The 72,089-nt window shown below is 39.4% G+C and overlaps 1 protein-coding gene across 1 annotated transcript; it reads left to right on the forward strand.

Moving 5' to 3' along the window:
- Nucleotides 1–41,227: 41,227 nt before the first annotated feature.
- zfp36l1a (zinc finger protein 36, C3H type-like 1a) lies at nucleotides 41,228–45,326 on the forward strand. The gene is made up of 2 exons (XM_056245571.1): nucleotides 41,228–41,408; nucleotides 42,658–45,326. Exons 1-2 carry the CDS (start codon nucleotides 41,352–41,354, stop codon nucleotides 43,720–43,722), a joined length of 1,122 nt encoding a protein of 373 aa, XP_056101546.1. The 5' UTR covers nucleotides 41,228–41,351; the 3' UTR covers nucleotides 43,723–45,326.
- Nucleotides 45,327–72,089: the final 26,763 nt, after the last annotated feature.

The raw sequence follows: 72,089 nt of genomic DNA on the forward strand, positions 1-72,089 counted from the left end.
CCCTAAAGCATCACCTTTTCATACAGGAGGACTTATGGCAGCTATATTGAGAAGATCAAGCACAAGGCTCAAACTCAGAGGAACCCAGTATTGAGCCCTGAGGCCCTGATGTTTATAATCAGGCTGATCTGTTCTTTTCTTGCTTATGAATTGTGCTTGAGGGCAGAGAGCCTGCTAGACTTTCACCTGCTCTCTAAGACTCCACGCAGATGGATTTCTAGCTGGGATAGAAATATTGAACTTGTCTCCAGCTCACGAAATCAGCAGTCCAACACCGTTCTACCTCAGTACTAATGGCAAACGTCTGTATTTATTATTGATTGCATTTACTCTGTACTAGTTTAAAGGGATAGTTCATCCAAAAATGAAAATTCTGTCATCATGGTGTTCCATCCAGACTTTCGTTCATCTTTAAAAAGACAAATGATTATATTTGAATGAAACCTGAGAGATTTCTGTTTATTCCACCAAAACTTTGATGCTTCAAAAGGTTTTTAAATACTTTGCAATGTTTTATTTGTTATCATTATTTAAATACATGACATGATCAAATAATGAACAATACTTCTACAGCATTGATTAATCTTAGCTAATGTTAAACTCAACATTTACCAATACATTTTGAAGATCAAATGTTGTATCTGTTATTAGTTAATGTACTGTGAGTATGAACATATTTATTGGGCTAAGTAACATTAACAAAGGTTAATAAATGCAGTAAAAAATACAATACTTAGTTTGCATTAATGTTAACAAATGAGACCTTATAAATAAAGTGTTACATCAGTAATCCATATGAATTGAGCAGTTTAATCCAAGTCTTCTGGAGACACAGTCACCGAATGGTCTGTCAAACAAGCACATTTGAGCTTCTGTTTGCCACATTTGACGTAGGGCTGGGCCATAAAGGATATCATATTGAGATTGCGATAAAATTTACGTCGATAACGATGATAAACTCAGGACATTTTTACTCGATATGGATTAATCTAACAGCAGAAATAAACTCGACAACAGCCAATCATGTTTCTGTCTGAAAGGCGCGGTTTCATCTAATAGAAACATACATGTGACACTCATAGGGCTAATAAAGTTGACCTAACCTAACCTGGCGCAATGCAGGGCCAAGCGCGACGCAAGTGTGTTTTGCTAGTTTCAGCCCAACGCAGTTATCATTTTTACGTCTTGAGCCACGTTGTTTAAATAGCAAAAGCATTTGTGCCTATTTGTGCACCCATGAGCATGCTGGTCTGAAAACGAGGTGTGTTCAGGCGCATTGTTGGCGTGTTGCTATTTTGAGGCAACTGAAATAGACTATGCCATTGACCAACAAAAACCTGGTCTAAAGTCAATGGCGCAATATTTTTGTTATTTAAAGAGTGCGTTGGTAATGAGCCTATAGGCGGGTCCACAACCCGTGTACACTGCTTATTACACACGCAGGGACTCGAAGCCGGCTGGTCCCGTGGTCTCTTTGCGCGCTTTAACTCGCGCCCGAGCATATCCGTTTGCGCTCTAGAGAAGCGTTCAGTATTTCCGCTTGCAAATTCCGCTATGTAAATAGCAATCCGCAATGGTGCGAACGCAACTAGCTTTTAAAGGGAATGGGAGATGAGACTCTGGTTGGTTTATTTCACGCTACGCCCAAAACACACCCATTACTCATTAAGAGAATATGGACAACCCTTTTAGACCATGCGCCGGGCACGCCGACCATTTTTACCGTCGTTAAACTAGCAAAAGTGGATTTGGACATGACCTAACTGCACTTGGGCCCTGCGCTTTAGACCATGCGCTTCTCGTTAAAATAGGGCCCACTGTGTTTTCAGCGTCTGCCTTCTCAAAATGGGAGGACATGAACACATGAACTTCATCTCCAGAGCTGCTTTGAGAGTCACTCCACAAGCTTTTCACTGTGTCATTTGAGAAAAACTACCATCAAATACACACTGAAACTAAAACTGAAAGATCTTCAAGACAAACCTTCAAAATAAAAGTCCAGTTTAACTAAGAATTTATGACAGAAATCACTACTGTAGCCTAAAATGTACTTCTCAAAGTAATACTACTGATAAAAATAATAATGAATATCGTAAAACCAAGATATGTTTTTCATCAATTAAATTTATACAGTTCTGTTGTAATGTTTTGTAGAAAATGTAATGATTTGTTGTAAATAAATTAATTTGATTACATTTTAAAAGCTTGATTAAATTGTTAAAGTTGATATAGGCCCAGGCCTACATTTAAAACAAAAAACACAGCATTTCCTTCCCCATTATTGGTAAATGAATATCGTGATAAATATAAATAGGCTATCATATGAAATGGAAAATAATATCGTGATAATATTTTTGCCAATATAGCCCAGCCCTAATTTGTTGTGCTCTCTGTGCACATTGATTTCATTAAAAATATCTTCATTCATGTTTTGAAGATGAGTGAACGTGTTATGGGTTTTGTAACCACATGAGGGTGAGTAATAGATTTTCATTTTGGTTGAACTATGCCTTTGTGTGCTGATCTTGTAAAGGCAGCTACTTTCTTATCTGTCATGAAAACTGATTTGGAACGCTATACGTTAAGTAGGCATCATCTCTGCTTAGAACATAAACAGCGCTCCTCAAATGAAACACACAACTCACAATTGATTTCAGTAGAGTTTGATGTTAGCATGTTGCTAAGCTAAAAGCATGATACTCTGATATAGGCCTACATGCTACTCTAAGTGTAGAACACAGCACACACAAATAATGGATGAAGTAGTTTAGTTTTAAGAGAATTTTTTATATATATTTAGAATCAATATGTATTTGATTCTCCCTCCCTCCACAGTTCTGACAAAAAGTCTTTAATCCAGCTAAATATTATCTGTACTCCCATTTGAACGATACAAACTTGAATAAATAAAGTTTATCTGCAAGTAAACTGCGCATAAATTGTTCTCATCCTGTTGTAGTTGTTGGAGGACAAAGCAGCATGTGACAAATTTCACATGTTGACAAGTTTAGGAAAAGCTGTGTTTTCAGTCAAATAAATGTGCTGGATGAGAGCAAGACAGCTATGCAGACAGACAGCTACTGACAGGCAAGTGAGTGAGTGAGTGTAAATGCTACATGTTGTTGCTGGAGAGACACTGCTCTGGAGGCTGCTTTTCCTTACTTGGTAGTGCAGACTTTGTGAGAGAACTCTCTACAGGCCCTCAAACAGCAAAAGATGCACACACACAAAAGCCATTTACATTTATGCACATCTGTGCTCGAGTGTTGATGTAGACGGGAAGAGTGGACCTTTTTCCTTAATTCCCTCTGCAGCAATGCTGTGTTCATTAGCTCACAGGGCTTTGTAGCCAGAACATACTTGTCACTACAAGTCTGTCACAGATTACACACCAAGAGAAAGTCCAGAAAAAGTGAATAGCAGCAGACTACCCACTTGGGGGAGGCTGAGGGGCAAAAGGGGCTGAAAGGAGCGGAGAGAGCCTTGCACCATGACGCAAGGTATTACAAAAGCCAGATGGCTGCCTTAATGCCAAAAATATGCTCTGTTTTTATTTGTTTGTGCTCTTGAGCTTAAACATTTATAAAAACTCCAGCCAAACACAAGAATTAGCATTTTGCTATGGCAAATATTATAACTTAAGTGATTACAGATGTGTATGGAAGCATATTTCCGGCCTCAAAGTAAAAAAAAAAAAGAAGAAGATAATTGTGAGATAAAGTTTAAAATCAGAAACAAAGCCACATTGTGAGATATAAAGTAACACTCAAAGATTTAAAATTGCAATTGCGAGATATTAAGTCAAAATAACAAGATTAAGTTGCAATTGGGAGAATTAAAAGAATAGTTCACTTCAAAATGAAAATTCTGTCATCATTTACTCACCCTCAAGTTGTTTCAAACCTGTTTGAATCTCTTTCTTCTGCAGAACACAAAAGAAGATATTTTGAAGAATGTCTGTAACATTGTAACAAAAAATGCTATGGAAGTCGATGGGGTACATCAACTCTTTGGTTACAGACATTCTTCAAAATATCTTCTTTGGTGTTCTGCAGAAGAAAGACATTCAAACAGGTTTGAAACAACTTGAGGGTGAGTAAATTATGAGAGAATTTTCATTTTGAAGTGAACTATTCCTTTAAAGTCACATTGTGGCATATTCAGTCACATATTAATATAAAGTCACAATTGAGAAATATAAAGTCACAATTACAAAAAAGCAAGAAAACCAATGGAAAATGTAAAGTGAGATTGAGAGTTATACTGTAAAATCGCAATTTTGAGAAACCAATTCGCAACTGTAACATTTAAAGTCACATTGAGAGATATAATGTCACACTGTAAGATATAAAGTTGCAATTGCGAGATTTAAGTCACATTGTGACATTTAAATATAAAGTCGAAATTGGGAGATATAAATACACAGTTAAGAAATGTGAGAAAACCAATGCAAAATGTATATTGCAACATTTAAAGTCAGATTGAGCAATTTTCAGAATCAAAGTCACAATGTAAGATATAAAGTCACATTAGGAAATATAAATGACAACCAAAAAAGTTGCAATTTTGAGAACTAGGTTTACTAACAGCTTGCACCAGCTCAAACCCTATTTGGCGTTAAAAAACTACTATCAGGATTTAAAAAAGCCACGCAGTGAAAACTGGATACAGTAATTTTTGCAGCTGACCTTATTGCATATGCATTTGTAGGAGTTTCCCTTTCAGATACAAAATTTATGGGAGGAGAGTATTTAAATGAATCACGCAACGCGATTTACTAAGGTTTGGGATAGTCAATTTACTGGTATTTGTGCCATTATTTAACATCTAAAAAAAGCATGCCTTAAACCAGACACTATAGTGTGCTTTGCTCTTGGTAGATTGCGTTGGTCATTATGGGAATGATCCGGCTGCGTCTGTGTTCTTAGTTTAATGTGTGCGTCATCAGTAGATCATGCGCAGAACTTTCCACTCCTATCAGCGCTTTGTTTGGAATTGCGCTCTCACGTTATATTTGCCCTGTTTAATAAATCTGGCCAGTGTCACAATTACCACTTTTTTTTCTTTAAGGTGAAAACAGTCTTTCATATACAGCAAATGAAAAAGCAGATAAAACATATCCAGACCCTGAGCAAAACGTTTTGCTTGTTTTAGAGAAAGTCCTTGATAGTGACAGCTAACAGGTCGCCATACTGTGGTGGTGTCAAGTTCTTCGGCCTTCAAAAAGTACTTGACTCAATTATATAGTTAAATGGAATGAAAATGAAGCCCAGAAACTGTCACAAGCTACATTTCCCATAGAATTGTCTAGATGTGACAATTAATAAATATTTGATCAAGTCCACTAACATGGTCTAAGACCTGAAAGGCCGCACGTATTTAGGAAATAGCTACAGTGTGGAGGAATCGGATCCATCTATGGGGAATGGCCCAAAATAAAATCCTCTGTTCTCCCATATCGGGCCTTACATAAATAAGATATCACTGCAGGCACAAGGCACCATGGGAAATAGCCAATCCAGTCTTGTAAACATCAGCCAATGACTTCTGGCAGGCTCACACTCTCTCTGGAGGCATGCGAGCGAAGAGGGGAGGAGGGCAGTTCGGGGTTGGAATTCATAAATAAATCACTTTTTTTGGGAGAGGATTATGTGTCCACAGACCCTTTCTAACTCTGTCCCCCCTCCCCCCACCAAAATAAACAAGGCGAGGCAGAAATAGCTGCTTCCAAGCACCACTACAGGAAATTATTTTAGCTTGTTGGTAATTTGGGCACTTACTTTTCTAGTGTATGAATTACAGTTAACCCTGAAACTTTTAACCCCCCTACCCCCAACATACACACACCTGGCGGGCAGAGCAGGCATGGAAAACATGAAAAAGTTAGCCAGAACAAAAACAAGTTTAAAGTATGAGAAATGATTCCACATTTAACACAGTTACAAAATATAATGCATTATGATGATGAAAACCAATCTGAGGTGTATAAATACCAGTCTGTTTCCCAGGACTTGTTTTTGGGTTCTTTAAATCATTAACGAATTCCCAATGGAGGCACTCCGGCTCTATTTAAACCCACTTATCCGGGCGCTTCCCGCAATCACCCTGCTGAACAAACACAGGGAGCAAAAGATTGCTCAGTCTGCCCAACCTTGGCTAGGAAAGGTAATACTGGTGAGGAAGGTTGTAGCCAAATATTCAATCCAGGTAGTTAATGTAAAGGTTGGAGAATTTGTCATTTAGAAATGCATAATGATTAATCCGAATATCTGATCTATACCCACACTTCTGGATAAAGTTTGTTGGATCCATTTGTTCAGAATTCCATGTCTTTTCCACCTGTTTGATCAAAATGCTTCATTGATTTAATAATGGAGGGAACACATTATTTTGATGGTCCACTTTAGTAACTTTGCAACTACATGTCAACTAACTATTAGTAGAGTATTAGTAGACTGTCTGCTTAATATCTGAGAACACTTTATTTTGATGCTCCTCTAACAGACATTCTACTGACTATAAGTAACTTTACATGTCAACTTATTCTACTAACCCAAACACTAACCTGACAATTTACTAACAGTCTACTAATACTCTATTGAGAGTTAGTTGACATGTAGTTGCAAAGTTACATGTAGTTAGTAGAATGTCTAAAGTGGACCGCATGAAAATAAAGTGTAACCATAATGGAACCTAAAAGACAAAAAACAGCCCATTTTTTACAGCAAACGATGCAGTCCCCACGTCACTGACCTCCACATCTTGGCGTGAGCCGTAGCCACGTCATCATAGAGTTCTGATCACATCACGGCCTATCAGACTAAACACACAGCACCCTGGAATGGAAATAGCAGACTGATATTTATACAGTATGTCACAATGTTTCAGCTTTCATTGGAACATTAAGATCTCTGCAGCATTGTGCTTGAGCCATATTCCAGTAAACAAGACATTAGCAATGATTTAAGAGGTGTTACTTTTGAAGTGAAGTGAAAAGGATTTTCCTGTGTGGGCACGGAAAGGGTTAAATATGTGCATTTCAGTGGGCTGTGCGCGCCTGTGCTTATGTATATGTACCGAGACATGAAACAGTACACAGTGCTTATAAACTCCTCTGCATGTTCCACGGTGAGATAAAACATGTGTGTGAGAGCAATAGAGGCCGATATCTGCACTTTAGAGAGCGACCTCAGAACATCCTGCCCCATTTGTAAGCACACACAGAAACTAACTCTTACATGCATGAATATGCGGATATTTGTAATATTTAAAAGAATCAAACCTTTAAAGACTTTCTTGCTTTCAGTCATTTACTTAGGGTACCAAAATACTCAGTGGACAATGATGATTATCCTCAGTCATTTAGAAACTATTCAAATTAACCATTCATTTAGAAACTAGTGCTTCGACCTACATTAATTAGAAATATCCAGACAGGTTTTTGGATGATTTTACTTTATTTTTTCAGCTGTGAGGAAATAATAAACAGATCAGAAATGTTCCTCGGGGTTTGGGAGGATAAAATTCATGTGGTGTAAATCCTGACAGATAAAACCTCATTGGATCCAGCATTCAAAACTACATTTCAAGAAGAAATTAAATAATGACTTGCTTGTATTAGAGCGGAAAAAAAAGGAAATCCAAGAACTGCCAATATCCAGAGCATAGCATGTTATTTGTTTAGCTTCGGGCAGTCATCGCTGAGCCTGGCATACTTATCTGAAATTAATACTGTATATGCCCTAGATGATATAGAAATGTGTGGTGAGTGACACCTCTGTCTAGACTAACATGCTGCTGATGTCATGTTGAATGAGTCATTTCATTTAAAATGAAAAATTAATAAATATTGCACTATATGTTGTTCTAAAGTAAAATGACTGTGGGAGAAAAAAAAGTATGACGTGTATTTACACTTGTGGTAAAAAGTCTACTTGATTGATATGAATGTGCACTTCTTAAAAGTAAAAGTATATTAAAAAACTGTACTTGCAGATAATATAATATGAATTAATTAAAAGCCACTTAAGAGTACTTAAAGAGGCTACACTTTCATGACTGTTTCTTAACACACTTAAGTCCACTTACAAAGTGCAAAGTTTACAAAATAAAAAGTTTGGTCACACTTTATATTAGGTGGTCTAAACTATACTAAACCATTTGATACAATATACTTATTATGTACATACATGCTGTTGCTGATACATTGTAATTACATTTAAAGTAGCCTACTTGCATTTAATTAACATTTGTACTTACTAAGTATATTATTCCATAATAGGTTCTCTTTTTAAAAATATGCCAAAGGGAACTTTTCCACAAAGGTATGTATGAAGTAGCCTACACTATATTTAGTGATATTTCTTTAGATTTTTTTTTTTTTTGCAATAGGAGGGAAATTTAGATTTGTCACCTCAAGTAAAACTGATTGAACCATAATCATGATGATTGTGATGAAGGAAATTTAAGGGGCTTCTTTTTCAGGCCACTTTCCACTTGGGCAGGATGTGATCTCACTTCCTTTCATGTGACCTCAAGTCCCACACAGAAGAAAACAATATGCACCACATTCCCTTTCTCAGTGCTATGTTAGCAGACCACATTTATTAAAAAATACAAAAATATTTACATTACAAACAGAGGTAACACTTTACAATAAGCTTATTTAGTTAACATCAGTTAACTACATTAGTTAGCATGAACTAATAATGAACTGCCCTTATACAGAATTTATTAATCTTTTTTAATATTAATTTCAACATTTAGCCTACTAATACTTTATTAAAATCTTGTTAACATTAGTTAATGCACTGTGAACTAACATGAACAAACAATGAACAGCTTTATTTTTTATTAACTAACATTAACAAATGTTAACAAATACAGTAGCAAATGTATTGCTCGGTTAGTTCATGTTAGTTAATACATTAATGTAATGGTAACTAAAGTGTTACCCAAACAGACATCATACACTCTCTAAGAAACAGCAACAAAAGCCAAATGCTAATGCTAAAATAATTCTCTTTAGATGCTAGTGTGAATGCTCTGACTACTTTTGACTTTCATCTCTGACTGTTTCATTTCAGGGAGAGCAACAGACCTCTGGCTATCATGGGCAAATGATTGAGATTTTGGAAGGTTAATGGGGGAGTCAAACCGCTAAAGGGCAGTCTACAGTGTGAAACTTTAAAGCCAGGTTTACGAGATGACTCATTGCAGCAACTCTCATCTTTAACAGTTAAGTAAATACAGTGTTAATTACCACAGACGCAAGAGTGAAAGTGCACTGGAAAGCACCAAGAAAGCTCCCCTTTTTTCGAATAGGGAAGTCTTATAGAAGATAACCATCACCTGATCAAACCACGATAACCACAGATGATATCCTGATTGTGTTTTGGAATTAAAGTTCAGATAGGAGAGCTTCAGAGATGAGGTCAGTATCGTACGGGTGTGTTTAACTTGGCCGAGAGTCCGTGATACAAGTCACTTAGGAGAGATTTAGCAATGCAGAGATATGCGGGTAAATAAACCCAGTGGGATTAGGTTATTGGGTTTGAACTTTGACCTCTGGGGGACACTGTGTTGAGGCAGAGAAAGCGCCCCCTCCCCCTAAAAGCAGCACAGGGCTGGGTCAACATGACCTCTCTGCCTGATAACAGAGGACATGTAAGGACAAAGAGGAGAGGTTACAAATCACAAAGTCCAATGGCATTCATAAAATCTGTGTGTGTGTGTGTGTGTGTGTATATATATATATATATATATATATATATTGTCTTAGTGTTGACTTTAGCTGAAAAGGCCTCGTCTGTTTAATAGCAACTCTAATTTAATATAAAATGTATTTAATGATCTGTATCTTTTTTTCCTGCGCAGTAAAAGTGAAAATGTTTAATGGCTTTTTTTGTAGCCAAGACTTGAAAATGATTATCTAAAATAAACGCAACCTGAGAAACATTCACAAGAGTAAAAAGTAGGACAGCCAGTCTGGATGTTCCTTATGTAGGCTACTGGTAGACAAAGTCTATCTAGTTAAGTTAATAATTATACATACTAAGTAGGCCTACTTGTTGTTCAACTCAATATTTACACATGTGCTTACGCAATAACATGAATGCAGTCAAATAAAGAGTGATCAAAAAACTTCCATAAATAACACTCCTTGACTTCCTCAACTCATCTGCATGGTAAGCAAATATTGTTCTTGGTATCTGTGCTAGTAAATTGCAGCCCCAGACTCACTGAACTTATATTATTCCTCGTCTTAAATAATCCAATCTACAAGATTTAGGGCTATGCTTTAAATTAAATTTAAAAATGCAACTTGTGTTTTTAGCTTTATGTTCTGTGTTTTATCACTTATGCAATATGTTTGCTGTCTTCTGAGTCACTTTTATAAGAAGGGCAGTGAAAAAGTCGTGTGTAATCATAAAAGCAAACACAAGTGTGTGTCTGGACACATTAACAAGCATGCATCATTAATAATAATTATAATTCGTTACATTTATATAGCTCTTTTCTGGGTACTCAAAGTGCTTTAGGGGGGGATCTCCTCAACACCACCAATTACCACGCAGACATCAAACCAAAAAATGGACAATGCCCTTTAAATTCTCCCTTTGTCACTGTCAGCATAAAAATATAGGGTTAAGACGGCCACAAAGTCAACCATGTTTGAGTTCCACTGCTATACAAAGAAGGGACCACACAAATGTTATACCATCAGATAATAGTATGTGCGAAGGAAATGAGCAGCTCTTTGAAAGATGAGGGGAGTTCTTCACAACTAAAATAGAACACACACATGGCACATCGACAGACATTGGTTGCAAAGTTTGGTTGCACTTCAGAGGTGGTTATCGGGGGAAAACACCAAGAGTATCTCTGACCTTGTGGCAGCACACATCATCATGATACATTTACATCTGTTTATGTATAACATGCACTAATCACATAGTTGTTTTCGACACCATAAATGTGTTTAAAGGGGCACTTGGCAACTATTTCAACTTAATAAAACCGTTTAGAAATCATTTGAATGGTTCAATAACCTGTTCTGGAGAGAATGGTGACTTTCCCGGCTCCCCCCAGCGTCCCCAGGCGGAAAACCAACCTTGCAACATCGGGACTAACGTCCCTTTAAGTTGGAAATAGAAGTCTCGTGAGAAGCGAGAACGAGCGAGAAACACGAACTGCTTTATGGCAATTCAACATAATTCTATGATACTGTGTATGATGTATTACCCACTCGGTAGACATAGCGCCACACTATAAAGTTGGCCGGCTCCGATAATAACAAATGCACATGAGCAGCGGTAGAAAGCGGGAGGAAGGTGCCGCAAGTGAGTTTTTTTATGACAGTGTTGTGAAAATAAAATATACGCTGCACAGCTGTATAGGGGGAGCTCGATGAGAAAACATGCGACAACAAAAGTGAAAATCAGCGAAGAAATGACTAGAGTTGCCAAGTGCCCCTTTAAGATTTAAGTTTAAGAGCGGAATTTAAAAAAAACACTGATGGGAGTGGAAAGTTCTGCGTGTGATCTACTGACGACGCACACATTAAAGAACACAGACGCAGCCGGATCATTCCCATAATGACCAACGCAATCTACCAAAAGAAGCGCAAATTAGCATCTGTTTTAAGACATGCTTGTTTTTGGTGGTAAATAATGGCACAAATAGTAAACTGACAAGCACAGACCTTAGTAAATCGTGTTGCGTGATTCATTTAAATAATCTCCTCCCATAAATGTTGTGTCTGAAAGGGAAACTCCTACAAAATACATATGCAATAAGGTCAGCCGCAAAAATAACTGTCTCTACGCCTTTTCAGCGTTCATTTTTCACTGCGTGTCTTAAGTAAATCCAGACGGTATTTTTTTAAACACAAAAAGAGGGTTTGCGCTGGCGTAAGCTGTTGATGTCATCAACTATCACCTGGGAAATGGAACTAAGAAACATAATACTGACTCAGTTGCCCTATTTTCAGCTACTCTCGAATCTTACCTCACATCAACCCTGCTTTGAATGTAAAGCTTCATTGTTCATATGTTACTCATAATATGTCACCAGCTGGGTCATTATACGGAATTGGTGTTTCTTCTATTTTGAAGATGTGATTTGAAAGTTGAAAGTCTGTAAGAGTTTAAACATTGTAATTAAATGTGATTTGATAAAATAATGAATATCAATAGATGTTGAGATATGCATTCAGAAAAGTAACAGAGGGTTGACAGTTTTAGTTATAAGGTCATGACCAGTGTTGGGGAAAGTTACTTTTAAAAGTAATGTGTTACATGAATTGGATCATCGAAGGTCAGCAGCAAAGACATTGGCTAATAATGTGAGATTAAATACATAAAGTATATTTGTATAATTTAACTTTTAATTATTGAAGGTTTGCCTAATATTCTGAGTTTGCATTTCACTTTTTTCATTCATTTTGAGGAATACTGAATCTGTGTGTATGCAAGTGAAATAAGTAAACGAATGCTTACATTTTGTCTAGAACTACAATAACCATATTTACACACAACGCCTCTGCACGTCCTCCTGATTTCTATCAACACGGGGACAAGAGAGAGCTGTCAGTCAATAAATGGGAAAACAAAGTACCTTGCATAACTTGTTTGAAAAAGTAATCTGGTTACATAATGTGTTACACCCAACACATGGTCATGACAATTTAAGGCTTAATGACAATTAAATCTTGATATTTACAATAATCTGTTGTTTATACACATTTATGGTAACAGAGCTAACTAACATTAATATAAAAAATACATTTACTTTACTTGCTGAAAGCCCTTCCTGAAAAGATTATGTCATTATGACAGAGTATTTTTATTTATAGAGAATTCATTTATTTTAATAAGGGACAGTTATATGATGGTAACAAAGTGGCTGCATATTGAGGACACAACTTTAAGAAGTAATTTTTGTAATTTATTTAATTAAAATATAGTACAATGTAGCACAATGCATATAAAAAAGTATTTAGAAAATAGCTCCTTTGTGTGCATTTTTATAGATTTGTTAATACTGTGAGTTGAAAATCGGCCTGGGGACGAGCCAAAAAACATCCTCATGAATAAAGAAAAAGATTTAGCATAAATTGTGTATTCTGTTAATTTGTTTAATATATATATATATATATATTAAAAAATAATACAAATTAAACATACAGTTGCCTACAATAATACATAGTAAAAATGGCATCATCTATTTGTTAAAATCATTGTTTTCATGAGGGCCACAAAAGGCACCTGTTAAAAGACCCAGCTGAAGAAAAGTATAATTTGTCTTATCAGAGATCGCTCCAACAATATCATTTCTGAGTAAAAAGGAAAAACTGTCACTGAGGGAGCTTGAGTCATCTGAACAGTTTTCTGTCATTAGACGATACGTCAGCCTCATTAGACAAGCATTCCCATGAGGACCCTGTGCCCGCAGACAGGAAACCCTCTCTGACCACATAAACAGGGACTTTCGTACTGAAGCAAAAAAGGGAGAATCCAATCAAAGTACCACAAGGTACCACTGCAAATCAAACCCTACCAAACCGGTTCCATAACACTCGAGCGGTTGAGATAAACAAGCGAGACCTTTGTTTTTTTTTATCTTTGCTGCACACAGTAACTGTTTATCTTGTTTAAAGTGAGCTATTCCTTACTCTGCCATGTTTGCAAGTCTTTGCGAGGCAACGCTTCCCTCCCTGAGGTTTCTATTTTGTCTTGCTATAAACATGGACCCATCGTTATGAGGTGAGATGATTGTGACATCACAGGAATTCGACTGTCAAACACACAAGCGCCTGTGTGAGGCTGAAACGCTCTCGGCAAACTGGGTGAATGGGATTGTGTGATATACACATACTGTACCATGACCACCCAAAGTCCAGTATCATCCCCAGAAAAGTCAAATTCTGCTTCGAGAAGGACAGAAACTAGAATAAGGTACATGAATGGTTATTGTGCTGATAAGTTTTATCCAGTATGAACGAAGGCTTGAACCCTCTCCCTCTGAAAGGAAGTCATTGCAAAAAGTTAAAGGAGTACATGTAATAGCATTTTTTTTATAATTAATTTATTCAAAAATAGTTGATGAAGACATTATTTTCTGTTATATATTTGGCATAAAGTAAAAAATGTGATACAAATCTCCTGATATCATAATGAAAATAAAAAAAGTGAAACAGGAAATCGCTTATTGACCATTTACAAGGTCAATGAGCATTTTTATGAAATAACACGGACACTATATTTCACTAACTAAAATCAGATTAATTCCCCCGGTTTCAAGGCTTAAGCTAGTCCCAGACTAAAATGCATGGTTGAGCTGTTTTAACTGAAAGCAACTTGCACCGCACACAACAGCAACCTATCTTAAAATATATCAGTGCCATGGTTTTGTCTCAAGATGCACACCAGTGATGTTTTTCTAAGGCATGCTTACTTAAATGTCCTAATTGAACTAAGGCCTAATCCTGGCTTAATCTAAACCCTGTCTGTGAAACCAGGCCATTATTATTTAAAAGTTATTCAGGGCACATTAGTTACCACACCTGGGAATAAATGGACAGTCACAAACAGGAGTCACGTTCATACCCATCGCAGAAGTTTTTCGATCATGCACTTTTTGGGAGGACCAGATAGTTAACATTTGGCTAACTGTGCAAGTGGCACTAAAAGTCAATTTGGGTTGAACGACATGAACAGGAAACCTTGCTGAAAGTTAATGTACAATGCAGAACGTAGATGGTAAGTACAGCACTGGACCCATAATGTTATGATTCACTGTTCAAACTATGTGATACAAGCGTTCTGGGACTGTGAATGGAGCAAGATTTGTTACTATATGTGGCGAGCTGTATATAAGAATGAGGGTAATGTGTTATATGTGATAGGAGGCCTGTGGTGGGGTTAAATGGAGGTGAAAGCATGTATACAGTTAAACAGAGATGCAAGAAGACGCCGCTAAACGTGATCCAGGAGCAGCAAAAAGGAAGGTGGGCCCGTCCTCCTCACACGTCTCCCACTGAGTTTCCACTCTGTTAAAGAAATAAATAACTCCAATTTTTTTTTTTTAAACTCCACCGGGCACACAAGCACCGCTCACCTCTTCTCTCATCCCTCTCTCCAGTCCTCCTCCGCTCCCCTCACACTGACAGCTGTCTCTGATTAAGGCTGTGAAAAATGGGGCAGTCACGCCAGCCGCCCCTTCCTCCCCCGCATTCCATGAGCATGACTGTGCACTTTCTCCCTCACGGCGCTCTCCCTCAAAGCTTCTCGCTCCGATTGCCTTTTTCTCTCTGCAATCTCCTCATATTCCTTCTAGATGCCTATTTAGACTTATTTCATTCAAAGTTCTTCTACACCTTTCTCTTTTCAGTCAGAGTGGTTAAAGTGAGCAGAGTGGTTAAAGTGGGGGTGGAAATTTGTGGGTAAGTGGAATACAGTGTCAATGTACAGTGTGGGGGAGCGCGAGAGATGACGCATGAGAATGTGCATGTCAGATGGAGACAGTTAACTGCGGGGTGTACGAATGAAAGTAAGTGGGTGAAAGAGAAATTTGTGGGGTATAGAGGCGCAAGTGACCAAAAGCGTGAGGAGTTTATGGTCGTGCGTGAGAGCGAGTGAAATGGAAAACGATGCGCAAACACATGTTGTGTATTTGGGTCAATGACGTGAAGCTCATATTTTTGTCATGATCTATTACGTTTTTCAAAAATACATTAAAAAAGTCATTTGTATGGACAATTTCTTTTTTCTCTTCTATGATAAACCGGTTTTCAGTTTCTATATTCTTTCTAACTCATTCTTTCTAACAGTTTCTAGTTTCTAACTCATTTTGATGTTTTTGTGGGGCTTAAAATAAAAATATGGGGTTAGTAGATGGTCTAACTGTCCAGATATTGTAGTACAGAAAAACTCTTAGCATAAGTAATTTATACATTTTAGGCCTGGTTTCAGATACAGGGCTCAGATTAAACCAGTTTTAGGCCTTAGCTCAATTATGGCATTAAAGTATATTTTATAAACGTGCCTTAGAAAAAAACATTACTGGTGTACATCTTGAGACAAAACTATGGCACTGACATTTTAAGATATGTCAGTGCAAGTTGCTTTCATTTAAACCAGCTCAATAATGCATTTTAGTCTGAGACTATCGGCTTAAGCCTTGTCTGTAACACCGGGGACTGCATTATTATTTGATCAAAAGTGTCAATCAATGGCAATGTGGTGTAACCAACAAGCAGAAAATGATTTTGTTGTCATAAGACAAGAAACCCATATAACTGGAAATGATCTCTGAGAGAGGATTCCTATGCTGTGCCAAGAGTAGTAAAAATAGAATTTTTTATCTTTTCATGAAAAGTTAAATACTTAGTTCAAGCCACATGGATTAATCATACAGAAACTTCATGATTTAATGGTGAAAAAAAACATTATTTCTTACCTTATCTAAAAAATATTTGGTAACACTTTCTTTCGATCTCCACTTTAGACATTCTACTAAATATAAGTAACTTCGCTAGTATATCAACAAACTTTCATTAGAGTATTGCTTAATATCTGGGAACACTTTATTTTAATGCATTGAAAATCTACTGACTAAGTAACTTTGCAACTTCAACTTATTCTACTAACCCTTACGCCTAACCCTAACCCTAACCCAACAGTCTACTACCACTCTAATGAGAGATATGTAGTTACTTATAAAATGTCTAAAGTGGACCATCGAAATAAAGTGTAACCAAATTTTTTTCTTTTCTTTTTTACATGATGGTTATACCATTTGACACTTTTTGTTAAGTAATCTGGGACCTCATTATTTGTTATTGACCTATTTACATCAAAGATGTGCCTTGCTTTATGTGAACCCCAAAGGACAGAGAAGAACAGATCAGCACAGAACAAAGTTTTCGAGGCCTGCTTCACAAACCCTTGAGTAACCACTGAAACAGTAAACATAAGCGCTCTCCGTTACCCATGGAGGAAAACCTAACCTCAAACTTCAATACAGACTAGCATTTTTCACTTTGCAGCACAGCCATGTTTACACCACATTAAAATTACCTCATGATAATTACAATGTGCTTTGAGTGTCTCATTTTTGCGGCTGTTGTGCTTCATGTACTTCTCTATTTGTTCAGGGTCTGCTTGGAGACCTCGACAGAATCCACACGATTCCCAGAGAATGCATGAGACGGTGTGGAAGGGGAAGCTAATCCTCACCCTGTCATCTCCCCGAAGACCTCTGTAGATCCACTTCCAGATGTTTCCTGTATTGTCACTCACTTCTGCTTATAGAGGGCCAAACGGCTTTAACATGAAGTTTACATTGTCTGAAATGTCTTCTCTTCAGCGTTTGATGCTCATCACTGTGGAAAACATCATAATTAGGGTCTTTTCACCCATTAGTAGCATTGGTTTACGTTGCACAACCACCCATTATGCTCTGTTTGGCTAATAAAAGCCGAAGCTTTCTTGGCTTTGGACTGGGTCTTGCATCTGTCTCCTCTTCACGAGATGTGGAAGAACACATACTTTTGTGTGTGACCGAACAGTTCTCGCAATCAGAGGCAGGCGTTCAAAAAACAAAGCAATGAAATTTGTCATCTTTTTAAAAGGCCGCTTTCATAAGGAGCTCAAGGCCAAATCCTCTCTTGAAAGCAGGAAAATCTTGATTCCAAATTAGTTTAACAAGCCTTTTCCTGTTTTATCAGAGCTTGTTCACTTTAAACACATGCTATTGTAATCATTCTATTTTTAAGGGTGGTTTGAGGGGCAGGCCGGTACTGGTGGGCAGTACAGTACAGTCCTATCACAGTCTGTTAGATACCATGTATCAGATTTCATAAACAAGCAGGGAACATTTTTATCAATCATTCCATTAAAGCGGGAGAGCGGCACGCTCATATTCACTTGAAAGATTCTTTGTGTTGGAGGCCAAGACATTTCCTGGGCGCCATGCTTGATAGTATTTCATCTGTAATGACCACATCTTTTACACAAATGACTCAGAAAATAACGCTACAAATCTCTCCATGTTCTCTAGATGATTGTCCCCCGTTCCGATACTTTGTCCCAGATGACAAAATAGTTATTTGCACATCTATGGTGATAAACAATTTGATACATAAGAAAAGATCAATATTATTTCATTTCAACATACCTTTGAGCAATCAGTGTTCTGCACCAGTAGGTTGGCACAAGAGCTCTTCACAGGAAGGGAGCTAGAGATAAGGCCCTTCGCATTAGTCAGCTTCATCATGCAATACAAGACAGATCAGAAAGAATTAAGAGGAAAACGGTCTCAGTTAACCATTTTAATCGCCAGCTATTTATTTTGTGACTGATTCATACAGGGAGGGGGGGAGGGGGGGGGGGGGGGGGTGCTCACTGAAAGTACTTGAAGCAAGAGAGATGATTAGAACAATTTCCACTTTTCGTATGATTTTCTTTGAGCAAACTTGCCAGTGTGGGAGATAAATATACCAGTCTGATTGCATCTCTACCAAGCTTGCTTCCGAGTCTAAAGGTCAATGTTTAAAAATGTGCACGTGGGAGCCAAGAGAATGCGCCTTTCTTGACTGCACGTATGACGCATTTTAAGAATGGAACACGTGTTACGCAGTGGAGACAATATAACGCACTCCTGATGCTGCCTTTTAACGCAAGGCCCAAATGTGCTCAGCCACTCAATGACCTCCAATAGACTAAATTAAGCCTATTAATGTTATAATTACTTGGTGACATAATATTTGGTTGCTGTATTTTATTGCATGTAACTTACTTCACTCTTTAATATAGCGGTTAGCAAAAAGACATTTTAAGGTGTAACGTTGGCGTTTTTAAACCCGCTTTGTATTGTTACAATCACTGTAGTGTAAATTAACAATGTTTACTTGTTCTCCGTGTTACCTGGACCAGTAAATTCACGATTATTTATCAGTAAAAGTCCGCCGGATGGAGCAAAACTCGTAAAACTGGACTTTTTATGGTTGTTTTCCTACCTATTTGGCAAAAGCGAAGACGACAGCCTTTTTTCTGTTTTCTGTAGTCAGGTAGAACGATTTTAAAAATAAAAGTCATCTTTCTGTATAGGCTACGGAAGCTTGTTTCCGCTACGGAATAAAAAAATGTAAAAGATAATAGCGAACTTTTTATTTTCCTCTCTTTTGTTCACAAGATGTAAACAATTGTTTACATCTCGCCATTCAGAATTTATAAACTCACAATTGCGAGTCATAATCTCAGAATTGTGATATAAACTTTCTCGTAATTGCGAGTTATAAAGTCCAATTCTGAGGAAAAAGACAGACTTTATTTCTCATGATTTTATAACTCGCAATTGCGAATTTATATCACACAATTCTGAATGTGAAAAAAATCTGAATTGGGAGATAAAAAGCCGCAATTAATTAATTAATTAATTTTTATTCAGTGGCGGAATCACATTTCCATAATAGGCAGACAAGTTTTATTGAAAGCCCATTTTGCCAGCAGTGAAGCACCCCTTCAATATAGCAGTTAGCGAAATGACTTTGAAACAGCAGTTAGCAATTAAGTTAACGGATGTAAACTTAATATATAACAGTTAGCGAAAAGGCATTTTGATATAGCAGTTAGCCGTTAACGAAAAGACTTTTCTAATTTAGCAGATGTCTGTTAGTGAAAAGATTATTTAATATACAGTTAATGAAACAATTAATCATTAATCGCATGCAGTTAACAGTTGGAGAAAATACTTTTTAGTAGCAGTTAACGAAAGGACAGTTAAGCAGTTAGTAAAAAGATATTTTGATATTGAAGTTAACTGTAAACAAAGACTTTTTAAGTATATCAAATGGCTGGAAGCGGAAAATATAGCACTTCATGAAAAGACTTTTTAATGTACTGTAGCACTCAACTGTTAGCGAATTGACATTTGTCAAATAGTTGTGATATGTAAATCTATAATAAAGGAATACATAACATTTTGTCTAGGCTATATATTGTCCAATATGGATCTTATTTTAAAGTGCTTGAGGGGCGTAACGTTACTGTGGTTAGGCCCCTAGACAAACGACTCTATTTATTGCGAAGCGAAAACACGCAATTTGACAAACTTGTAATCTAACTTTTGTGATTACTGAAACACTGTTGAAACATATATATACTTATATGTAAAAATGGACTTTTAAGTGCTCCCCACCCTTTTGTTTTGACTTACTTCAGGGGTTCAAGCCTTAATTATGGGGATAAGACCCCCCAATCCCGTCCTAAATTAGCACCCTGGTTTGGTAGAACAGAAACAGTTGTTTAGTTGATGAAGCTAGTTGCAGAGAATCACTGGGCTGAACTTCAGATTTAGATGAACTTCAGATCAAGATCTCATTGTTCCCGGAAACATCACTGTAGGCCACGCATGTTCAGACCAAAGTCAAGCTGTTTCATGTCAAGAGAAGGTGCATTACTGAGATCACATATTAAATGTATTAATAGCCTATTCCCTCTCTAATGGGAATTGTTTTCATTTGGAAACCATTTAGTTAGCTTTTTTCATTATTTCCTCAGTCCCACATTGGTTGGAGGATGATGAAGGCCGGGTGGTGGTCAAACACAGAGCCAGATACGTCAGCGCAAAGTCCAGAGAGCAGGTCCGTTTGCCAGCTCTGGGTGGGTTCGTCGAGAGATTCATCAAGAGGGTCATGGTTCAAACAGGGCAGCTGTGCACTGGGAAAATATCTGTACTCTATTTGAGAGTAAAGGGGAAAAAGCTTGGAGAGGACATTGAGTCGCTCGCAGGCACAGTTGGAGTGACTCAAATGTTTGGTGAATGCATTCGAAGTTGAAGGGGATGGGGACAGGGGCTCATAAAGTGCCGATTCTGGGAAAGCCATTTGACTTTACTGGATTTCACAGAGCGTATAAGCACACAAGGCAAACAAACTGCGAACCAACACAGTTTAACACGCACCAAAAGAGTTTCCATACTCCATGTCACACAATAGGATGCAGAATGAGCTGACAAAACAGTGTGGTCTGCCATGTGGGACTGGACCTCGAGAAAGGCTGAGGTTGAGGGGTTGTATATACAAGCGTGGATACGCCAGCAATATCCACAGTGGACACTGAGTTTTGGGCGTAATTGGTTCCAGTTTCTTTTTGACAAGGGCTTACTTTTCTTCTTCCCCTTTCTTCACACAAACAGATAGACAGCCCGAAACCGAAAAAGCACACTGATTTACCAAGCAAAACACACAAGGATAAACAGAGATAAAAGTAGAATGGTAGTTTACAGACAGTATTTGTAGTCTTTGTCGTGTGAGGTTCTGTGGAGAGCATGATGAGTTTGTTCTAGACAAAACTGCGGGCTAAAAACACACTCCATTTCAATGCAGAACGGCATACGGAACAAACTGATTTCCCTCAGGATTGTACCCAGCTGCACCTCAGATCTTTGACACGGATAGAGACAAAGGAGTATGAATCCAATACATCTTTCCATAACAGAGGAATTTACACCATCTTCTAATGGGGAAAATGTGTGTGGCGTAATGTCGGAGATACTTGAATGATCTTTCTTTCTGTTGACTTAAGCAGATGTGTCAAGATCTGCAGAAAGAAAGCATGGCATCTAAAAAAAAATAAAGCATCTTTGGCAAGCAGGGTGTACTTCTGATATAAACATTTAGATTAAATGTGCCATTCTCATTAATGGAGTTAAACACTTAAACTACATGAAATCATTACTGAGAAGTTACAAAACTTTTTATTTTCAATCAATAAATATTTGTAGTGGATGCGATGCTTTTGAACACTTTTCCTGTGGCATGCTGTGTTTTAATGTTTTAACTACAGAGAGAATTGCTTATCATGATAATAGCAGATTGTCTGAGAAAATATTTTCGTGGAAATAATGCACAACAAAGGCCTATCTGTTTCCATGTTTCCAAAAATACTATTTGGCCAGTGAAAAAGACTGAGAAAAACCTTCTCTGAAATGTATTTTATACAAAAACCGGCAAGGATAGGCTACTAAATGATTTTTATCAATGTAATGTGATGGCACATCCATATCTCATATTTTCCTAATGTCCTGTACTGTTAAACGTGGTATCACGTGGATGAATAAGCATATGCAAATCTATGCATATGAGGATCTGCATAGTAAAACTATAGGCGTTGTAAGCTCCATATATGGTTATTTCGGGGAGGAGACACATGTGCGCACAATCTTCCGCTGACTGGGATTTATTAAGGGAATTTTGCGCAGGTTCTGGTGTACGCACGGTTTTATAAGTTTGAATATTTTTTGCCGTGCGCCATTTTTGGCTTTCAGGCGCACGTACACTTTTAGTAAGGATCCTACGCAACGTTTTATAAATGAGACCCCTGGACTATTTATGTTGTGTTTTATTATGTTTATATGCGGCAGTCGTCCATGAGGTGCTGCCTCTTCACTTTCATTTTGTTTGTTTATCTTCTTATTAATGTTACGTTAGCCGGTTCACGTCTCCTGAACGGTTAAACCTTGTTACAGCATCTAAAACAGCTCTAGTAAGTTCTGTCATCATCAACTCAACCCTTACCGGTTTGACTTTCTGTGGGAAAAATTTCAGGGGCTTTTGTCCATTAGGGATGGGTCGATCATGAACGATTCGTTCATTTTGAACGAATCAATAACCTGACTCGGAAACCACGAGTTGTCTCAGAGACTGATTCGTTCATTTTGTGCTATGACCTAGGTTCTGTACAGAAAACAGAAATGATTAGCTCACCTCCTGAATAAGGGTCTGAGTCGTTTGTTCTTTTGTCACGTGACCTGACAACCATATTGGATACAGAAATGAGTTAATAATTCCCAACCTTCTTTACAAAAAAGCGCGTAGTTCCTTTTTTAAACTCTTACAGTTACGCGATGCGTTTCTGGACTCTCAAATTTCATACAATTATATATGTGAGAATTTCTGTCACGATGGTACTTTTCCATATCGTTGAAAGTGGTAATAAAGAGTTGGCTGTCACGTGATGAACGAATGGGAGACTCGGGAGGTGAACTAATCATTTTTGTTTCAGGTACAGACTGCATGGCTTCAGCCAATGGGGATTTGACGTGACAAAAAAACGAACGACTCAGATCGGGTGGTGAGGTGAACTAACAGACTGCATAGCCTGAAGACCCAGCTAAGCAAATATTTTTCATAATTTGCCCTTGGCTACCTTACAGTTTTTTTCTTATTCAGAATTTGATCAACGTTTGTGTAAGTAGATGTGTTGGGGAATTTGGCTATTAACATGTAAAATTTTAATTATATTCTGCTGAAACGAATGGAATGACCTGAAAAAAGATTCGTTCATTTTGCAGAATGAGATTCAAAGTAAAATGATAGGAACAATGTTTAGGTGGCATCTTTCTGAATTTTAAAATGTAAGTCTTAGGCCCTGTCCCATTTCTCCCCCCTTTAAACTTCCACTTGGTTTTGAGTGCCCTCGAAAGTAAAGTCCCCTCAACGAGGGAAGTGGAGTTGAAGATCTTTCCCTATGAAATGGGACACCACTATATGCAAATTAGCGCGGCAATCCTCAATACGTCACGCGCAGCGTCAAAGTGTCTACTACTTCTACTACTATTTTCATTCATAAAATTGCCGGTTCCAGTTGTTGTGTTGCCTGTTGTGTGGGCTGTTTTCGTTTATCTACATCTGATGAATCAACAGAGAAGACATGTGGAATATAGAAGACGCATTTCCGGTAATTTTGCCATATATTTGTTTGTATCTGATCGTTTAGAAGCGCACACAAAACCCAAAGTTTGCTTGTCTAACAATAGTTGCAATCCGTTTCCGAACGCGCGCGCGCCGCCATGGGAACCGGGGCAACGTCTCTTGCGCGGATCATTGTGCTTTTAGTAGCTGTTTTTACCACCAACGTCCCGCAATTTAGAAACCGCAGACACTGCACTTTACAACAATCACCGATTGTGCTCAGTGCTGATTCTGACGTTAGGTTTGGGTTTAGAGAGAAATGACAGCGCGCTGTGAAGGGAAGATGATGCGCTAGACGAACGCGGCTAGTTTTGAATAATTTTACCTCACATATCTTCTTTTTATAATCCTTGGAAGCCAAAATCGAAAATAAAATTAGATTAACTAACTTACCCAGATCAGATGTATATTTGATTTGCTTTTGAAGCACTCGGCAGATATCATATGAACATCGTCAGATAGCTTCGTGAAATATTTTCTAACATTAGTGTTGAAAACTCAACAGTCCATTGGATGTGCATCAAACTAACATATTCCAACATATTTCGACATTTTAACATGCGTATTTGCGAAAATATACTTAAAATAAAATTGTTCCTTTCCAGCGGTGTCCGCCATCTTAGTTGAAAAATTTGACCGGTGTGGTGAATAATCGGGTTACTCGGTGTGAATAGTCCGGGCGTAGGACCCCATTAGTATGCCAGTAGTATGCCTGATCTGAATCTGTTCTCGCGATAACTTGTAGCTAACGTGAGCTGTTTTACTGTTATTATGTGGTAGCTTTATGTATAATGCTAACTCCCGTTGCTATATGCAAGGTAAGATTAAATTAAATTGCATATTGTATATGTAAATTGTGTATATTCTATATCTAATATTTAAAATCTCAAGTTGCGTCAATAGCAGAGGAGAAACACCGCGAAATTTAAAAATACTACTGTTATTGTGTATGAAATGTAGTTTTAAGAGTTTTTCAGTCGACAATGAAGTTGTTTTCAATCTCAAATATGTTGTTTGTTTATACAGATAGCGCCTATTTAAAATTATGATCTGACGTTTTCGGAGATGTGAGATCTAAGGGATCAGCGCTGAAGTACACCGCCTGGGCCAGCCCACCTCGGCTAGTCCAACCATTCCTTCTTTCCTAGGAGACTCTTGAAGATAAAAACATATTGCAGCATCAAGCAATATCTAATTAATCATATCACAGTTCAATTTTCCAAGTTTTGATTTTAGATTGGGAGAAAAATCTGATTAATCATCTGTCCACTGTAGTGGACCTCATGCATCAATGCCATGGCTATATTTCAGCTACAGTTCATACTTATACTGTGAATATTGTTTTTGAAAATACTTAATCTGCAGTGACATTTATGTAAGTATTATATTATGTAAATAAATGTATTTGTATTATTAGAATGTAACGTTGGAACAGAGAACATTACTCACTGCTCCTAACTAAAGAACTTTTGTAGCTTTAAAAAGGATTCATTTATATCTAATTTATACATTATGCAGTGCAGAGTGTTGTACGCTTTATTCAATTTCTTTTTATTTCCCATATTTATCAAGACATCAGTAGCCTTATTAGTATCAGTGATACTGGCCTTCAAAAAATATGTCATTAAACAAGTAGTTAAAATATATTGTCTCTATATAAAATAAATATATTTAGTTATTTTATGTTTTTCTACATTAATCTGGAGATTAAATGTGAAGTGATTAAATGATAAAATATAGTAAAAATGTATAGAGACTTGGGTAACACTTAATAATAATGTTCAGTTATAGGCCATTAATAAGTGGTTAGTTAATGATGAACTAATCATTTACAAAACATGCATAAATGATTAACAAGTGATATACTAACATTTTATGTATGTTTTTTGCAATTTCCATTACACGTGATTAGTAAATGATTACCTAACAAAAAGCTGCAAAAGGGCCAAATTTCATCCCAAAATTTCACGAGTATGCGAGTCTCTATTTGCCCCAATGGAATAAATGCTTTGTGGGATCTCCATATCTCAGCTCTGGAAGGCATAGACATGCATTCATGTCTCGGCACCTTCTAACAGAATACAAGATTTCGAGAATATCCAAGAAACTTTTTTTTTAGACCCAAAATATCTATAACGTACGTACACCTTATAGTTTTTTTGGGTAGAAAAATAAAGTTTCTTGGATATTCTCGAAACCGTGGATTCAAACCTCCTATAATGTACTTCTTATATTATTCAACAAAATTTTTATTGATATCTACTATTTCTTTTAGATTCTTGACACAAGGATTGCACAGCTCTGTAAAGCACATGGTGGAACTGGTTTACAGGTGCACACGTTCGTTCTCTGGTGGCGATCCTTCACTATCAAGAAACATGTGGATGACAGTCACATTTCTTGTCTGAAGGTAAATTAAAATCTATCAAATACATTTCAGGGGCAGGGGACACATTTACTTACTTATTTACTTAAAAATATTTTAAAGGACCTTGATGAGAATGAGACGGTCCTTATTCCAAGAATTGTTGGTGGACAGAGCCCCAAAAAGGGAAACCACTTCATTTTGTGGGTATGTATGGATAAAAAAACAATTACATTTTTGCTCAACAGTTGTTACTCTGGTTACAGCGGTTTCTGTTTATGTTGTAAAGGTCTTGGATGGTTTGCTGAATCGTATTCGCGTTTACAACCCCACTGGCAACTACAAGTCAATTTCTGCGATGGACCTGGCTATACTATGGTATTATGTGCTTTGTAAATGTCAAAATTGTTATCTTTATTTAGTGAAGCAGTGTGTCACATCATCGTACCACCCTCAGTCAAATGGGCAGGATGAGAGGACTAATCAGACTATAAAGAGGTCATTGTCAAAGTACTGCAATGACATGCAGAATGACTGGGACGAAAAACTTGAGGATGTGGTGCATGCCATCAACACCTCAAAGCAGGTGATTGGAACTGCTTAAAAAAGAAATGATTATATGCAATTGATTATTTAAATGTAATTTGTTGAAACACTTTTTTTTAGGGCTCTACAAAGTATACACCATACTTTTTGATGTTTCATCGGCACCCAAAAACGCCAGAGGTTCTAAACACAAAGGTAGTATCTGAGACAGATTGCTTTGTACCTGAGGATCCGGAGGTTGTAATGCCCACACGGATAGTAGAGGTGACAGCAGTACAGACAAAGGTAATTGTCTGTAGTATGAACTATAATTAAGTAATAACTCACATTATTTAAGGTATTCTATTAACTCTGTTTATTATACAATATTTTAATAAGGCACGGGATTACATCGAAAAAGCACAGGGGAAGCAAAAGGCGGAGTACGAGTCCCGGAAAAGAAAAAATGTGAAATCATTTCACATCCACGAAGGAGAGGAGGTACTCAAAGCAAACAAAAGAAAAGAGGGGCGCAAAGGTGGATGTTTAGAGGGGAACTGGACCGGCCCTTTTCTAGTCGAAGACATTACCGGAAAAGGGGTTGCTACACTTGCAGACAAATCAGGCAACATTCTCCGCCAGAAAACCAATGTGTCCCAACTCAAACCATTCCTGCGGCGTAACATTAACCTGAATGGTGAGAAAGGCAGTGCATTACAATAGATGGTCCACTTTTTGAAGTAGATGTTTATGGCAAATTTAAAATATTACATATACAACCTTTTCAGTGAATATTCATGATGACCATGATTCTTACTGCCTGAAGACAGACATGGCAGGAGGTGATGCATCACGCACAGGTATGCTTTATTTGATTTGCTTTAAAAAAAGTACAATAAGTAACTAATTTTTGACTGATCCAAATGTGTTTACAGAAATTGAAAAAAAAAGTCAGTTTTCAGTGGATCGCTTTCACATCTTGGAGCTAGAAGAGGTAAGATGTCAAATAAATGGAAGTCTGTTATTGTGACGATCGGCAGCTGTAGTGCCCTCGAGAGCCTCTGGAGGACACTCTCTCTTTATATTATGTTTCATTATGGACTCATTGTTTTATTATGTTCAGCTGTGTTTCATTATTGGTTATTGAGTTCCTGATTTAAGCCTGAGTTTTGCCTGTGTCCTTTGCGAAGTCTTGTTACACTGTAAGCGTGCATTTCTGAGCGTTATTCCCTGTTCTGTTTCTCCGTGTTTCCCTGGACTCTTGACCCTAGCCTGTATCCTGGACTGTTCTCGAACCTGTGCTGCCTGCCTCGACCCACGCCCGTTTGTACCACGATTTACTGGATTGCCCTTGTTTCTTTGTGTTTGTTTAAGTTGTAATAAAGTGCTGCACTTGGATCCGACCGTCTCTGTCCGTACGTTACAGAAGACTTCGCCAAACATGGATCCAGCAGACTTTCAGCATCTATCCACCGTGGTCAAGACCCGAGCTTCCATGCTAGCCTCTCATCGTTCTCAGTTGGCGAGACTAACTTCTCTCCTCGAGGAACTAGCAAGCTCCGTGCAAACCTGGTCTACGCAGAGCTCAAGCACAACGGCTGATCAAGCCCGAACTGCCGCTGCACCTGTTCCACCGCAACCCAGTGTGAGTACCACATCTGACTATCTCAGTCTGGCATTTCCTGACAAGTTTGATGGCTCACCTGTGGCGTGTGAGGGATTCCTTCAGCAGTGCAGCGTATACATGAATCTTCAGCCCCAGTTGTACACCTCGGATGACGACCGCGTTTCATTCATCTGCTCACTGCTCACTGGAAAGGCTCTGGAGTGGGTTGGTACATTCTGGGAACCAGGTCGGATGTCGTTCCCTTCTTATGAGGTATTTATCGCCCTATTCAGAGAGGCTTTTGAACTCCCCGCAGGAGAAGATCCTGAGGAACTGCTCTTGTCCCTGCGTCGGGGAGGTTCGTTTGCGGCTGATTTCTCTCACTCGCTCCGCACGCCGTTAAAGCCTCATCTCCACAAACTGTTCGATCCTTCCTTGATGACCGTCAGAGGGGCTTTCAAGTTTACCGTTCCTGCCGAACCCACCCATCGTATCGGACCCCTCGAGCCCGTATTCCGCACTGGTTTTGTTGAACTTGCTAATCCAGATACAGCGGAGGTTTCGCCGGCCGAACTGGAGTTTGAGCACGTGCCAGCCGACTCGAAAGAATCGAATCCCGAGTCAAGTGAGTCAAGTGAGTCAAGTCCCAAGTCGAGTGAGTCAACTGAATCAAGTGAATCAAGTGTATCGAGTGAGTCAACTGAATCAAGTGAATCAAGTGTATCGAGTGAGTCAACTGAATCAAGTGAATCAAGTGTATCGAGTGAGTCAACTGAATCAAGTGAATCAAGTGTATCGAGTGAGTCAACTGAATCAAGTGAATCAAGTGTATCGAGTGAGTCAACTGAATCAAGTGAATCAAATGAGTCGAGCCAAATGAGTGTATCCAGTCAAGTCAGTGTATCAAGCCCAGTGACTCGCCGTCGCAGGAGAAGGAGGACTCGTTTGGTTCGCCAGGCTCCTGTGGTTATTCCCAGACTCCTCGCCCTGCCGGCCCCGCCTCTGCGCCTCGCCCTGCCGGCCCCGCCTCTGCGCCTCGCCCTGCCGGCCCCGCCTCTGCGCCTCGCCCTGCCGGCCCCGCCTCTGCGCCTCGCCCTGCCGGCCCCGCCTCTGCGCCTCGCCCTGCCTGCGCCCTTCAAGCTCCGGGAGGGCTTTCCTGAACCCGTGGATTTCCCCAAGTATCTTTTGGGGGGGGGCCAAGGGTCCGGTGAAGAGACCATGAAGGCTGCGCTGCCATGGTCGTCTGCAGGGGCTTCACCATCCTGGCCTTCGCCTAATCCTGCCCCGCCCTGGCCTTCGCCTCAGTCTGCTCCGCCCTCGTCTCTGTCTGAGTCTGCTCCGTCCTGGTACCCTTCCAAGTGTGTTCAACCCTGGTCTCCTGTCAAGTGTGTTCCACCCTGGTTGCCTTCCAAGTGTGCTCCCCCATGGTCTCTTGCCCTGCTCTGGTCTCCAGGCCCCAGGTCTCTCCATAGGCCTGACCTCCTGCCTCTCCATGGGCCTGGCCCTCCATCCCAGCCCCCGTTGACCTCCCCCCGGAGCTCTTAGGAGCGTCTGGAAGCCGCTCCTTAGAGGGGGGGTTATGTGACGATCGGCAGCTGTAGTGCCCTCGAGAGCCTCTGGAGGACACTCTCTCTTTATATTATGTTTCATTATGGACTCATTGTTTTATTATGTTCAGCTGTGTTTCATTATTGGTTATTGAGTTCCTGATTTAAGCCTGAGTTTTGCCTGTGTCCTTTGCGAAGTCTTGTTACACTGTAAGCGTGCATTTCTGAGCGTTATTCCCTGTTCTGTTTCTCCGTGTTTCCCTGGACTCTTGACCCTAGCCTGTATCCTGGACTGTTCTCGAACCTGTGCTGCCTGCCTCGACCCACGCCCGTTTGTACCACGATTTACTGGATTGCCCTTGTTTCTTTGTGTTTGTTTAAGTTGTAATAAAGTGCTGCACTTGGATCCGACCGTCTCTGTCCGTACGTTACAGTTATATATTATATAATATTATATATATAAGACAATTACAAAGTATTTTTTTTCTAGGAAATGTATATGAGAATTTTGAGTGAGGAAAGCGACAGAAAGCGGCCACTCATTCAGTTTCCGAGATGCCAGGCCACAGTTGAAGATTTCGAGACACTGTGTCCACAGGAAAAAAGTTTCCCATGGCTGAATGACGACGTTAGAATTTTAATTTGATAACATTTTTGAGACATATTTGTAATAGCTCTGATTAGTCCTGGTTTCCAGAAAACGTTCAAACAAAAAGCTGCAAAAGGGCCAAATTTCATCCCAAAATTTCAGTCTCTATTTGCCCCAATGGAATAAATGTTGTGGGATCTCCATATCTCAGCTCTGGAAGGCTCTAGAGCCTCCAATCATGCATTCATGTCTATGTCTCGGCACCCTCTAACAGAATACAAGATTTCGAGAATATCCAAGAAACTTTTTTTTTAGACCCAAAATATCTATAAGGGATACACGTACACCTTATAGTTTTTTTGGGTCGAAAAATTAAGTTTCTTGGATATTCTCGAAACCGTGGATTCTGTTAGAGGGTGCTGAGACATAGACATGAATGCATGATTGGAGAAATTTTGGGACTCAGGCGAGCCCTCCATATCCGTCCAATGGCAGCTTATTTGTATGGTCGTTTGTACACGAACCTCCTATAATGTACTTCTTATATTATTCAACGAAATTTTTATTGATATCTACTATTTCTTTTAGATTCTTGACACAAGGATTGCACAGCTCTGTAAAGCACATGGTGGAACTGCTTTACAGGTGCACACGTTCGTTCTCTGGTGGCGATCCTTCACTATCAAGAAACATGTGGATGACAGTCACATTTCTTGTCTGAAGGTAAATGAAAATCTATCAAATAAATTTCAGGGGCAGGGGACACATTTACTTACTTATGTATTTAGAATTGTGAAAGGCTCACTGAAACCTACGTGGAACAAATGGTGGCAAACGAAGACTGGGAAAATGTCACAACCAAAGAGCTTTCATCCAGCCTTGTCAGCACATGTTGAGGAACTTCTAGGACACATTGACAACATTGTGTTTAAGCAAAAGAAGGAAAAAAAGCTTGAACATATCGACCTTGTAATGTGTGAACTGATTCCTGAGGTACGCAATTTAAGGTATCATTTTGGTACAAATATATACTATATAGTATATATTTTAATTAAGAAATTTAATCTTCTGTTGTTCAGATCAGCCTTATAATACTGAGACGAATGGAAGGTTTCAGTCAATTTTGGGCTGAGATATCTTATCTTGTGGAGTGTGTCATTAAAATGGCCTTGTAATGTCACAACATCCTAACAGTGAGTGATGTTACACAGCACAACAGACTTTGCGTGTACAAATGCACGTGTTGCAGCATGTGTGTGTGTTTTGCAGAGTTCCCTCAAGCCAGTCCATCCATGACACCCAGGTTCAACGAGCCAACTACGTTCTGCTGCGTTGCACCTTTGGGCTTGCATAGCCAAGTAAAAACAGTGAGTGATGTTCCATAGCACAACAGACTGTGCATATTATGTACAGTTGCACATGACGTGCTGCAGCATGTGTGTGTGTTTTTGCAGAGTTCCCTCAAGCCAGTCCATCCATGACACCCAGGTTCAACGAGCCAACTACGCTCTGCTGCGTTGCACCTTTGGGCTTGCATAGCCAAGTAAAAACAGTGAGTGATGTTCCATAGCACAACAGACTGTGCATATGTACAGTTGCACATGACGTGATGCAGCATGTGTGTGTGTTTTTGCAGAGTTCCCTCAAGCCAGTCCATCCATGACACCCAGGTTCAACGAGCCAACTACATTCTGCTGCGTTGCACCTTTGGGCTTGCATATCCAAGTAAAAACAGTGAGTGATGTTCCATAGCACAACAGACTGTGCATATGTACAGTTGCACATGACGTGTTGCAGCATGTGTGTGTGTTTTTGCAGAGTTCCCTCAAGCCAGTCCATCCATGACACCCAGGTTCAACGAGCCAACTACATTCTGCTGCGTTGCACCTTTGGGCTTGCATAGCCAAGTAAAAACAGTGAGTGATGTTCCATAGCACAACAGACTGTGCATATGTACAGTTGCACATGACGTGTTGCAGCATGTGTGTGTGTTTTTGCAGGTCACGACCCAATCATGCCAAGGGGAAATGACGACAAGGTTCAGCGAGCTCACTACGCCTGCTGCGTTGTGCCTTCCAGTGTGCCCATCCAAGTAAAAACAGTGAGTGATGTTCCATAGCACTAAAGACTTTGCATATGTACAGTTGCACATGACGTGCTGCAGCATGTGTGTGTGTTTTTGCAGAGTTCCCTCAAGCCAGTCCATCCATGACACCCAGGTTCAACGAGCCAACTACGCTCTGCTGCGTTGCACCTTTGGGCTTGCATAGCCAAGTAAAAACAGTGAGTGATGTTCCATAGCACAACAGACTGTGCATATGTACAGTTGCACATGACGTGTTGCAGCATGTGTGTGTGTTTTTGCAGAGTTCCCTCAAGCCAGTCCATCCATGACACCCAGGTTCAACGAGCCAACTACGCTCTGCTGCGTTGCACCTTTGGGCTTGCATATCCAAGTAAAAACAGTGAGTGATGTTCCATAGCACAACAGACTGTGCATATGTACAGTTGCACATGACGTGTTGCAGCATGTGTGTGTGTTTTGCAGGTCACGACCCAATCATGCCAAGGGGAAATGACGACAAGGTTCAGCGAGCTCACTACGCCTGCTGCGTTGTGCCTTCCAGTGTGCCCATCTAAGTAAAAACAGTGAGTGATGTTCCATAGCACTAAAGACTGTGCATATGTACAGTTGCACATGACGTGTTGCAGCATGTGTGTGTGTTTTTGCAGAGTTCCCTCAAGCCAGTCCATCCATGACACCCAGGTTCAACGAGCCAACTAAATTCTGCTGCGTTGCACCTTTGGGCTTGCATAGCCAAGTAAAAACAGTGAGTGATGTTCCATAGCACAACAGACTGTGCATATGTACAGTTGCACATGACGTGTTGCAGCATGTGTGTGTGTTTTGCAGGTCACGACCCAATCATGCCAAGGGGAAATGACGACAAGGTTCAGCGAGCTCACTACGCCTGCTGCGTTGTGCCTTCCAGTGTGCCCATCTAAGTAAAAACAGTGAGTGATGTTCCATAGCACTAAAGACTGTGCAAATGTACAGTTGCACATGACGTGTTGCAGCATGTGTGTGTGTTTTTGCAGAGTTCCCTCAAGCCAGTCCATGACACCTCCTCGCCTACCAGGTCACGACCCCACCACTAAATTGATGGACTGCATCATGTAGGCCTTAGGATGGTTCCACAAAGAATTGACTGCATATACAACATGAATATACTTCAAACTAAAGATTTGACTTTTCATACAGCAAAAGACACTGCATCTATTTGTGTCTCATTAGTTCTCAAACTTTAACCTTACAGTTCATTAAATATTTAAACACAGCTAACTCGACATTAATTGTTTTTAAATCTTCACAATGTATAGCCAGAGAACTATCACAAAAGTATTTAGGAAAGTAAAGACATACAAAAGTATTTCTGTTTAAAGCTGCTTTGTATTGTTGTGTATTTTTAAAAGCTCTATAAATGTCCTAAAACGATGTGCATTTTGCTTGTAGTTTTGTGTTAATAAAAATGTAATATATTACATCTCATAATTCAGTTGAATTCATTATGTATTGTGAAATTTAATTAAATTTTTATACAAGTTTTGGTTCACTAATTTTATTACATTAAATGTTATTGTATTGTATGATGTTCTGTATTAAGATTAAATTATGCCATACATCATAATGCATTAGTACACAAATGACATGCTTGTAATAAAAAAAACATATTATACCCTATTGCTTAATAACAAATAACTTTGTCACAAAACACACTTAAAAATGGTATTTCTTTAAAATAAAAGATTATTATATAAATTAAGGGGTTTGATTACATTAAGATTTGTGATTCCATAATGTTATTATACTGTCTTTAGTCAAGGCTTGACAACCAATTAAATATTTATACCCACAAAACATAGCTAACATTCTGTAATTATTTTAAATGTCTAAACTGTTAATAAGAAAATAGTAATACACACAAATAAATATTATGTTATGGCTCTTTTAAAAAATAAACATATTGTGTAACATATTGTGCCGATTATTGCGATAAAAAATAATGACATAATTATAATTGCACTACTAACTGCTGTGAATACGGTAAGGCAGTATCAGTGCAGTGGTATAAGCTCAGGTAAAGCTCATAGCACGATCATCGGATAACGTTAGCTGTATGCTATGCTACTATCTAAGCTAACTAAAAAACACACTAACAACGAGAAATGTTTAATTTCACAATCTATAGCTTCGGTTAAATACTAGTATATGAAACGTATAATTTAAAATACATTAAATACATTAATGACTCGTTATACCGTAGTACAAACGTCTTCTATAATAAAGTGATTTTGTATGATTTGTAACCAGGCACCAAAGCGATTACCTATAAAACGTGCTTTGAACCAATCGGATTGCTTGGGTCCTACGCCCGGACTATTCACACCGAGTGACCGGATTATTCACCACACCGGCTCGCTGAGTTCGCAAGGTATCCTGGGTAATTTCATCTTCCACTTCGTTTTAAGCCTGCATCGGACCGCACTATGTTTTGAGGGTTGATTTTAAGGGGAGAATAGCACTCCCCCTTGCTCTTTGGAGTATTGGGACACCCTACCCCTACACGAGAACGCGCAAAAACAAGGGTAAGGGCAGAAATCTAGGGTAAGGGGAGGTATTGGGACGCAGCCTTAAACATTGAGTCTATTGAGAAAGACTAGATGATTAATGTACAGAAACATAAAATAGTAGCCTATATCCAACAATATCTTGTTGACATGAGACTTACTTCAACTCTCAGCTGCAATATCCTTTCATCAAACAATCCTCCCATGCAAAACTTTAAAGCCTTTGCTTTAAAGACAGAAAACTGAAAGGACATGTTACTCGTTCATCAAGCACTACATTAAACCCCCACTATTTTCATGGATGGATGGCAGCCAGAGACAAACTTTTCGAGAATATGATTGAAAACATTTGTGAAATCAAAATGAGAGGTCAAGAAAGCATTGATCTTATATGGCAAGTTGGCACACGCCAACTCAGTTTATGAAAACTCTCCCCTGGGAGAATGCGGAGGAAAGGATTTACTGTGCTGCGGTTGCCCAACCACGGCCCACATACCTTTAATGTTGCTCACAAGAGCTTTCTCCACCTCTACTTAATCATTACTACAAGGAACGGACCGTAGAGGTATGCCATTACAGCAGAGCAAAAAGAAAATCCCTGTTTTGTCTCCATGATCTTCAAGTTAAACTATGAAGTCTTTCCCTTTTGCAGCTTGATAGTTTGGAGACACCTGACCTTTTATACGAGGAACAAAATGGAGAGCTGCATGCAACTTTGTTGACCACACTGTTTTACTACTGTCTGAAAGCGTCAATTATCCCTACATGCCCATGAGTGGATTGTGAGATGCCGCATAGGAGCATGGCCTCAAATATACCCTCTCTAGCGAACATAATTGATACAAATGTGCAAGTTTGGAGCACAAGTACAGGTTTAGGTGCTGAACTCTTGAGTAGATTGTGGATAACAGTAATTAGAGTGGAGAGCAGTTTTGGAAAGACACGTTCAGACAGACTCAGGCAAAGCGGCAATCTGCTGCTCGCACAAACATAATGTCACACAGTGAGTCTCACCTCCGGTTTAGTGCACTGTTCACATTCCGTCATGCTACTAAAAAGAAGATAAATAACATAATCTGACCAAATATAGCCTCTAAATGTCAAAATTACTCAAATCTAAAAAAGACAAACATCCTCTATACGGCCACTGGAGCTAATCCAGCTGGTTTCCAGTCCACCCTTGCTTCCTCTGTCCAACGTTGTGTCCCCTCTGCCCAATGACAACATGCAATGACACAATCTACAATGTAATCATAAGACATGTTTTTCTTCAGGGCTATTTCTTTCATGTGTATGAGTCATCAACGATTTACATAATTAACCTAATTTCTATATGGAGTTATGTTAAATGTCTTTAATTATCCATAATTATTATTAAGGATGATAAAATTAGTTAAAGGCGTAAGGGATTTGTATTAAGTATTACATTTATTTTGCCACAAATATGAATGACACCTCAAATTTGTGGCTTGTGGAGGATGGGTATACTATGTTATGCTATAATTAAGTTTTTTTTTCAAACCAAAAAAATCAACATTCAAATAAATCTAATGTCATAATAAGAATAACTGGCCTCTGTTTCACATTAGGAATTTGGGGGGCATTTCTGCCATGTTCTGTGGCACTTTTGCATCAAGCCCCCATTAATATCTGACTCTGGATCCAAGTGTTATCTAGGCACTCTGGGGTTGGCACTTTTGACCAGAGAGCAACCACCTAATAACCAGCCAGAACACCCTAACAACCCCCTAATAACAACCTAAAAATATATATATAAAATATATGTATGTAATAATCTAGTTTTCATTAATGATCATATAGTGTTGATTCGGGTTTTTCCCGCTGTTTATGATCATTCACTTCTTGCAGTAATTCAGAGATATTCTGTACAGGATTGCATTACACTGGAACAAACAATTCAAAAATGTTTTTAACTTTATTACTCAGTACACAAAACAATAACTTAAACCACATGCTGTGTTTCAGAGAAACCAGAACATGAAACAATGCATATATAACACAAACTAAACAAGTGGAGAAAATGCAATTTTCTTTCCAGCTGGCTTCCCATTTGTGTCCAAGATTTTGCTCAAGAATGTATGTAGAAGCAGAAACAGTAATTTGCAGACACAGTGAGATAGGGAAGATTGACTTCACTTTCGGCCTTGTTTGTTATCCGGCCCGGCACTGGACACATGGGCCATGTAACTCTAGTTGTGACCACACAGGAGAGGTTCTGTGCTGAGGGGGTCGGCTCCAGAATGGAGACAGATGGACGGAGGGCATTTCTCACACAGAGAATGGCCTCCACTGTTCCTGCGCTGGCCGCAGCTCACAAAGATCATTGATTTTGACCACGTTGAGTGAAGGGCTCGCTAATATCTCATTTCAGCACCGTCCTCAGCATGACCATGACACCTGTTCGGAGGTCAGGTCTAAAGAACATCTCGACTGCGGGAATCCAATCACATCCCGGGCTTTTTATTTCTGATTGTTTGGAGGTCAATGAAATAGGTTTCATTATTGAAAATGGATATCATCTATCACCATGTTGTCAGTGTAGTGCAGTTCGGGGGTTACAAATGAACTTTGGTGCAAAAATGGTACCTGAAGTGACAAAAATGGCCCATTTATTTATTTATTTAATATATAAAATGTTCAGTGTATATATTGTATTATTTACAATTAATTTTTTTCAATTATCATTATTTTTTTTATAATTTATACATAAAATTATTGGTAATATAAATATGTAAATGTATTATTTAATATTTAAATATAAGATTTATATATATATATATATATACTGAATTATATTTTATTTTTTTACAATTATATTATCCAAAGATATATATTTTATTATATAATTTAATGTATTAAATTATATACTGAATTATATATTATTTTTTACAATTATATTATACAAAAAATATATTTTATTATATAATTTAATTTATTAATCTGATTCAATTGATCTATTTAACATAAATGGATGAAACTGTTTTTACATGATTAGACGACAATATACAGCATAAAGCCATAAATGTCCTTAAAAATGTCCCCTTACATTGTACCAAAGAATAATCTGAAAAAGAAAAAACTTTAAAATAATGATTTCTACAGTGATAATGTGTGTTTCTGACCCTGCTCAATAGGAATGACTCAGTTTGGGGAGTTCACCCTTTCTCATGATCAACAGGACAGGGAACCTGGTCAGAGAGGAAACTGACCTGGCATTTCACATGATAAACTCAAGACAGGAAATTCTATTTCAATAATCATATTTTCATCAATTTCCTATTTCCTGTCTTCAAACCCTGACACTTTCCCCCCATCTACATTTACCTTTGCTCCAGTGTCCTGTTTCCAGCTTCCTTAGTTCCTTTGCTCCAACTCTACGAAAATAGAGGAAAGGGGGGGTTAATAAAGGGATAAGCAGTGGGTTTCAATAGCATAATAGCTAACAGCTAATGTCATGATCTTTAAGCTAGGGGACTAAGGCCCCGTACACACTACTGCGTTTTCGTTTAAAAACGGAGATCTTTTGCTACGTTTGCACCTCCCGTCCACACTAAAACGGCAAAAACGGAGACCCAAAACGGAGAAGTTTAGAAACGCTGCCGATCCGTTTTTCGTTTTGAATCTCCGGAGGGCGTTTTAGTGTAGACGGGTCCAAACGGAGGACTTTAGAAACGATGACGTAGTAGAGGCTCACGCTCGGCTCTATGATTGGGTGTCATCAGTCAAGGCGTATATCTTTGCTAGCAGCTGTTGTACAAGTAAATTCTGCATTTTACAACGCTATTACTGCCTACATGTGCCGGAGTCAAGCTATTATTCGAGCGATCTGTGACAATTCCCGTGAGCAGCGGCGGCGTTGACCGTACATGGAGCGTCGGTTTGGGGTTAACCCAGAGCATGGTGGGATAATTTTATCAATGAAGTTGTGTTTACAACGGCACGCGCATGCCCAGTGTTGGTGAATGGTCACTTGATCCGCGTTTTCAGTCGTTTTAATGTGGACGGAGATCAATTCTAATACGCAGCTAAAACGCTGGTGTGGACGGAGATCGTATTCGTTTTAATTATCCGTTTCTAAACTAAAACGCAGTAGTGTGGATGGGGCCTAAAGCTATTCCCATATAGGGGTCAAAGAGACGGCCATATAAACCTTACTTGTTTATATTTTCGAGGTAAACAGTTAAACAGCAGGCATCTTTTCAGCAGACCCTTTTGACCCTTGAAGCAACTGTATAACTGCTGAGGCACTGTATAAAAAGGAGAGAGTGCAACAGCTACTTTGTAGAGGAATTGCATGGGAACAACATGACTGGAGAGATCTGGTGGTGTACCACTTACTGTACTGTGGCCAAACTTTTATGGACAATTAATTCTTTTCTCATTTCAATTGTGCTTGGCCTTTAAAACACTAGCCTTGAGTAGAAAAAAAAGGCAAGAGGGACAGCAGATTCTGAGTTGCAGGAAAAGACCCCCCAAGTAAACAGATCTCGAATTAAAGAAAAATATATTCGTCTGAGGGATAGTAAATAATCACTCTCCAGTTATCAGCTCAGTTGTACCAGCAGAGCGATTACCAGAGCACATAACTGACTCTTGAAATCTCACACAATTTCCCCCTCCATACTTAGAGATTAGAATGGAAAGTAATCCTGTAAGATAATTAATTCCTTACCTCTACTACCATCTCAAACTCTCTCCCTTTCTCTGTTCAGCAAACTGTATACAGGAGAACCAAGGAAAGAAATGTCTGTAAAACACCGATTGAAATGAAGTGCTCCCTCTACAGGCCAACCGCCCACACTGCGCAAACACTATGAATAAACAAATACACTAAAATTAATTTGCATGATCTGTGACAAACACATTATAAATGAAAATAAACAATTATATACTAACTGGAGATCAAATGCATTCTTGAACTTTGTATAAGTGAAAATAACTTTTCCTATCTAAACTCTGAGGATACAATCCATATCATCAAAGTATTGATAAGTTAGCTGGAAACACTTTGAAATGTAATCTCCACCATTCCTGTCAACCTTCAGTTGTGTGTCTCTTACACCCTGGGGGGAGATTACTCTGTACCACAGATCTTGTTAAACTTGTTTAAAAAAGCATACTCATATTATTTTTTAAATTAAAAAACAATGAACTCAGTGTAGTTAAACAAGTTCCTCGCATCTCGCCTACAGTCCTCATGTTAAACGCACTAATAAAGTGTGGTGAAAAAAAAATGCCTTTAGAAAAACATCCACCTCTGGCTGAGAGGAGGGGGGATGTTATGACCCCATCCTGCTCTCCTCCGCCCCACACAGCCCAGGGCAATGTAGCGTTGTAGCAAACATCCCCAGTCAATCTGCCTCCTCCTCCAACATTTCTGTAAAACTTTTGTCCTAAGTGGTGCTGTTCTTCCTCAGCTGTAACACATACAGAAGGACAAGAGTGCAGTTCTTGCCCTGTCATGGTTTGCTGAGGTGAGCTGTGGGAGGGGGTCTGTCCTGAGTAGTGTGCATTTTGAAGTGGTCTCAAAAGTAGCACTAACTATTTAATTTGATATAAACTCTTTAGCTTTATAGGATACTTTTTAATGTAAAATAAACTAACATACATGACCAAAGCTGTAAAAGTCTGAGTAAAATATAAAGAATTTACAGAAAAACACTTGTAACACTTTCCAACTACTTTCAATTGACCAAAAATAAATAAATGGTTACAATGAAAAAAAGGTTGGTGAATGAGTTATTTTGAATTGACAATAAATTCATGAACAAAATGTTTTCTATTAATGTTATAGTAAATTGCACAATTCTCTTTTTACTTGCCATTCATCAACTCGGTTTAACTAAAAGTTGTAGATTAATTCGTAGCAGACAAATATGTGCATAATATGCTATCAAGTAAAAAAAACAAAAAAAAAAACACGGAGTTACAGACGTTGAATTAGCGCGTTACAGAACTCTATGCAAAATGTCGTACAATACGTTTCAATCACCGAAACAAACAAGACTCATGGTCGCTGATTTACTTATGAGCATGCACAAGAGCTCTAGCTAACTTTTAAACTGCTTTGCTTCTGAGGGAGAGAGAAGTAAAAACTTGAGGGGGGAAAAAAGGCGCACGAGAGAAACGCCCATATGTAGCGACGTTTCGTGGCCCCTCCTGCATTTGGGTTAAAAGGAAATGCTTCGAGAGGAGCAAGACAGAGGGGGTTTCTTATAGGGCAACACAAGTTTACACAACCAGAACCTAGCTTGTTATAATTTAAAGTATCCGATTCTTCTCGCTGTGTTTGATTTATCCTCGATTGGAAGATGACCACAGCCGTGTTGTCGCCTTTCTTCGACTTTAGCGAAGTGATCAGCAACAAGGTAAGAAAAAAGTTTCAGCTGGATCAGTTTGTGTTGTGGAATGTGGACGATCAGACTTAGAAAATAAGTTTGAATGGACGGTTTTAGGTTATTTTAAGTAACAGCAAACAACAACGACTAAATTACAACAGCTTTAACCACTCTGAAGTCAAATTTCAAGTTTAAAATGTAGCAATGAACAAGACTTATGTGCGTACCAGCGGCTTGCAGCCAGTAAAGTTCCCTGTTTAGGTTGTTCTGGAGAAATCATGGCTGTGATTTTACAACATGTGGATAGTTGACGCATAATGTTTAATCAAGATTTTAAGTTTAAAAGTTTATGAATGTTAAGGGAAAGTGTTTCTCTTAGGTCCTGAGATTGCTTGCAATTAATTTGTACTTTATCACCATATTAATCACTTTTTTGTCTCCAATAGTTCATTCAAAACGGTCATGCAGTGTGACAAATGCATTAAAGTACTAATATTCAATTAGCTAACTTCGTTTCAATTGAGAGACTACATGCATGGCAAGTGAAAAATTGCTGTTTTAATATCGTTTGACGTCGTATTACACATTACACATAGGTATACACGTCAACTTCCCACAAGTATCAACTGCCATGTATCTTTCAGATTGCTTCCTTTTGAAGTGTTTAGCTACTGAAGAGTGGAGCAACTAAATCAAAATATACTCAAACCTGGGAAAAAATTATTTTAGTTTTTGATTGACCTGTTTTGGTGTAAAAAAGATGGTGTAGGAGTCTGTGCAAAGGCAGGGCTGTCCCATGATTTCATTGAATGAAACTTTGACTGTGAGGAGTGACTTGGAAAGTGAGTCAAGTTGGTGAGCTGATCTAAGATATGAGCTTATTTCAGTGGTTAACCCATATTAACTGACCGTGTGTAGTACAGAGATATATTTTCTCATGGAAAAAAATGCTAGTTTGAAGGCGTTTCACACATGACGCTGATCTTGTTGTCAGACAGGGTTCTTAATCTTCACAGGTCTATATACAAACCAAGTCTCACATTTGATACTGTATGAGTTGTTAGGTGTTTAATCATATCAGACATGCGCAGCGCTCTTTGCTTTTCTAAAGCAGTCAAGCGTTCTCTTAGTGGGCATCATGCCAAACTAGCTATTGTTTAGGCCTGTATTTACTCATGGGTTTAACATGAAGCCAGTGCAAAACAGTTAAGCCACGTTGTGGCTTTCAAAACTGAATTCAATGTCATTATTTTCTATTTTTTTTGTTTCTCCTTTGTAGAACAAAATGCTGAACTACAGTAACAACATCCTCAGTACACCGCACCCTGTCTCTGTCCCTTGCACGGGGGCAAGTCTGCCCATCTCCAACCCCACTGGGTGCCTGCTGGACAGGAAGGCTGTGGGGACACCCTCCACTGGGGTTTACCAGCGCCGGCACTCTGTCACTTTGGCTAGCACCAAACTCAACCAAAACCAGTTCTTGAACATTGCTAAGGCAGATCCTTCCCTGCTCGGCTCAGGGACAGGAACCACCGGCAGCAGCAACAAAGAGAACCGACTTCGAGACCGCTCTTTCTCCGAGACGGGGGATCGCCTGCTACAGAAGTGTTCGGGCCCTGGAGGCCCCAACAGCCAGGTCAACTCGAGCCGTTACAAGACGGAGTTATGCAGGCCATTCGAGGAGAACGGTGCCTGCAAGTACGGTGACAAATGCCAGTTTGCCCATGGCATTCATGAGTTGCGCAGCCTCAGCCGCCATCCCAAGTACAAGACGGAGCTCTGCCGCACATTCCACACGATCGGCTTCTGCCCCTACGGCCCGCGATGCCACTTCATCCACAATGCAGAGGAGCGCCGCGGACCTCCTCCAACCCCATCCCCCCTTTCGGCCTCCAACAAGATGGACAGGCCACGGCTGCAACACAGCTACAGCTTTGCGGGGTTCCCCAGCTCTGGAGGCTTGAGGGACAGTCCCACCTCTGTCACCCCTCCACCTATATTTCCGCCTGACGATCTCCCCGACTGGCCTAGCAGCAACCCGTTCACGTATTCCAGCCAGGAGCTGGCCAACCTCTTCAGCCCCAGCCTGGGAAGTGCACCTTTGTCCTGCTCCGACCCTTCCACCCAGGCGCCATCTTCCCCAACGCCAACCCCTTACTACTTCAGGGCCATGTCAGAGTCTCCCCAACTCTATGAGTCTCCATCCAGTCAGCCAGATTCGCTTTCTGACCAAGAGGGCTACCAGAGCAGCTCGAGCGGAAGTCTGAGTGGCTCTGAATCTCCCGTCCTTGACACCACCCGCCGACTGCCCATCTTCAGCAGGCTTTCCATCTCTGATGACTAAAGCACACTGAGCCGGACCCCATCCCCCTTTCTACTGCATGCAGCAGTCTTGGGCAGAGAGGATGAGACGCTAGCACTCCCTCTACCTCTCGCCATTTCTCCGGCCCCCTAGAAGCCGTAGACTTCCCTCCTTGTATCACCTCTACTCTGAAACCGATGCAGTGAATTAAGGGATCTTTCTCTTTTTGAGTACTCTTTTTAACCAGAACAAGCTAAAACTCTCCCAGCCTCAAGACCCTTCTGTTTTCCGGGCCTCATCTCGCAGAGCCCATTGCTATGTTCTTGGTGTGACTGTGCCAAACACGCAGAGTAGGAAGTGGATTAGCGAAATGCTAATCGTGAGAGGTATGAGACTGTTGTGCCAGGTGCCACAGCTGCAGTCAAGTGTAGCGAAGCCTGTGGCATGGTTAAGGGTGAGATCTGCGCCCTTCCCCCCTCACAAATTGCCACTCTTCTCAAGGACACTCTTTCATAACTACCTAAAGTTCACAAGTGTCATGCTTAGACCTTTCACAACTGTCTTTGTAGACCGGTTTAAAGCGAAAAGAATATGAAAAAAAGACAAGTGCCTGGGGTTAAGTGTTGGGGTGAATGGACCACTGTTTCTTTTATCTTTAATATATATTTTTTTCGTTCCTTGTGGCCTAATTATGTAGCTCTTGTTTTGAGTGTGTGCTCTCCCTCCCTTGAAGTTGCAGATTACACCAGTCTGCTGGAAGGACTTCTCTCATAAGGGTTGAATGAGAATGGAGCTCTGGAATATTTCAGGCACATTCAAATGTTCAATCAGGTGCTATGTGCTCCATGTCTCGCTTACAGCCAGCCTGAGATGTCTCCACTCAAAAATGAACAATTCCTTACGATTTTTGTTGTTGTTGTTAGTGCCCCTTTTTCCCCATTAGTTGATGGTTACTTAACGTTTGTTGGGAAGGGAATCTTGTTATTAAACCTTAAAGACAAACTCTTTCTTCTGTCCCACCTCAAAATGCCGCCTTCCCTCAGTCCAATCGGCAAACAGAGGGGGAATTCCATCATTCCCAAGGTGCAGTTCAACCTCCTGCAGCTTCACTTTAGTTCTTCATGCACGTTTTTTTTCTCTCTCCATAGATTCTGCTCAGAGGAGCACTTTGTAATTTTGTCATCTTTCCACATCTTGGTTTTGATTTTTATTATGGTCATTGTTTATTATTATTATTATGGTTATATTATTGTTATTGTTTGAAAACCTTTCAGAACAGAAGGTTTTGCTTGTCACTGCTTATTTAACTTATCAAAAACATATTTATTGGTGATCATATGCATTTTTTGTTAATTTTGTTTGTATTTATCTTGATAATGAAACGATAGAATATATTTTCTTTTATGTTAAATTATGATCTTCTGTATTAATCTTAAGATTGTGAAGACTTGTCAGCTTTCTTTTTTCACAGTTTAATATATTGTACTACAATGACTTTTGTTGGCAACTACACTTAAATGAAACTTAATTTAAAGCAAAAAAGCAAAAGCAAAAAAAAAATCCTCTGCATTTTGATTTATTTATTGTCATTCCCTTTTCCAAAACATTTGACTGCAAAATCAGTACTACCACACAATCATTCCTAGCATCAGCACAGTTATTTTAAAAATGAAAGGAAGAAAATACTTTCCACTTCCACACTCCAAACCCCCCTTCCCCCCCTTGAACATTGATTATGCTGGTGAAAAATCGTTTCTTAAGCACCAAATATTGCATTTTGTTGTGAATAACGGACTTGGATTACAAATCCAGTTTACTGAATGCCTGAGCCTGGTGATAGATATGATATAATATGGAACAAATGATCAACATACATTTTTTTCAGCTAAACAAGTTGATTCAAGATGCAGGAGTTTTGTGGCCTTAAAACATAAGTACCACATTTTAAATGCCACCATGAAGTGCTTTTTTTTATTGTTTCGATTGTTCGTTACAAAGGTTTAATGATGTTGCAGGTAATAAACCTCCAGTGTTAAAGCAGTTTATTCGGTTATGGTGGTGGTGGATATGATGAATTGCAGGCAATAATTGTGACCTAATGGGTTAAAGTTCTGTTGTCTATGGACATTTGGAGTTTCCAGCCCATATGTAAAGTGCCTCTTTACACATTCCAAGAGCAAGTATTCTTTGCCTTAAATAAAGCTGGGATGCTATTTTTTTTATGACTTATTGCTTGTATCCTCAGTGGTTAAAGCAATGATTGTCCAAGTTGGTTAACAGTATAGACACAAAGAAAGTAAAAAAAAAGAGTTGAATGTATTTTTTTTTTCTTCATATTAACAGCTATTGCTGTTCACTACAGTAATTTCTATGAGTTTATATAAGATTGATCTCTTTTGTAATGACTGATTGCAGTTAAAACCAATAAAAACCCATATTTTTGAAAAAAATAATTCTGGCGTATCATTTCTTGCAGTATTCATCTTGTGGTGAAAGCAAGGCGATGGATGACTTGGAGCAAGGAAAATTAAACGCGTCCAGCTGTCAAATGCTATTAAAGTTTAAATAACCAATATTATCAATGATCGTAATAATATGTGTTTATAAGGCAGGGTAGATGGTTTTGGCTATGCATGCTACCAAATTGTCTTGAGAATGTCTCGTTCCAAGCTTGACTGAATTATACTAGCGACTGACCACTGAGGAGGAGAGAACACAAACTTATTTGGTTAGGACAGCAATTTTCACAGAACCCCAATTCTGGATCATTATGGCTTTGCTAATCTCTGGATCTGGCATCTGTAATGTAGGAAAACAGATATTCTGCATAGAAACATTGTAACCCATGGTTGACTGTCATGAGGGAGTTGTTATGAGGAATACAGTCATTAGTCTAGAGAAGGAATTGATGGGGTACTGACCTGGCTATGGTCAAACTCCATTACAGTTTCTAATGGGAAATCTGCTTCCCTGGTTTCTTCTGAAATGGTTATGAATTGGGTGAGAGTGGAGGAGAGATCTCAGAAGTCAAAGCATGACACGTTACATCAGGGCAACCGTTAGAGCCTGGCCGTTATGTAACTTTGTCCTCAAACAGATTAAGTTAACTGAAAACCCCCTTATACCAAGTACAGTTGCTTTGACATCAGATCTCACAGATTTAGGGGGAATCGCCAGTTTATTGTTTCCTTATCTGATGTCTTCCTAAACAACGGGCAACTTTTTGTCCAAATTTAGATCAACTATATTACAAAAAAATGATAAATTGCAACAAGGAGAATGTCAGAGCCTCTGTAAAGCAAATCGGATACTGCTTCTCAACATTTACATATTTGAACACTCAAGTCAGACTTAGACTTGTATACTAAAATTAAGTAAAAAATATCTTAATTCCATTGCATGAGATAACAAAATATAGAACCAAGTGGCATTTATTGTAGAGGTAGCACATGCAAACTTAAGCAATCATTTCACAAAATTATGTTTTATTAACAATAGAGCCGACTTCTGTTCCACGAGTTTTTCCAGCATCCCTCCACCCCAACTCCTCACTCTCGATTATTCCTATCCCATCCAGGGATTTGTGCCCTGAGTTTGGGCCAAATTCCAAGCTCGGAGCCCTCCCCTCGGACAGCATGCTAAATATGCATATTTTATACTATATCTGATTACATAAGTTTGTGAGGTTTAAAAAAAAAGAAATAATATATATATATACACACATATATATACATATATATATACATACACACATATATATATGTATACTGTCCAATTTTTTGGGACAGTTTCTGGTTGTCACACCTTAGTGTTAATTGTCCACAATGAACTACATCTGTGGTTATTTTGCTATAGGACACCCATGTAAACTGTGGGAACTTGACATTATCTTCTAAAAATAGCATGATTTGTTTATAAAGTCCACTTGGTTACTTTCTTATCTAATGCAATGACATTCGTGCATTTAAGTGCGGCTAAGGTGTCCAAATACTTTCTTTAGCCTTGTACAATGCTTCACTGGTAGATATGGTCAGTGTTTACGTAGAGTTCAATACATGTTTGTATTGAGCAACTTGCTGGCACCCAACAACAAAATAGCTTTTTCCAAAAATCAATAAAATATGTTCCTTGTTGCTATTTCCATTGTGCATGTGATGGAAAGAATTGAATCAGTTGCTTGGTATGTTCTGTCAGGTATACCTATATAAAGAAACCCTCAACCTCCCCATCTTTCCTTCACTGCACACACTATCTCCACCCTCGTGAGCGAGGCCACATCCTGCAGCACTTGTAAAATGTGCCTGTAAACATAGGCCTATAGGTATTCTATGTGTTCTCATCATAAACAGGAAGCAGCACTCTTGTTTCGCTTGCAGTGCGGCTGGAGAAAGAGAAAGAGGGTACGGCCCGGAAAGCTTCATGTGTGGCTTCTGTAGCAAACTGTTGCTGTTTAACCTGAGGCTGTGTATCAGGGTTGAGTAACACTCGTAGACTTTCTAATTCCTCTATCAGGAAGTCCTGGAATGGATTGCTATTTTTGAGCAGAGCAAACAGACAAAAATGTGCTAATTCTGCTTTTTTCTGTATTGCTAGCAACAGCTGAGCATGTGCTTGTGTGTGTGTGTGCGCGCACACATGTGCGTGTGTGTGTGTGTGTGTAGCACAAGGCCAGAAGAGTAACTTGTTTTCTATAAGGTAAAAGGTTGTCCTTGTCCATGAGAATAATGCTACTTGCAGACCATTACACTGAGACATATTACCAAAACAATGAGGAAACATGTCTACAATTGTGTTACTGTAAAGCTGAAAAATAACAAGTTGGTTGTGTCATAGACAAATTTTCCAGGGCCCTGTAGGCATGCAACTGGTTTCAGATTACAACAAAAACACCTGAAGACAGTAATTATCATAGAAAAAAAGGTAAAACCACTCAGAACACCTTGAAACTGAAGAGATGCCTTGGCAACCTCAGATGACCCCCTAGAACTGTGAACCCCATAGAATGTTTCACACCCCCCTCCATTTTCTTTATGTACTTTATGTATTTTTGGAGCAGCTTGTGCCATTTCACCTCAGTTATGACAATTGGAAGGTCCACCGATAGTCATCCTACATGTGAATACATGTGAAGTTTCAGAACTTAGTCAAGAACTCACACCCAGGACCAGGAACATCTCCTCCTGACTACTGATTCTGAAGTTGTGCAGTTATACAATCCTCTGGTCATGAATATTAACCTTGCCCCCCTGGCTGTTTCCATAGTCCATCAAATGGTTTCTTTTCCCTCTCCAGAGCAACCCTTGACCTACACACAGAGCAGAAGAGTTGACAGAAAAAGGTGCTAGGAAGAAAAGAGCTCGAAAAAATGTGCGGTTTTGGAAAGGTTTCAACATGAAGGTGCGCTGGTAGTGGAACCAGGTGCAAAGGAAAGTGTGGTTGTGACTGCACCCAGCCACTGGGTTCTATTTGCAGCATTTCTCTGGCTGCTGAAACAGCACAATGTAGCATAAAGTAGACCAAGTTAGATAGCTGAAACTGAGCTTAACCCAGTCATATCTCTGATCTGTACTGTGCTTACTGTTTGGGTTGGATCTTAGTGTAGGACTTTGGAAGTGTTGAGATGAAGGCAACAGAGAAACTGCAATCTCTGCTATGTAAATACAGCAGCTTTCACTGAAGGACAGAAAATACATATTAGATGACAGATGGGATGCTGGAGGAGAAATGCTGAGGCTGATATGCAACTCCATGACCAAAAAAGGTAGAAATAGCAATAAGTATTCCTCTTCAATAAAATGTCAGTCAAGTGAGCCCTAAGCTTAAGGCGGTTTTGCAAAAGTGCTTTTGTTGTTGTTGTTGTTGTTTTCATTTCACATGTGTGTTCACGAGGCTTAACATTTTCAACATTTCAAATTTCTGTCAAAAGCATCAAAGTACAGTGAGGGGAATGCATACCTCAAATTGTTTGATGTTGCTTTTGACATTTTAAGGACGTGAGAGTAATGACGCACAATGTGTCTGAAGCTCCAAACCACCTTTCTTCATGCCCTTCCTGCCTCGCATGTTCTCAAACAGTTTAGACCCAAAATAACTTGTTGTTTTCCCTCTGATAACCCACACATTCAATCACTGACTTTGCTGAATCCGATTGAAAGCAATGTTCTTTCAACTAGATTAAAACTGGAAGCAGATTTTAGTATTACTGGGTCATCCATATTGACTGAAACTTAAAGTCAGTGCGATGCAATTCAACTTCAATGAGAGTTGGTGATGTGAGGCGCATGTGAGTGACAAAACCATTGGCGCTGTGATGTAAATGTGATAAATGTGGCGCCGAACAAATGGACAGTGGACATGACATGATCCGCAGCCATCACCTCCATTAATTCACTGTGAATAAACCATAACAGGGGAAAGAGAAAGGTTGGCGTGGTCTTAAAGGTCAAGCTCTAGATGGTAGGCGACTGGAAACCTGGTCTATTTGTGTGAGCATGTGTGGGTGAAGGTGATGACGCTGAGACCCTTCTCAGATAGTGTCGGCCCAGATCCGGCCCACATCTGGTACGCGTGGAATCCACATGTGTCAGATGTGGCCCGGATCTGGGCCGACACTATGTTGCTGTCTGGGTTGTGCCAGACCAAAACTTTAACTGAAAATTACCAAAGCTTCATGATCCAACAAGTGTTCCAAACTCAGTCTGGCTCCATTAGAACATTCCAGGATAAAGGATCATTTAGGGAGTTAAATATTACACAAGTCAAAGATTCCAGACAATAATTTGGGTATAATGTTTTTTTTTTTTCATTCTAGCTTTGTCAAACCATTTAAGAAAAATTTCACCAGCAGTCATCTACAAGCTTTGTTTCAGGCTGCCATCTGTCTCCTGAGGGCAACGAAACCATTGAACACACACTCAGGCTCCAACATGTCAGACAAGAGTACAGGAGACCAGTAATCTGCTTATCTTCTGGTAGAACCTTAAGTAAATGCCTGAGGGAAAATATTGCTTTTGCTCCGTTCACACACTCAAACACACCCCATGTAGTTCTTATCCATGGTGGGACCTTGAGTAAGCACTAAGAAATGACATGCTCTGATTATCTGCTTTCTCAAAATAATCCACGATAACTTTGTTGTAACAGACAGACAAATGAATAACTGATAGGAACCTTATTTTATGACTGGTTCAATATGAGTCATCTGTCTGCAAAGGGCACTATAAACACTGTTTTATTTAAGAAAATTAAAAGGAAACAGGTTTTGATTAGGGATTCATGAATGAGATTTGACTAATATGGGAACAGATGATGTTGACATGTTCAATTTGTGGTTTGCAGAGGTGATTTGGATTATTAGTAAGATTCTCATATATCTCTACGACTTGACAACTGACATGTGTGAGAAAGCACATGTAGACCAAAATGACACACACACACACACATAATGCCTGAGGTAAAAACTGCTCCTTTATCATTCAGAGCCTACCATCAGAAAAAAAACCTACCTAACCTGAGATTTCATTGGTAAATCTCCCCACAGTTTCTCAGAGGCTATGTTCCAACAAGATTAGGGCCAAATGAAACCAGTCGGGCCTGTTCCTTCCATCCCCCTGTCCTCCGGGCATGCTCACTTGCTCAGACAAAGTGCGCACACAAACACAAACGTTCTCACCTAGACATAAACACGTGTACAACAAACCATAAAATCAGTCCAACACAAGGCAATACAAAGCATAAGCCTAGCAACACAGAGAGCATACCCTGTATTTTAGGTGATGGGACTCGGAAATGTCACATTAAAGGGATGTGGAAACTAATAAAGGTCATGTTTCAAAAATACAGTTTGGGCAACCACAGAAAATATTTTTTACTTTATTGAACCACTTCACAACCTTCATTCGATGCATGCTACGGAAGCATTTTAGGAACCAGTCACTAGATTAACACCTTCAGATGATAGGGTTTTCGCACCCACAACTTCTGGTGGAAATTCACATATTCTTGACCCTCTGAGCACACACAAATACAGGAGGACTGAGACACGTTGCTATTTTGGACCGTAAATGAGATCTGGGATGGACAAAAGCAGTGAGCAAGCAAAACGTGATTGAATATGTTCTTTTATCTGTTTACTTAGTTTTCACAGACTAAACAGGAACTCGCTTCTCGAGTGTATAGTTTTACAAACAGGATCAAATTTACTGTCATGATTTTTAATTTACAGGATTCAACTTTACACACTGAAGACCAACCTGCAACTAATTTAAGGGTATTTCATTATGGTCACATTGACCCCCATTTGATGGAAAAGTGTGGGTGTTTTGTTAGCGAACACCCATGTTCACAGCTGTACGGGTGCACTAAGACATGCTGTCACGCTCCTGTGGAGGCAAACACAGGGTGAGGATGGCGCGCTCTATTGTTTAACAGAGAAGAGCTGTTTTTAGGCCCGCTGTAGAGAGGAGGCTAAGGAGGTTAGAGGAAGAGCGGCACAATGAAACTCAGAGAGCTCTGTAAATCACTGCTCAAATGATCCACCACCTGTTTGTCTGTGTGTGTGTGTGTGTGTGTGTGTCCACCCTCTTCAATCATCCAGCCAGTTTTATGACACTTTACATTTTAACCTGAATGACACCATAGCTGTGTTCCGAAACATAACTAGAATAATTTGAGGTATTAAACAAGCACTTCTCACACTACAGCTGTTCTAAACATTAAGCTAAATTGTTTTGGTTAGAAGACAATCCTAGATAATTGCAGAAATTGCATCTTCCTCTCAAAAAAACAAATCACACTCGAACGAGTGGTAAGAAAAGCTGATTGTAAATATTACATTTCATTCCATTCAGAAAATATCAATAACAGTTCAATCGAAATAAAAAAGACAGTTCTGTCATGACAACTCTCGGAGTGTTTGGGATGGTAATGGATATGACAATGTTGATATGTATTGTGGTCTTGGTGAAATAGATCTGCTACACTGCTTCTGTTGCTGCTGCAGAGCCAGAACGGGACTTGCTACTGCCAATACATACACAACACGCTGCTGTGAGCAAGTAAGACATGCTGCTGCTGTACAATATAGCATACATGAATTACCCGTACCAGATCTACTGTATACATGTGGAGCTGGGGAAGGTGGAGGGTTTCACTGCTAAGGCAAATGCTCCCCAAGTATTTGAAGGTTGAGCAGTGAGCTCATTAGCTAATGATACAGCAGGAACCAATCACCTGTGCCTTATAGATAACAATGTGTTTACAAGCAGGTAGAGTTAAAGGACCTATTAGCCTGCGCCATCTAAAGTTTCATGCCAGAACTTTGTATTTTTGACAAATATTTATTTATGGTGCATTTGTATGCTTAAAGTTTTAAAGTATTGCGCTGTTAACTTAGAAACATGCTAACATCAAAACTCATGGTTGGTGCTCACACATAGGCTCTGTCCCAAATGGCACCCTTAAGCCCAGGACACACCAAGCCGACAATTGGCTGTCGGGGAACGTCGGGCCGTTTTTGAGCGTCGGCCAACTTGAGCGTGTGTTCCGCACCGTTGGCTTCAGTTTTTTTGGGCCGATTCAGCATGTAGAATCGCCGTCGGTGAGAGAGAGAACCCTGATAGGCTGTTTAAGCTTAGGTAGTCAATGCACGAGAATAATAGCAAAACAGCGAGCAAAGAAGCCAAAATGGTACAGATAGAAGGCTGTTTACGTCATCTTACCTGAGTGTTCCTGGGCGAATATTTTAATATTAACATGAGCAGAATAGAATAAAGATAGTGATCAGCAGGATTGATATTTAAAACGGTAAGCACGCGCTGCTTTGTTTACCGCTTGTGTATATGCAGCCTGCTGCGTCGGTTTCCCTTTTTGAATGACGAATATAAACAAATATATCTGCAGAAATAGTTGTCTCATTTACATGCAGGCGCAGAACGCGCGTCGGTTTGGTGTGTCCCAACCCTTAGCCCTCACTATCCCCACTTTTATGATGTAATGCAGCTTTGACTGTCAGGTAAAAGTCTGCTGCAGCATTAAGGGCGCATAGTGGCCAAAAAAGGTGCGCTCGCAAAGACCCTTCTGAAAGCTAAAGTGACAAATGGGACACCGTGTGGTCTAGTGAACTTAACAGACATGTGTACGTGGCCATTTAAGTTCACAAGACTGCAAGTGTACAGGAAGTGTGCCATTTGGGACAGGGCCACACAGAACTCACTTAGACATAGTAAGGCTCTGTGTTACTAATGTAACATCAACAATATAATTCAATATGATGAAATATGGTTCTTCATAAGAAGAGGATTCTCAGTTGAACCTAATGTGCTGCAAAGAGCCACTGAAGAAACTAAGAATGGTGATGCAGAAGCCCATGTACCGCACTTCACATTCACAGGAAAATGCAAGTGTGCTCCAGGTGTTGGGAACTTTTTCATGTGCACTCATTCATATGAAATTACAATATCAACAGGAATAGATGGTCATTATGAATTACAACCCACTTGTTTTATGGAGTTTTCCAGGAACAGGCTCAATTGAAAGACCTGGATTGGAGGATGGAGAGGAGGTGGAGATTTGTGGGAAGGAGACCTGGGCTAAGAAGTTTGTTTACTTGGGCAAAATCTCTGCACTATTTGCAGGGCCACGTCAAACTTACTGTGCCTGTGCTGGGAGCTGGGGTTGTCTCCTTAGGCTGACGAGAGAACCATCATGGTTAAATCTTTATTACTATGGTTTTCAACACCCACTGAAGAAATGATTACAGATGGTTTTTAATTGATAAACCTCTTCTTCTATCTATACTTTGCCTTTCTTACTCACCTTTTCTCCAAAGAGTGATAGGAAGGGGCAAGCGGTTCTCTGGAAAGCACAAATGAGTTTTAATTCCTCTAAACTGTGATTTTCCCGAAATAAAAATAATTGGCTTAATGAGATCTATTCCTATTCCTAACCTTTTCCTCTCTGCATAAGAAAGTAAAACTCAGTTGTCTCACGAAAGGCTGTGCCCATTTTCATAGGCCTACTGAGTGAGCTTTGTTGCATACCGAATATAGAGATGCATGTGGATTAACCTAAACAGATTCTTAGACAGTTGTCCTGTTGCATCATAACTTCTGGATGTTGCTTAACTGGCTTACCCATAGCCAGTGAGCTCAGTGGAACATACAAGCAGTTCCCGGCTGTATGCCATCATTTGATTACTTCCCATCAGCCCTGTATTTAGCTTGTGTTAATTTGGACCATTGTCTGGCTCTTTCCGTTTTTTCCTGTTGACTTTCAGTTGCCCAGTGTGCATTTTTTGGTTGACCCCATGTGACCTATAGGTTGTTTGGTACCCAGATGACTTCGGTCATCCCCTACTTTCTAGTCAAGGTATGGACATTTCTATGGAAATGTCTGTGTTCCTTTTTTTTTTAACCTCAATCACAAAAACAAGATACAAATACCTTAAAAGTCACATGATGACCTTTTGACAGTTGTCACTTTTTGTAAAAGCTCACCTCAAGTGGTTTTTCTGCTTATTGAAAAGAGGAAGAAAGTGGGAAAAATGGAGCACAAATAAAAGTACAGAATTCAAATCTACCCAGTGTGATACCTAAGCCAAAAGAATGTTATAGTCAATATTTAGTTGTTGTTGTTGTTGTTGTTGTTTTAGTTTATTCATTCATCTGAAATGTGACTGTTGGGCAGGTCTGGACAGAGTATGACCATGAAAATCAACAGGTCTGGATGATTTAGTCTGCATTGGGTGGTAAAGGTGGGCCTCCTTCTGGGCGCCAGGCGGCTGGGGAATATCTGATATGGGCAGGGAGGGGTTACAGAGATCAGATTGGGCAGGAAAAAAAGAGTCTCCAGTGTCCCCTCCAGCTTTGATTTAACAGAAAAAAGCACAGTATAAAAACAGAGGAAGACTGTCTTGAAATGCACACCTTGGTGAAAGCTGCTTGTGTATAATGTATCGAAGGTGGGCCCCTTTTTTGAAATGCTGCCAAGCCTGTGGCCACTATTGGCAGTCGCATTAATCCAGAACAGGAATAATGGTAGTAGAGGAGGAGCCGGAGCCGAAACATTACCTGGCAATTACAGGGGCAGCGGGACTGGGGGTGGGGTGGATAGTGCAAGAAAATGCAAAACATATGGGAGGCAACACAAGGGCGGACACCTGACCTAGAGCAGGTCAAAAATACAACTCACTCTCAGCAACCCTAACAGTGTACAGGGAGTCGGTTGCTGGCTGGGGCCATGTAATGTTTATGTTAAAAGCTGCTCAAGCCCAGAAACATGCAACCCCCCTGGAATCATCGGACCCCGACGGCCAAGAACCACAGCCAACTGTCTGTGCAGCCAACACACACACTGCGAATGCTCCAATCATCTTAGAAAGCTATGAGGTGATAATTATCGTTTAACATGCTGCTGACATGCCATGTGACGGAATCCGTACATGGATTCGCACGAGGACGTTGAGTCCTCTCTACCCACCTGCGATGTATCAGATTTTGTGCAAGGAGTGGCACCATCCTTTGGTCTCTGGAAATTTGGAGTCATGGTGAAGGGGTCTCTCTCTTGTCTCTTATTTTATTTTAACGTGCCAATGACGCAGAGACCTCGCAGCTGACTGCGAGATTTTTTTGTAAACACAGCTACCGTCACTGGGCCAGCTGTTAAGCTTCTTATTTCTCTCGTCATTGAAGTGGAGCTCCAATCTTTTAAAGATCGAGTTACTGACTGGGTTTTTCCACTGGGCTACTGGTTGTTCTACTGACTAAAACGTGTACAGGAAGCAAAGATGGCTGGTTGGTGCAAAGACAGTTGGATAGAGGCCCGAGATTGGTTAAGTATTCCCGTACTAAAGCATTAGAGATGTTGAGGTCAAAACTCTGGCTCTTTTTGATTGGCACAGTTTGTTTATGTAGTTAGTGAACTTGTAGCGTTACACAAGAGTGCTTTACTTATGCCTTGACCCCTTCATTTCAAATCGAGGAAGGAAAAACAACCTCTGAATGGGAAAGACAGAGACGGAGAGAAAGTGCACGCGAGAGAGATGCTGATGAAAGCAGAATGGAGGGAATATAAACTGAAGTCCCAGCAGCTGTGTCGAGGGCTACGGGGACGACTCTCCCAGCCAAGTTCCATGTCCGCTCTGATTATGAGCTTGGAACAATGTGGCCCATTGTGGGATCGCTGCTTCACCATTCTCTCATCATCTCCCACAACCCCCCACCCCCACCCCATGCCTCTCAATCGGTCCATCTCACACAAACACTCGCTTTATAGATATGTGCACACTCTCATAAACCACAAATTTAGGCAAAGAGATACTTTGAATCACCACATCTGTCCTGTGATTCTGCTTTTGGCAGGTGAGGCGGCTCTGAATTGGAAGCGTTGAAGTTAAATGGAAACACATCTAGGTGAGTCAGCCTATTTGACACAAGAGCCTTGTATAATCCTGAATCAACACGACCTGCTTTAAATAACACTCAGAGAAGTAAAGAGAAAGCCAATTACCTCTGTCCACAGAAATACAGTCCCCCTGAGCTATTAGCCTACATTTCACCACTCTTTTGTGACGCCATATATGGAAACAAAGTCATAACCTGCTTTTCATGTAATACTTGACAAAAAACGTGCTGTTCACACTGTCCGACTTTAAAGAGGAAGGTCCGTATTGTCAACCTGCATGCCTTCCTATTGACGTATAGTCCTGAGTCAACAAGATCGTCGCTGTTTTACTTCTTATGCTCTGCAAAAACTACCAGTATTGCTAATTGACACACTAGCATCTTATTGCATAATGTGGCCTAATTCTTGCATAACCTGCAGTATAAGGACTAACGTGCATGAAAGAACATGCTGCTTTGATTCAGATTAGATCTGGAAGTCTTACAGAGCTTTAAGTGACAATCTTGTACACTCTTTAGCAAGGTGCACTTGACCAATGTTGCTATGCAATATAGTTTAAACACCGATAAGGAAATCATTTTAATTAAGTGTTAAAAGGTATAGTTCAGACAAAAATGTAAATTAATTTACTCATTGACTTATCTTCATGTCATTCCAAACCTGTACAACTTCCTTCCTTTCCCCTGTCCATTTTCTTTTCATTGCAATTGAATGAAAAGATTGTGGAGTACATTACTCAAAATGGGAACTTGTTGGAACAACACGAGGCTGAGTAAATGTTTAAAAATGCTCATTTTGGGTGAACTAACCCTTTAAGTTGTCTGTTATCATGAAATGAAGCTAACCAGCCACTTGTTGATTACAGGAATTGTGATAACATTCAAGGACAGCAAAATGAGCCTGAACTCAAACAAAAGCAGGTCACGGCACTCTGCACCCTAGTGAGCGGTAATCAGACCAAATCCTGCCTGAGGAACAACAGATGCAGAGGTGCTTTAATCACCAATATGCAACACCTGTGGTAAAGAGGCCTAGTTAAAATTTGACAGAATCTCTTGAGAAAGTAAGATAGACAGGCAGAGAGAGAGAGTGAGAGTCTGATTTTCATGAATGAGATATCCAGAAAAAGCGTGACGATGGTCGGTATTTTCAGGCAGTATTTGGTTTCAAGGTTCTGTGATCTGATTGGATGCAGCTGCAAGAGACACTCAGAGCACCATGGGAATGAAACAGCAGCTGGATTTGGTGCACAGCCTTTAAAACCTAGAAAAACAAACTCTCTCTCTCTCTCTGTGTTTGTGTGTGTGTGTGTGTGTGTGTGTGTCGTTACCCTTTCAAGTAGTGCACAGTGTCCATAGCTTTTCACAAAGTGCAGGATGGAATATTTGTGTAGCATATTACAAACAGATTTTAAACAAAGTAAAACAAAATTGGGTAACACTTTACTTAAAGCCATTAATGTGTAATGCATTATAAAGGTATTTTTAATGCATTAATTATGTCTTGTAATGAACCTTATAATCCATTGTATGGTCTCATGAATAATTGTAACCACACAAATACGACAAACAACCAATTTCAAATGCAACAAGAAATCTGTGAATATTATAATGCATTAAGAATTAGTACATTATGCCTTTATAATGCATTATACATAAAGGCTAAAGTGTTACCAAAATTTAATTAACATAAACAAATTAAATCATGATTAATCTCATAATTTAATAATAGTTAGCGGTTTCAGTTACAATGAAAACGAAATAATATGTGTAATATGTCTGCGGGCACCTTTTTTTAACATTTCTTAAAAAATTTAAACAGTGAAAATCTGCAATAATTAAACAAACTTTATGAGAATAATATTACATGTGACGTGTACTCCGATCACGTCATTTTTTAGCAATCCCACTGAAAAAAAAAATGTAAAAAAAAATAAGTGTAATGGAATAAATGCATTAATGGTTATGGGGGGTCAGACCCACCTCCACAATTACTATAATTATACACAGGGCCTTAAAATATGAATTTCTCTAAAGTGGCCCAACTTAAACTGGTCTGTTATTTTCTGAAAATCTTAGCTAACAACAAGTCTCTGCACGTCTCTGGATATATGGCTGTAGAGTGTGGTGAAATCTAGGCGTGAAATAATTTCACAGCAGGGACATGTGCAGGTATGCCAGCAGCCAGCGGGCTTATAGAGTCCCACATCTACTGTATGTCAGCAAGCGGTTGTGCAAGATCTGGCGATGATGGACATAATTTAACGCCGCGGGCAATCCAATGCCATTCACTTTACAATCTGCACGACGAGGCTTGTAAGAGGTTGCCGGAGCAACAGGTTTTCACATGAAGTGTATATTGTCGGAGGAACAAAAGATATGACTACTTGACCTGAATATACTTACAGAATAAACAAGTTTAATAGGCCTTCATCAAACAAAGCTCTTACCTACAATATGATATTCTAATCTAATGAATGCTGGGAAATAAACCTATTCATTTAATCACGTGATGTCTGCGTGATTCATAGATTTCAACTTGAGATTTCTTATCGGTTGATCGCATACAGAAAGAACACCTAAAGGGTTTTGCCGTGTACTGTACGTGTGGGTCTGAGTATTCTTTCATGGGAGAGTGGCAGGACTAAATCTCTCTAAGCCTTAAAAAAGTACAAGAGCAAAACAAGAGCACAATCCCCTCCTCCCCATTCCAGCTTATTAAATGTGCGGTTAACCTAAAATAGCTGTTGAGGAGAAAAAGAGTTGCTTGAAAAATCCTCCCACCCCAACCCCCAGTTAAGGTTGTGAATATGCAGGATAATACAGATTTTTTTTTGGGCTGGATCTTACCTTCTGCTGAACAAACAACACAGAAGTCTATAAAAGACGGTGGGAAAAGTTGGACAAGACAGACAGGGAAGGAATTAAAGTAAAAAACAAAGAAAGAATCCTAACATTCTAACATACTTTAACCTAAGACTGATTTAAAAACATGTGAGAGAATGGAGCACATTAAGATAAGGAGAGAGCTGGTGGAACGGCCAGAAGAGATACACAGGAAGAGAGAAGAGCGAGGCAGGACAACAGAGAGGGAGAGAGAAAGGGAGTGACGGAGCATTGCTTTTCAAGACCAGGCTGAACAAAGGAAGCTTTGTGTGGAGTGCTGAGAGAGTGGAGTGGAGCCAAAACTTAGGGAGGGTTGAGCGGTGTGCACTGACTGCATTCTTGCTCTGCCATTACTGGACAGCTCTCATTTAGACCGCTCCAGGAAACATGATTATCTCTCAATAACAAAACAAGCTCCTCCCCTTTACATTTCTCTCTTTTGATGACTTGACATCGAGCGACATCTGGGCCAAATATAGCATTATCTGCAATCCCCAGAATCTCAATGTACTTATAAATAATATATATCCTGGAGCTGATAATAGACATCTAATGACGGCTAATGACAACATTTGACAGACTCAAGAATGACAAAAGGGTGTCTGAACTTTTTTCATGAGGTCATTTTGTAGCCATTATTCTTTAAAGAGGCTCTTGCTTTGAGACGAGAGTGTACAATCACTCCCTTATGAAGTATTGAATCCCTGCTGAAAACACCACCATCATTTGTTGTGACTTGGATGCCGGTCTCTAGCATGGGATGCTGGCATGTTGTTATCCCTACTATCCATAACTGTTTTTTGTGAGAAATTTAAGCTGCTGTTGACCAAAATACTTCCACTCTAGCTTTCCTTGAGAGCTCACGAGACAAATAGCAATGTCCGGGTCATCAGTGAAGAAGAAAAAAAACATCAGTAAAAACTGGAAAATCAGATTAGTCTGATTGAATAGAACAAATTAGTCTTAGTGGTTTATGTACTGCATTTGATTTTACATTATATGTAATGCATTGAAAAGTATAAAGCCCCACACATGGCATTCGGGGGAAATGGCCACAAATTAAGAATTAGTCTCCACAACTTACTAATTCATTCCCTCATTTTAGGTAAATTGTGCCCATGTTGTACTAATTTGTTCACTCTTTTTAGTTAAATTGAGGCCAAAAGTAACTGGAATGAATTCTTTATTTTTGAGCACAATTTCTATTTTTATTCACATGTGCAGGGCTCCGTAGAAAAGATTTTACTCAGAATTATTTATTGGAATAAATCATTATTTTGATCAATACAGTATCTTCTCAATAAATGATTTGAATGAATTGTTTTACCAGTTCAGATTTTTTCAATGAATCGTTCTTTTGAGACAGATCTTTTCAATTAATCATTGAACCAGTTTCAATAATTTGTTCATGAATTGGACTGATCTATTTCTCCAGTTTAACACACTTGCAACAACTGACACAGCAGAAGATTATCAATAAGTAACGGCCTAAATTCCAGTCTGTTCGTCACACAAAGCTATTAAATCACTAACTTGGAATATAGAACACAATTCATGAAGACTACCTTTGTGATACTTTTATTGTGCTATGGCATTTGAAACTTGAATGCTCCCTGGAGTTCCAAGGAAGAAAGTCATTTGGGTTTGGAACAACATGAGGGTGAGTAAATGATGACAACATTTTTATTTTTGGGTATAATTATCCTCGTCTCAATTATCCTTTAACAAGCTTAACCAGCTAGACCAGCCCAAAATTTGGACCAACATGGAAATAAAGCTAGTCTAAGCAGGTCACTTCAGCGGGAGTAACATGCTCAATAATGTCACAGGAAGCTTTTTGTGTCCACGTCATTTTGTCCACTATCATTAAAGCCAAGACTAAATATCCCGTAATAGTGGCTCTGTCTTTCTCATTGCTCGGTTAGCTCTCCTCCCTCCAAAATTCATACACAGCCGCATTGTTCCACAAGCAGAGTGCTTCAAAATATAAGCGACTGCATTCACTATCTAATTTGGCAAATAAAATTTGGACTGTGAGCCACCTGACTTGGCCTGGTTTTCTTGGAAAGACAAAGAGAGACGTAAATAATGGAGAGCACACAAATACAAGTACCCTGAATGTACATGAGAACACTAATGGCTTGTTGTACACTAGTGCCTGGAAGTCATGGTTAAAGTGTTTCGTCATTATCCAAAGGAAACATCTGATCTGGCATCATCTTAAACGGATGCTGCCCACTTCTTCCATTCGCCCTAGTCTGATCCCAGAGCGGTACAGCAGACTTACATAAGAGTCGTACTGGCTTGTGCATTTCCACTCAGTTTTTCCACTGCCTGTTGTGATCCATGAAATGTGGTCTAATCATGCTTTTTATGTCATATTACCAATGCTGTTACAAGACCTCACATTTCTCCAGCTATTATTCAACTGATTTCTGAAGTGAAACCATTCCTGCACACCCTCTCCATAGCCAACTTTTTAAATCCAGAACTGAGTCAGTAATCAGCCTCACAGACTGAGCCAAGCCCCCTCCCCTCCCCTCCCCATCGGCTTCTTTTGAGGTCCAGGAGAGTACGGAATAAAGGAGGAATAAATAATAATTGTGTGTAAAAAAGCAGATAGGAAAAGAGAAGTGAATGAAAGACACAAAGAAAAGAAAAGTGCTGAGATGCTGAGATTGAAGTGGCGGGACGAGACCCCCTATCAACCACCCCTCCCCGTCTCCCTGTTGGACAAAGAAGAGGCATTTCCTTCAAGAGAGGAAGAAAAGTAATTAGTCCCCCCTCCCCACCACCACCACCACCCCCCACACACACGTACACACAATTTACACTCTCACTTCTTTCTTTTCATCTCTTTTTAATTCCTCTACTCAGCAATTTCTAAACCTTTTTGTTCCTCCTTACAACCCTACTTCTCTTTAAGACTCTCCTCTTGGACGACACTAGCAGAGATCGAGTGTGGAGTCTGAACCGTGTGTGTGCATTGTGAATTTAAAGCAGTGTCTCCTTCAGGGGTTTTGCATTTGTATGAGAGGCGAGGTGGTTGGATTTGGCCGTAATCACGGCTTTTCTCTAACGCACACAGAGACGAACATTCCCAGAATCTAATTAATGGCAGTGCTGCAGGGGTGCTTAAATCAAGATATTATAAAAGTTTTGAAGTTGTGTTGCTTCGTACCTCTGCTGTGAGCTAAACTTTCCACCTATCCAGTGCTAACTAGCACCCTGGTCAACCTAAGACCTATGTTGACAAGTTATTTGTCAATTAGCAGATACTTTGTATCCAAAGCTTTACTAAAGGGTACTATATAGTTGTAGGGAGAAGGAACCAAATGCAGTTTTATTTAGACAAACAATAATCCAAGCAAAATGAGCAGAAACTAGGAAGCACAGGACCCGACAAAGAACACAAGAAACACTGGTGTTAATAGAAATGAGGGGTAATTGGCAAACAAGACACACCTGGGAACAATCAGAAAACTAATCAAAACTACAAACTGACAAGAAAATGGCGCTGGAAACAGGAAAAGAACCGGGCAGAAAACAGCCTAAAAGTCCAAATAACAGAAACACAAGATAGACAAAACAGAGAACATGTAACAGTAGTGTTGTGGTGCAGTTATGATTAGAACTTTATATATACTACTGTATACGTATTTACATGGAACACCATGGCCCTTTAGATAATACTATTGTGCACCATCATGGTGGTGTCTTACCAAGAATTGAAATACCATTTGATTGGTATTTGAATATGGTGTTCGAAAAATCTTGGCAATCCCAGCTAAAAAGACTGGCTAAGACAATCATGACTTTCTATGTTGGAAATTCACGATTGCCCATGAATTTCGGGCAGGTTAAATTTCAGTGCTAGTTTGATGCAACATGACATCATGACTTTGCGTAAACATACACGCCACTTTCAGGTCAAGTGGCGTGTTATCTATACGCATTTTGAACTATCCGCGTGTATGTCCACGCCGAAATCTTTTGCGTGTATGTCTACGCCGTTAAATGTCCGAGCGAAACGAAGCAAAATCTATATCTACATCTGTGGAGCGATATTTCTTTTCCTAGGATGGTAGGAGAAGACTCATAAATGGTATTAACCCCAGTGACGGGTAGGTTTAGGGACGGGGTTGGGGTAGGTCATATATTTATATATATATATATTATACAGCAATATAACGTTAAGTCAAAGGCGTTCATAAACACGCTGAAAAGCGATTATGCGTGTTGATAGCACGCCAAAAATGGAAATACGAATTGGCGTGTCATACATACGCCATTTCATGAGATCAGTCTGGTTTGATGCTAGTCTAGCAGGTGGATCATCATAAAAATGCTGTTGACTAACATGGTATTTCTGGTGAAACTGGTTGAAGTATTGCAGGTTCAGGTAGTTAAGGAAAACAGAAGGACACTGACACACCAGCATCCAAAACAACAAATGATGGTGACCAATGTAAGCCTGCGTCTGCCTTAGAGTAAAAACAAAAATTGTGAGATAAAGTTTAAAAGAAGATATAAATTTGCAATTGCAATATATTGTTGCACTGATAAAGTTGCATTGTTAGATAATAAAGTCACATTATGAGATAAAAAAATTGCAATTGTGAGACATAAAGTTGCAATTATGAGAAACAGTTTCAATTGTGAGATATAAAGTCACAATAAAGTTGCAAATGCATTATATAAAGTGGCATTGTGAGATATAAAGTTGCATCATGTGATATAGCATCCCATTGAAAAGAAACTAAGTCAAAAGTGAGAGATATAAAGTTACAACTTGCAGATAAAAAGACAACTACTTTTTTCATGCTTCAGGTTTTCAGCAGAAGACATTTTAATTTCATACTAAATGGTGCCCAAGTTTATGTCAATTTAAAGGCAGACAAACAATGCAGGATGGACACAGAGAGAGAGAGAGAGAGAGAGAGAGAGAGAGAGAGGCAGAGAGGGATAGAAGACAAAGTTTGGTAGGGGAGTGGTTTTTAACATTGATAAAAGTTAGCCCTATAAAAAATCCCCCTCTGCTCACATCAAAGCCCAGCCTGCCAGCTCAATTCAGAGAGCCAATCTGCATTCCCATAGGCTCCCCCTGTTTCCTGCCTCTACAAACACCCCCAGCCCATCTCCCGGCTCCCCCTGACCACGCTCTCTTAGAACAGGACCACCATTGTCCCTGCGCACTCCCTCCCTCTGCCCAGCGGGTGACCATTCAGACGTCCCCCACCTCGCTGAACTCCACGTCCAGGCCAGCAGACATCCTCCCTGCCCCCATGAGAGGACAGGGGACAGAGGCTTGCTTTGGGAAAAGACCGTTACATGCTGAGCGGATCAAAATGAAAGAGTCACGTGATTGTGTGTGTCATTGTGCGGGGAGGGACAGACTCTCATGTGGGGTGTGAGACAGGTCTTGACGAGAGTTAGAGGTTTGTGGCAATCTTGAAGAAGACAGATATAAGAGTGTGGGACCATGGGGTGCAAGACGTGCATGGAGAAGAAAGGTCAGGTGATGGATGGCGTACAAAACAAGATCTGACTGCCTAAACCGAAACAAAGAAAGGGAAGAGAGATGAGATGAGACTGAGAGTGACAGAGAAACATCTGGAATATTTGAAGTAGTTTATGTTAGACTATTTTGAGACACTGATTCACTTTCAAATGATCAACTGATAAAGGATCTATGCAGCATCTTAAAGGGATAGTTCAGCTCATCCTTCCAAACTTGTATAACTTTGTTTCTTCAGTGGAACACAAAATAAGATATTCGGAAGAATGTTGAACCAGATTGGACTCCACTGACTTTTATAGTATGGACAAAAAAATGTTCCCCCGAGACATTTTTCCGAAAAATCTTCTTTTTTCCCCACTCTTGCTTCTTGCTTGACACAATCTATGTGTCTTCTCTTCTGCGTCTCTTCCTGTAACTCACTCAATTTGCCTCTGAAAGTCTACAGGTTCAGTCAAGGACAGAGTCAAACAGAGTGTTTTAAATGTCAAACCAAAAGAGCAGAATACCATGGATTCCTAAATGACATTTTAAGGCTGTACACCAGGTTGCCTAGTTGCTCAGGAAAGTTAATGAATGTAGGGCCCTGTAGGACTCAAGTAAGGACAGAGGCCTGTTGTACCATGCCATCTAAACAAGAAACTAAAGTGCAAAAGAGAATAAAAACAAGACAATCCCAATTACTTCAAATCATAAAATTAATAATAATTTGGTGTAATGCAGTACAAAGAACTTTTGTCCTCAAAATATTGAACCTAACAAGTTCAAACGGCTTCCGAACAAAAGCCCCCAAAATTGAATACAATCCCTTTTAAGTCGGGCTTAGGGTTGTGCTTCCAGACACACTGGGGTGCTCACACTCATACACACATTTCCTCTGCTTTTCTGTTTATTGTGACAATAGGGGGATTTTGGGGATCAGCGTGCACTAGTCTGGATTTTACGCTCCCTTACTCAAAGAGAGCTTTGCTTTTCTGACCCCATGGTTTTCACTGCTGTCAATCAGCACGTCCTCTCATCATGTGTGATAAGACTGACTCGCTTTCTTTCTTAATCTTTCTTGCATTTTTTTTTTTTTTTTACCAATTCCTTTCTTTGCTTTTTTTCGGTGATTGTATGACATGATCTGAAATTCCTTAGCACCCTATTAGCAGTTCTTAGAATCACATTGATATGTGCATTCTTAGAACTTCATCCAATCTGTTTCCTTTCACATTTTTCAGAATACTATCAGTGTGCACACTATCTGGAACACAGAAAAAATGACAACAAATGGATACGAATCTAACAGCTTTTTCCTCTATGAATTCTACCCTTCTTCCTTAAAGTGACCTTGTTTGAAATCAGTGCTCTGTTTAAACGATCTTAACCTTGCAGACAATTTGGCAGTGTATTTATTTACAGTATATTACTCAGGTGTGGCCCGGGGTTAAATTGGGCCGAATAGTAGAACAGCATTCTGGAACCAATATTGGTTTGTTTGTCAATCCAGTCAATCAATGCAGTGTTTGTTTGATCCAGCAGTACACAAGTTCTTTTAAAAGTTAGTGTACTCGCTTGAAAAATGGTACATTATATGCATTGGCCACTAGAATCACCACCAGATTTTACAGTTCTCCAAACTCCAAAAGCTCAGTTTAGCCCTGAGTGTGGTACATTTCAGTAATGTGATGAATTTCACCATGATAGTGTTCACGTATATCATAATGCAACAGTCCAACATGTTAGTTATCTAAGAACAGTTTTAGATGAGATTTCCTTTTGTAAATAATTCTTATGAGAATGTCTATTAATCCTGTCAAATGTTGGACTTGTGTCAAAGAATTTGTCAAATAAACACTTTCATTGGATGTGGCCTGCCAGTCGTCATCGTACGAGAGCTTGTGGAATGAGATTGGTCTGGTTATTCCATAGGCACGAATCATCAATCAGTGTCTTTTTTTGACAGTTACCATGTCAATCGTTCTCAGCAGATCAACTACCTCACTGACTTGTGAAGTAACCTTCCAGTTATTCTTATGGGACATTATGCAAATCTCGCTTCAGCAGAGGTCAATGTAGCTAGTGTGAGACTGTGAGAACTAGACTAATGTCCCTCAGTATCACTTGGGTATGAGATACAGCGAACACCTTCTAATAACCAAGAGAAACTTTGCTGAATGGCAAGGGGGTGTTAGTTTACCTCTAATTTATGAGTCAGCAACAAGGAGAGAGTAAACCAAAGACTGTAAATACAAGGTAGCACACAAGCTAGAGTCATCTGAAGTCCTCTGATCTGCTAGCTAAGCTTCCTTTGGATGAGGTTCTAACAGTTGCTGTTCTTCAAACAACAGCACATTCACATTTAAAACGAGAAAAAGTGGCACTTGGTAATCTTTTTTTTTTTTTTGCAAGGCAAGGTATGCGGGAATAATCAACCAACAATGCGGATTGATTCCAATGTATAATTCATGTGTCAGGGTGTATAATATGTCCGGATCTGAGGCAGGATATAGGATAAATAAACATTCTTCTGTGGCATTGTGAGGTGGAGGACTCGAATACTGGTGACTTTGAACACGTCCATAGAGAGTAACAGGAGAAAGAGGAAATCTCATAGATCCTGGAGATTTTAAATGTCTTCCTCTTAGCCTGATATAAGCACCTGATGTCTCTCTCAATGAGTGAACAATGGTTGAATTAATTGGTTTCATTAGTGGCACTTGCTAAGGTAAACATCACTATGGCTCATACTTGGGATTTTAAAAACTTAGGAACTCTGGCACATTAGTAGTCTTATAACAACAATAACAATGGGACACTTTCAGTAGAGTTTACAGGCCTCCGAAAAGGCCTGTCTGTTGTTTCTCATTTTGCTCGCATGTTCAAATTGCTACCTCACAGTTTAAGGCTAATAATGCTAATGTTCATACTAATGTTAAGTATTTCTTTTGCCTGTTAGCACGTTGCTGTTTGTTAGCATGTTGATATTTGTTAGGATGCTCTGGGTGGTTACTTACTACAGTAGCCCAAGTCAAAATAGCACAAGTCTCTATGATATTTTTGTCCCTAAATATTTCAGACTACACAAGTGACCCATTTTTACATTTCCAAGACTGACATACTTTATTGTCAAAAAAGGCAAAGAAATCCTAGACGTGATGAAGTGACTCATGAAAAAATATATTTCTTCCATGGTAATCTGAGTTTTTGTCAATGGTGATAAGCAATGAGTGACAGAGGTATTCTATTTTTGAAATAGTTTGTATTTCCTCAACGTTAAAGCTCATTAATTATCTCAGGAAATTATGTGTTTTGTACAACATTTAATTCTTAAAATGGTTTGATTTGAGTTTTGAGATTAATTTCAGATCTTGAAAATAAATGAAAGGGAACAAGAAAGTACAAACTGTGAACTCTGTGAACAGACAAGTGTATTCCATGACAAATATTGGTTATTCTTTTAATTCTTATTGTATATTTTGAATAATGTTAATTTAATGAATTAATAATGAATAAAGTAGTTTAATCATTTATGAAATTGATGGTGCGCTTATTCGTTTTTTTTGTGACACGCTCTTCTCATGTGATTTGTGAATTGGTGTGATTCGTGTCTTCTAGTCTTGTCGCATCTGATGTGGACAGAAAACTTGCTTGTCACTGGAATCTTTTTGCTTGAAGTTTGGTTAGGACACACTGTAAGGTTGAAGAAGGGACCTATCTAGAAACCAAAATATCATAACTTGGGGTAAGTTTTTATTATATGTATACTGAGCCAGTAACCACACATATAGTAACCATCTAATTGCAAAAACGTACACACAGCGCCTTACCAATCTTACCAAACCATTTTAGCAATATAAACCTCTAATAATATTATTTGCTTTTAAATTTCTCAATATGAATGTGCTTATATGTGAATATTGAGAGGAGTCAGTGTGTCCTTCCAGGAGGCGTCCTGCTTTGACCCTGTGAACCCAGCTACACATCACTCACGGGTCACCAGCACAAAACAGGCGATTTAACGGCTAACGTTTGAAGCACAGATAATTTCCCAGAATAAGGTTTTGTTTTTTACGTCAACCCTCCTGCTGAGTTGCAGTGTGGTTTCAAAGCCCCTGACCCTCATTACTGTCTTTTCTCTGCCTGTTTACAAAGTCTGTATATACAAACCGACACAAATCCAATATATTTAGTCCCAAATATTGGGAAAGAGTAGATTAATTTAATCTTTAATACTATTAAGAATGCTACATCTATGAACGGCTGCTGAACAACAGTGATTATTCTTCAAGAAATATTTCATCAAGAAATGATGGGGGAGAAAACACACAAACTCATTAGAGAATGTAAAGCATGCTGAGAATGTTGTTTCGGTCTATTTGCATTCTACAGTGTAGGAATCAAAGTGTGACAGAATATAGTGACACATCAACAAGTCTTCTCATATAGGCCACGCTAGAGCACACATTCATCAAGAGTCAAATGCCGACACATATGGACACATATCTTTATAACACATTGGCATTTAATAGCTATACATGTATGATTTTAAGATCTGTAAGATTTTGTAATGTTTTTGAAAGAAGTCTCTATGCTAATTTTTTAAGCAGCAATTACGCCAGTCTCATAAATAAAGATTTTATTTATTTTTTATATGCCTGGGAGCCTGTAAAGGATTGCACTTGCCTGATCAATAACACTATTAAAGCTTAATTCATGAAATGAGTGGCAAACTCGATTAAATACAGCGACCCTGTTAGGAAACAGGAAGCAGCAGCAGCACATCAAAGAGGGGCTTTGTGAAGAGAATCAGCAAATAGGGCCACTGACGCAGAGAAGGAGGGTCACACACACATCATCAATGGCCTTTCCCCTTCTCAATGTTATCGCTTTTGTCACTCTAATATCTCCTCTCTCTCTGACCATGCAAAGAACTAAAGACCACCGTGACAAGCTCAAGATTAACACCAGAGGAGGGGGAAATACAGGGCCTCTGAGGGTGTCATTCATAATAATTACAGTACATTACAGAAGAACTGTGCTCTTTATTTCCAAATGTGATTAAGATGATTTACACATATCTTTATGGAAATAAGGCAAAAAAGGCACAAAGACGGCAGCAACCTCTTTATGATGGAACATTCCTCTGATCTAATTTTCTCTTCATTCTTATTATATACAGTAGACATTGCATTATTTAGGTCAGTCGCCACAATGTATTTGAAAGCTGCTGCATGTGTGTTTTTGGTTGCTGTAGACCGCAGGACAGTGGCAATAATGTGAAAAGCAGTAAATGGTTTGGTTTTGGCCATTTAGCAATAAAAACTAGAAATTATTATTAGTATTCATTAATCTAAAGGCCTGGGAGTTATATACTTCTATGACACCATCTCCACAACCTAAGCTTCCTGTGCCCACAGTCTCTCTCACACACACATATGAATACCCCCCTCTGTCTTTACGATGCTTTGTTTCCTAATAAACTTTTGGTTGTGTTTGAAATTCATTAGAAACAATATCCTGCTTTACAAAACATCCTGTCACAGCAGTGGGAGGGGAGAAGGACGACTCTGATCACTTACTGAGGTGATTCTCATAGACACCACATCAAAATGGATCTTTTATGGCATTTAGTTGACTGTTAGCTTTAAACCCATCTATAGGCTTCAAAGTTAGTCTTGTAAGCTGACAAAACGTTTTGCAGATTTGAAGTTGTGACACACCAAGCCTACATTAAAGAACTACGAAAGTTGACATTGTCACCTCGCATCGCCTGTGTCTGGGCCAAAAATGTGGTCTTTCTTGAACACACCGCAAAGACTAGTCATCGGCCAACTAGCACATACATTCTGCGCCTGCTTGAGGAAAAATAACTCTCCATACCAGCAGGTGGCAGTAATCTGTATTCATCATTCAAATAGGGAAACCAGACTGTGGTGGATATACAAACTGTACACAAAGCAGTGCTTGCTTGCCATTTTAAATATGAATCATGTTGGTCTCACTTTCTTTATTCCAGACGGCCATGTTGTTATGAAAATACTTGCATATTGTAATCAAGTGAGCTGTAGTCCTGAAAAGTGAAGCCAAAAAGTTTCGATCACCCCCAGGTAGCTGGTCCCACTATAGGTCATAAACCCCGCCCTCTCCATGCAATCTAATGGGACGTGAGAAACTAAACACATCAAATTACACTTCAAATAATATGTTGCTGGTCTGACTGGTGCCAATGGTCTGAAATACACAGCAAAAACTAGGCTGACAGACACTCGATGACGCCTGACATTGGTGTCACAGCCTTTACATGTTTAAAACTGACACTTTTTCTCTTCCAAGAAAATGTAAATATGAATGACTCATCCTGCACTCAGGGGAGTGTAAAACTTTTTGTCCACTCAAATACTCTCTATGAGAATGTCCCTTCTCTTAATATTACCTCCCTCTGACTAGCAATAGCATGTAGCAGATGGCTATAATGTCAACCTATTAGAAATGAAAAAAAGAGTCCTTTATTATATTCCAACCCCAATTTCCTGGACCATCGTGCCTAGAGACAAAAAAAAAGAAAAAAAGACACAACTTTTAAACACTTTTTCGATCTGTTGTCACTTGTTATAGTGACA

The sequence above is a fragment of the Rhinichthys klamathensis genome, unplaced genomic scaffold (genome assembly GCF_029890125.1).
Source record: "Rhinichthys klamathensis goyatoka isolate OS25496 unplaced genomic scaffold, OSU_Roscu_1.1 h1tg000032l_1, whole genome shotgun sequence".
In the NCBI taxonomy this organism is placed as follows: domain Eukaryota; kingdom Metazoa; phylum Chordata; class Actinopteri; order Cypriniformes; family Leuciscidae; genus Rhinichthys; species Rhinichthys klamathensis.

What these genes read in the sequence shown, in the direction of transcription:
- zfp36l1a (XM_056245571.1), top strand. Translation starts at nt 41,352, where the DNA reads ATGACCACAGCCGTGTTGTCGCCTTTCTTCGACTTTAGCGAAGTGATC. An exon ending in GCGAAGTGATCAGCAACAAG is followed by an intron (nt 41,409 to 42,657) that starts GTAAGAAAAAAG and finishes TCTCCTTTGTAG; the next exon opens with AACAAAATGCTGAACTACAG.